The sequence below is a fragment of the Toxorhynchites rutilus genome, chromosome 2 (genome assembly GCF_029784135.1).
Source record: "Toxorhynchites rutilus septentrionalis strain SRP chromosome 2, ASM2978413v1, whole genome shotgun sequence".
NCBI lineage: Eukaryota > Metazoa > Arthropoda > Insecta > Diptera > Culicidae > Toxorhynchites > Toxorhynchites rutilus.
Window position 1 is genome coordinate 138788210 of NC_073745.1, and position 72089 is coordinate 138860298.

At 38.6% G+C, this 72089-nt stretch overlaps 1 protein-coding gene and 1 long non-coding RNA gene across 3 annotated transcripts in view; both read right to left on the reverse strand.

Annotated features, from left to right (window-relative positions):
* Positions 1 to 37588: 37588 nt before the first annotated feature.
* Positions 37589 to 44266, reverse strand: LOC129769849 (uncharacterized). Of its 2 annotated transcripts, none has more exons than XR_008741983.1 (4): positions 44218 to 44266; positions 43781 to 43984; positions 39306 to 39624; positions 37589 to 37650 (listed from the first exon to the last, which is right to left on the reverse strand). It is a non-coding gene; the product is annotated as an uncharacterized LOC129769849 (long non-coding RNA). The 2 variants fall into 2 exon arrangements; XR_008741982.1 differs by lacking the exon at positions 37589 to 37650 and adding an exon at positions 38410 to 38478.
* Positions 44267 to 68866: 24600 nt separating this feature from the next.
* The window catches only part of LOC129769243 (uncharacterized), a 199795-nt gene continuing 196572 nt past the window's right edge, over positions 68867 to 72089 (reverse strand). The window contains exon 5 of the mRNA XM_055771355.1: positions 68867 to 71019. Coding sequence (XP_055627330.1) covers positions 70816 to 71019 — 204 coding nt within the window. The 3' untranslated portion in view covers positions 68867 to 70815. The remainder of the gene's footprint in view (positions 71020 to 72089) is intronic.

Below are 72089 nucleotides of genomic sequence, written 5' to 3' on the forward strand. Positions count from 1 at the left end.
TGTGGCATCACTCTCCTCCTGATGGATTCATGTCTAGCCTAAGGTGCACAAACAGGCTCTTGGTGACACCGTTCATCAGCGCTTTCATGATAAACGAAGAGCTTCACCACAACAGCGACAACATGCTCCAATTGCTGTTCAATTAGAACTGAGTAGATTTCCGAGCGGCGCTCGCTTATATACCGATTGGTGATTTCAATAGCCTGTTTTGAAAGCAATTTTAAGACTATTGAAACAAGTTTTTGGATCAAAAAGTAACAAGTATAGAACGCGTAAACATTTTATCTTTCGAATGAAGTGTTTATCATACCATTTCGTTCAGTTGTTAAGGAGCTATTAACGCTCAAAATCTCGGTCTCTGGCGTAACGCTTTCGTTTTCGAAACTTTGATTTTACACCCCGGTATAGAAATGAAAGACGTAGTCCTACGTCAAAAAGGTTTGCCTGTACACGTGAATTAATTTGCTCACTTCTCGTTTAAGGCGGCTCGCACACCGGAGCAACAAGCAACTAGCAAGCTGCAATACGCAATATGCAACAGGCAACATATTTTGTTGTTCTCCGCACACCAGAGCAATAATAACGCTTGACATTATGCACACAATCTACTTAATGTACGAAACTTGTCAAATTATGAGTTAAGTTGCCCTTCAACCGACACGTCGCGTTGCTAGCGATATGTGTTGATATGTAAAGGCGATAGTGATATCGTATTGCGTCGGTGTGAGAGATCACCAAAAATCAAATGGAAAAATCCATTGGCGATAATATTGCTTATTGCATGTTAACAGTTGTTAGTTGCTTATTGCTCCGGTGTGCGAGCCGCCTAATGGTGATCGGAGCAACATTGTTGGAGGTGAGCGTCGAGCGGGAATGGATTGTCTTTTAAGGACAAGTGAAGGAGGAGTATGGAGAAGTGTTTCTTTCCACAAGGGCCCTTCTTATGGCGGGTTTACATTAGGGAGATCTATAGCTATAGATGGATTTATTCACGTGAAAATAGGTGTAAAGGGTGAGAATAAATATGATACACTTATTCGAGGTATATATAACTTGAATAAGTTCAGCATATGTAAACGCTTGTGGATTTCTCACTGGTGAGAAATCACTAAAGTTGGATGCAGTTCTACTTCAGGTGAATAAATTCACCGAAGATATGAATATATTCATTATAGAAGTTCACGCTAGTGTAAACGGTTGATGCGATTTCTATAAATCTCATCATATTTCTTCACATGAATATATCCCTAGTCTAAACCCACCCTTAGGGCTAGAGGCGAATGTACTGAAAAAGTTTAATACCGAACTATGGAATGGAACGGGATGAAGCGAAACCACAGTTGCGAGCGAGCTAGCCAACACAACAAACCGAGCGGACATAATTTATTCCTAATGCTGATTTCACCCACTCATACACATACAAGAATGGAATAAATGGAAGATATTGCAATTTCGCTCACATTCACTAACATATACGTGGTACATCAATCAAATGCAGCGTTCGTTGTACGGGTCATGAGCGAGGAGAGAGGAATCTCTGCGATTTAACACGTTGAGCCCCGGGTCGGTCCCTGGCCGACGTTGAGGAAAGCGCTGACGTTTGGGAGGAAAGCGCTGACTGACTGGAACTGACAGTTACAAAATAGGAAAATAAAAATAGGTATGATTAGTTTCCGTTAGACGTTTTACAAAATGTGACTGAACACACTTTCGAGATGAAGATTATGATTGGAAAATAACATAAATTCTACAGGGTCTTTCAAGTTAAAACTCTCACGCTCACACAAGAACAATTTGTTACTTCGACAAAAAAAAAAAAATTAAATTTATTGCATCGATTTCAAAAAAGTACCAAAAACAGGATTTTTATAGTGCTTTACGAAACCCACTGTAATTCTTCAAATATCGCAGTAATTTCTAATTTTTCCAGGCAAATTTTTAGCCTAGTGTATTTCCCAAACATCTGTGAACGTTTCATATTGATACGTTCAGCCGTTTTTGGCGTAGGATTATGTCTTTCGGGAACATATTGGGGTACATATTGAAAATCGAAAATTGAACACATCGTGAAAATTGTCCAATTTCAAACACTTATTGCTCAGTCATTTCATGATGGATTCATTAAATTTTTGCGTTAATCGATTTCGGCACTCCATAACAATTTTTTATATTGAATGCAATGATATATGTCATGAAATTAACCATCGAACAATTGAAAAATCCCAACCCCTATCCTAACTGAAATATCCACTTCTGATTGGTCGAAATCGACGACACATGCGGCGGTTCCCTAACAGAGACATCAAGACCAAGATGACTGTGGGGAATCGATTTTGTAAATACATGAAAATAGGGTGAATTTTTGTTCCTATGAAAACGTGTTCTCCCATTCGCTATCCAACTCTTGACGAGTAAAGTTCAGTGTCGGTATTGTGCGTTGCCACTTTTGCTATTGTGCTATTGGTACGAGTGAATCGTGTACGAGTGAAGGTCATTGCTGTCCGATTTCGACCTGACCTTTTGTGAAGTGGAACGAAGGAACAAAGGAAGCAGCGCTCTTGCAGCGAGCCGGATTGCGGCTGTTGAACTGATTCGGCATAACGGGATCGCCATCGCGTGACTGTCGCAAACGGGATTCATCATCACGTGGCTCCGTAAGCTATTCTTGCGCTATTGTGTTGTCTCTCCCTGATTAGGGCAGTAGAGCGCATTATTGGAACAACTTTTATATTAAGGTACACATATTTATCATTAATATTATTATTCAATTCATTTGTTCATTGTTTAATATTATTATCATAATTATCATAATATCATAATATTGTTAAAATCAATAATAAATTAGAAATAAGACAGAAATTTTTGTAAAATGGAGAATAGTGGAGGATCTCCAGAGATGGAGATCTCCGATAATGAATCTCATACAAGATCTGGGAAAAAACATAAACGAGTCCCTCATAAGGAAGATAATTCTTCTGGGGACGAATCCGCTCATCCTACCAAGCCCCCCTCTAAGAAAATTGCAAGCCTCCCTTCTCAACCCACTGTTACTTCCACTCCCCCTCTCCCATCATCGATTTCGTTTCCCCTTCTGATGCTTCCGATCCAACCCAATCCTCGTCCTCATCCTCATCCTCGTCCTCGTCCTCGTCCTCGTCTTCCCCCTCTGTTGTCACCGCTCCACGTGTCAGAGTTTATCCAGAAGATGCACCTGGAACTGGCCCGTGGGTTGTTTTCCTCCGGCCAAAACCGAAAGGAAAAAACCTTAACGTGATTCAGATCATGAAAGATCTGGCCAGATACACTTCTGTGTCTGAAATTCGCAGGGTTAGACCGAACAAATTGCGAGTTGTCGTGAATGACCGGAAACACGCAAACGAGATTGTTGCTGATCAACATTTCACTCTCGAATATCGAACATTTATACCCTCCCATAACGTAGAAATTGAGGGGGTGATAACTGAAACGGGTCTGACGAGCGAACAAATAAAAGCAGAAGGAAAAGGTAAGTTCAAGAAGCTCCCCTCAATGGAAGTAAAAATCTTGGACTGTCACCAACTCGGAAAACTTTCCCATGATGGGGACCAAACTAAATTTACGCCGTCCGACTCGTTTCGAGTCACCTTTGCTGGTGCCGCCCTCCCTGACAACGTTATGGTGGACAAATTGAGACTACCTGTGCGACTCTTCGTGCCAAAGCCCAATAAATGCAAGTCAGTTGGTCACACTTCGGATTATTGTGCCAACAAGGAGCGCTGTGCCACTTGCGGAGAGCAACATGAGGGGAAATCCTGCAGTGCGACTGAGCATAAATGTCCATATTGCGGGGGATCCCCACACGAGCTCTCAGTTTGTGAAACTTACAAGAGTCGCTGGGAGAAACAGAAGCGCTCTTTAAAGGAACGCTCGAAGCGCACATTTGCGGAAATTTTGAAGGGCGCTTCGCCACTGACCCAACAACAAGAACAACCAATCTCAACACATAATACCTTTTCCACGTTGCCAGTTGATGAAATGGAAGCGGACGCAGCTAGCGGGGGCACACCGTTTATTTTCAAAGAGAATCCCCGGCGCAAAAATGTGACCACTCCCAAAGTTCAAGAACAAGTCCCCACGGTTATATCCTCTGTTAGCTTGCCTAAAAAATCGAGTGCAGCGGACAAGCAAAATCAGGTTCCTCCTGGCTTCCGTGGGAATATTTCATCTTCGAATGACCCAGCACTCGAAGGGACATCAAAAACCCCAACTGTACCTATTTTTCCGTCCAGTTCAACTTCCCAATCGGGATTTATAAAGTTGTCTGACCTTTTGGATCAAATCTTCAAGTGTTTTAATGTTTCCGACTCCATCAGAACCATTGTCATCTCAATGCTTCCAGTATTAAAGACAATTTTGCAATAATTGATGCAAACATGGCCCCTCCTTGCAATGATTATCTCTCTTGATGTCTAATTCAAATAGAGAGGTCGGAGATATCACTGTTTTACAGTGGAATTGTCGTAGTCTTATGCCTAAATTGGATACATTCAAATTTTTAATTCATAACTTCAATTGTGATGTTTTTGCTCTGTCTAAACTTGGCTTTCTTCGCGAGATGATATCTCTTTCCACGATTTTAATATTATTCGCTTCGACCGTGATGACAGATACGGAGGGGTGCTTTTGGGGATCAATAAGTGCCACTCACTTTTTAGAATTGACCTTCCACCTATTGGAGGGATCGAAGCTGTTGCTTGTCATGCAAACATCAGAGGAAAAGACCTCTGTATTGTCAGATTGTATTGGCCTCCGAGAGCTGCGGTTAGCCGCAATCAACTTGTTGACATGTGCTCACTCCTTCCTGAGCCACGATTGATCTTGGGAGACTTCAACTCTCACGGAACTGCCTGGGGGGAACAGTACGACGACAATCGTTCATTGTTGATATATGACCTTTGTAACAGCTTCAATATGACCGTTTTGAACACTGGGGAAACAACACGTGTACCTAAACCTCCTGCTAACCCAAGTGCTCTTGACCTCTCGCTTTGCTCGAATTCACTATCGTTAGATTGCAAGTGGAATGTAATCCAGAACCCCAACGGTAGTGATCACTTGCCAATCAAAATTTCCATCACCATTGGGTCGAATTCTTCTGAATCTATGAACATGGCATATGACCTCACAAGACACATTGACTGGAAAAAATATGCGGACGCGATTGCTCTAGCCATCAATTCCAGAGATGGTTTACCTCCATTGGAGGAGTATAACTTCCTTTCTCGTTTGATCTATGACAGCGCAGTTCGCGCTCAAACGAAACCCATCCCAGGTTCCACTATTCGTCGAAGGCCTCCCAATCTATGGTGGGATAGCCAGTGTTCCAAGCTTTATGTAGAAAAATCGAATGCATTTAAAGCTTTTCGGAAACGTGGAACTCCTGAAAATTTTCAAACGTATTTAGCTCTTGAAGATCAATTTAAAAACATAATCATAGGGAAAAAACGTGCTTATTGGCGAAATTTCGTGGGAGGTTTGTCACGAGAAACGTCAATGAAAAAATTATGGAAAGTGGCTCGGAACATGAGAAATCGCTCTTCAACGAATGAAAGCGAAGAATATTCACATCGATGGATTTTGAATTTTGCACGGAAGGTTTGTCCTGATTCCGCTCCTGTGCAAAAAATGGTTCGAGATATACCACATGGTAGGTGCAATCTTGATTCCGAGATGGTAGAATTCTCTCTTGCTCTGCTTTCATGTAACAATTCTGCTCCGGGATCGGATAGAATTAAGTTCAACTTGTTAAAAAACCTCCCTGATGTGGCGAAACATCGCTTGTTGAATTTATTCAATCGGTTTCTGGAGAATAATATTGTTCCAGATGATTGGAGAGAAGTACGAGTTATAGCTATTCAAAAACCCGGAAAACCCGCGTCCGACTTCAATTCGTACCGCCCAATAGCAATGCTGTCTTGTATACGGAAATTGTTGGAGAAAATGATCTTGTTTCGCCTTGATCGATGGATTGAAACGAATGGCCTACTCTCAGATACACAATATGGGTTCCGCAGGGGCAAGGGGACGAATAATTGTCTTGCGTTGCTTTCTTCAGAAATTCAAATGGCTTACGCCGAAAAAAAACAAATGGCTTCAGTATTCTTGGACATAAAGGGGGCCTTCGATTCTGTTTCTATAGAGGTTTTGTCGAACAAATTACACTCTCTGGGTCTGCCGCCTCTATTGAATAATGTGTTATATAACTTGCTTTGTGAGAAACATTTGAACTTTTCTCACGGAGATTCGGTAGTAAGTCGGGTCTCTTACATGGGCCTCCCCCAGGGCTCATGTTTAAACCCCCTTTTGTACAACTTCTATGTAAGCGACATCGACAATTGCCTTACACAATATTGCAGCCTAAGACAACTTGCAGATGATGGAGTGGTGTCTGTCGTAGGATCAAACGAATCCGACCTGCAAGGACCATTACAAGATACTTTGAACAATTTTTCAACCTGGGCCATTGGGCTAGGGATCGAATTCTCCACAGAGAAAACAGAGATGGTGGTTTTTTCTAGGAAGCATAGACCAGCAAAACCAAAGCTTCAACTTTTGCCGATCACTCATGCTATGTCATTCAAGTATCTTGGGGTCTGGTTCGACTCCAAATGTACTTGGGGGGCCCATATTAGGTATCTGAGTAAAAAATGCCAACAAAGAATAAACTTTCTCCGTACAATTACCGGCACCTAGTGGGGAGCCCACCCAGAAGATCTTTTAATGTTGTATCGAACAACTATTCTCTCAGTGATGGAGTATGGCAGTTTCTGTTTTCAATCAGCTGCCAAAACACACCTCATTAAATTCGAGCGAATTCAGTATCTTTGTCTCCGTATCGCGTTGGGATGTATGCCCTCAACGCATACCATGAGTCTCGAGGTTTTGGCAGGCCTACTCCCACTAAAAGATCGCTTCAATTTATTATCTCTTCGGTTCTTCATCCGGTGTAAGGTCATGAACCCATTGGTGATTGGAAATTTTGAGCAGCTGATCGAGCTAAATTTTCACTCCGGATTCATGAGTTCATATCATGAATTCATCTCCATGCAGGTTGATCCTTCTTCGTATATTCCCAACCGTGTTTGTTTCCCTGACTACATCAATTCCTCTGTGCATTTTGATCTGTCCATGAAGCAAGATATCCATGGATATTCAGATTACCAACGATCTTCGATGTAAAGTATGGGGGTATCAATTGTGATAATATGTACTTTATTGATTTGTCCACTATAAACGAGTCCACAGGATTTGGAGTGTTCAACGAAATTTTTAGCACCTCCCACAGTCTTCAGAATCCTTGCTCTGTGTATATTGCTGAATTGGCAGCAATACATTGGGCGCCTCACGACCTGTTGAACACTATTACATTGTAACGGATAGTCTTAGCTCTGTCGAAGCTATCCGTTCAGCCAGGCCGGAAAAGCACTCGCCGTACTTCCTTGAGAGAATACGAGAAATTTTGAGTGCTTTATCCAGACGCTGTTATGTCATTACCTTTATCTGGGTCCCTTCACATTGCTCCATTCCGGGTAATGAGAGGGCTGACTCATTAGCAAAGGTAGGTGCAATTGAAGGCGATATTTATCAGCGTCAAATCGCCTTCAATGAATTTTATTCTTTAGTCCGCAAAAATACCATCGCTAACTAGCAACGCAAATGGAATGAAGATGAATTGGGCCGGTGGTTTCACTCGATTATCCCTAAGGTTAGCCTCAAATCGTGGTTCAAAAGTCTAGACTTGAGTCGGGACTTTATTCGCACCTTCTCCCGACTCATGTCCAATCACTGTTCGTTAGATGCACTACTCTTTGTTTCAATCTTGCCAGCAGCAATCTCTGCATTTGTGGCCAAGGTTATCACGACATCGAGCACATTGTTTGGTCGTGCGAGGTGTATCTGGTCGCCAGATCGAATTTAGAAAACTCCCTTCGGGCCCGAGGAAGACAGCCCAATATGCCGGTGAGAGATGTGTTGGCTCGGTTAGACCTTGATTACATGTCCCATATATAGATCTTCGTGTGTGATTGTCCCTACATCCTTATACCCTCCTTTCCTTCCTTTACGGGTAATTCGTCCCCTTGCTATAAATAGTAGAATAAGTTGAAATGTAAATACACTATAGATATACGAATAGATTCATGAAATGAGTGTTCATCAACATTGTTACAATTTCCCTATATCCCATCCTTCTCCTAAAAATATGTCACCCTCCTAAACTCGAGTACACTGCGAGTAATCGGTTTTCCACCTTACTAATCATAGATGTAAGAAAATTGTTTATATATATAGTTTTAAAATTATATTTAAGAATTCGGCTCCTTTAAACTTAAGTAACTGAGCCTGCAAAAATAAACGAATTAATAAAAAAAACGTGTTCCCTAACAGAGACATCAAAACCAAGGTGCTCGGGGGAAATCGGCATTGCAAATATATGCAAGTCGGGCGCATTTTTATATTACAGGTAAGGTGAGTGATACGAATCATTCTAGCAATTTAAACTTGGAACTTTAATGTTGGTTGCTTCGTGAAATTTCACTTCAATGACCGATCGTGTATTGTGAGAAATTTAGCACAAGTGTAAGTGTAAAATTGTATATGGTAGTAGTTGTTTTAAAAATGACTTGATATACGAAACGGTTCATTTCAATTTTCATAAATAAAAACCAAGGTGTGTTCCCGCTCGAGAACGGGTCGTTCGGTTTAAGCTGTCTGTTTTGTTGTGTTCATTTTCACCCAAGGAAAATTTATACGGCGAGAAAAATTGGAAAAGTGAAGAAATATTCGAAAAAGTGATTTCTCATATGCTCTACATATAGTATTAGGTGTTGTTAGTCCAATTAAAATTCGCATTGGGTTGAATAAACATTCAGAAAGTTAAAATTATATTAGGAACTACCTTTTCCATTTCAAATATGTTTTATTTATATCAAAGTAACATGTTTTTACTGATGAGAAAAATTGATAATTGTGTTCGGTATTGATAATTATCTTATATTACATTAATGAGTTTTTTTTCTTTATTTCACCCATACATAGCACAGGATGTATCTCGTCTAAGATCACAAGGGGCGGTTTTCATCATATCTCATTCCACTTCTGCATCTTCTATCTGATATGAACAATCTAACGACCAATTACCATCCTTCTGTCATCATTACTCGGTTGTAAACACTAGTTGAGTGAACAAACAAAACCCAACAACCAAACAAAACGGTCCTTTTCAAGGTCACCAAATCTTTATCAAAGAGTCTAATTCTTCAACATATCCAAAGTCAACAGATAGCCTAACGGAATCCTACGTCAACTATGCGGTCGTGTCTCAGACAGAACCCTCCTGTGACTTTTTCTATCCGATTTTTCAAAGTTTGGAGTAAATTAGCAAATCGTACCAGAAGTACAAAATCCTACACGACTCTCAGAATGAACGATTCGTAACTTTCGTCTTTATGAGTTTGTGGGTGAAGAGTGTGTGTATGTGTGGAAATGCGTATGAATATGTGTGAGTATCATCAGTACTTACAATATTTGTACCTACAAACGCATGAAAACGAAAGGTACGATTTGCGAGCATTCACCTCTAATTTACTCCAAACTTTGAACAATCGACTATGAAAGACCTAACGGGCCTGTGTGTGTGTTAACCATCAATGTGTGGAGGCGATCTGATGTAGTGGTAACATCCATGCCTCTCACGCTAAAGGTCACGAGTTCAATTCTCACTCCCGACATTCTTCCAAAAATGGAAGCAAAAGTGACGAACCAGCTAAATGAGTTGAAAGTCACTAATAATACATATATAAAAAAAAACCATCAATGTCTTTGCATCGGTGTAGAATCATGTTGAAAGCAGACAATTTTGACGTAGGACTAGGTCTTTCATTTCTATACCGGGGTGTAAAATCAATGTTTCGAAAACGAAAGCGTTACGCCGGAGATCGAGATTTTGAGCGAATAGCTCTTAAACAACTGAACGAACTGGTATGATAAACCCTTCATTCGAAAGATAAGATGTCTACGCTTTATATACTTGTTACTTTTTGATCCAAAAACTTGTTTCAATAGTCTTAAAATTGCTTTCAAAACAGGCTATTGAAATCACCAATCGGTATTTAAGCGAGCGCCGCTCGGAAATCCACTCAGTTATAATTGAACAGCAATTGGAGCATGTTGTCGCTGTTCTGGCTAAGCTCTTCGTTTATCATGAAAGCGAGGATGAACGGTGTCACCAAGAGCCTGTTTGTGCACCTTAGGCCAGAAGGGAATCCATCAGGAGGAGAGTGATGCCACAAACGGTTCCCCTGGAAGAGATCGGAGCAGCCGCCACACACACACACACATACACGCGCGGAACTCTTCGTTTGGATGCCATTCAGCATCGAGAAAATTCCGGAAAGGTTCAATCGTTGCTGAAAAATAATCTGCCAGTTCCCCTGGGAACTGAAAAACACATTCATGCGAAAGAGTTCATTTTAATGTTTTCTATCCATGTAACACTGCGACCAAATATGTTTCAATTAAGTGCTATTGACAGGTGGTTATCGAGTTAGCATTAACCACTGGTGGGCTTCGAGTATCGAGGAAAATCTGGAAAAATCTAATCGTTGCTGAAAAATACTCTGCCAGTTCCCCTGGGAATTGAAAAATACATTGATGCGAAAGAGTTTATTTTAATGCTTTCTATCCATGTAACACTGCGACCAAATATTTTTCAATCTAGTGCTAGGTGGTTATCAAGTTAGCATTAACCACTGGTGGTGGATTTCGAGAAGAATCGAGAAGAGTCCGGAAAGATGTCATCGTTACTGCAAAATAATCTGCCAGTCCCCCTTGGACTTGAAAATTACATTCAAGCGAAAGAGTTTATTTTAATGTTTTATATCCATTTAATACTGCGACCAAATACATTTCGTTCTGTGATTTTTCTTTCAAGTGCAATTAGCAGGAAAGCTTCTGAAGATTATTCCCCATCAGTATGTTATTTTAGTATCCAATATTGGATGCATAAAACCTTGTACCTCCAACGTAATGCTCTCGTTTTCGAAGTCCCCCAAATATTCATTTATTCATTCATTCAGAATGAATTCAGATTCATCTTCAAACAAATGATCACTGAATCAACGTTAGTCCTACGTCAACATTGCGGTTATACCATAGATATAACCCACTTTCTGTTTTTTCCTCATATTATTCCTTGACACAAGGTAGATGGTCGTTGATGACATTCCTCTTTATTCCTCGCGGCAAACGACGTGAGATGGCTCAAGTCACTGCATTCCCGTAGGCGAATAGCGTCAGTATAGTTCGCCAACAGGTGAGATTTGATGTTGGGTCCTCATTTGTTATTGACTTGGGTGCCAAATAGGAGCTAAAAAGTAAGGCGGCTTCCAAAACAAAGTGATAAACTTTGCTATCTCACGTCACTCGCCGCTTGGAATAAAGGCGAGTGAATATTTTTTCCGGTGCGAAAAAAATATGTTGCGAGCAGCGCGCGAGACCGAGTAGCAACTAAGATGATCTGGTAATATTTTTACCAGCTAATCCGCGATTCTTCTGTTTTTTATAATTTTCATTTCCAAGGTCCTTTTTGATTATTTTTGTATAAATTTTTTGAAAATGATTTTGATTATTCAGATTTATAAATTGTAGAAGAAATCTTCCAATATAGCCTAGTTCTTATTCGACGCTTAGAAGCAGTTTAAGAAAGAAACCTTGTAAAATAGAGTAAAGGGTGTGTCACATCAAATTGCATCACGGAAAAAACGCTGTAGAAATTCGCCCAGTAGACCGATCCTTTTGAAAATTTTAGATAGTAAAATAAAAACTATTAAACAACTTTTGGCATTTTCTTTTTATTCATACTTCGAGCCCAAGTCCGTATGCTCGCACCTTCCTCTTTACCCCGTCCATAAGGTTCTGTACAACGTCAGGTTGTAGTATTTTTTTAACAGAAATCCATTTTTTCTTGAAGTCCGCCTCCGATTTGACAACTTTTGGGTTCTTCCGGAGGGCCTGCTGCATAATCGCCCAATATTTCTTTATTGGGCGAAGCTACGGCGCGTTGGGCGGGTTCATTTCCTTTGGCACGAAGGTGACCCCGTTGGCTTCGTACCACTCCAACACGTCCTTTGAATAGTGGCACGAAGCGAGATCCGGCCAGAAGATGGTCGGGCCCTCGTGCTGCTTCAATAGTGGTAGTAAGCGCTTCTGTAGGCACTCCTTAAGGTAAACCTGCCCGTTTGCCGTGCTGGTCATCACGAAGGGGGCGCTCCGCTTTCCGCAAGAGCAGATCGCTTGCCACACCATGTACTTTTTGGCAAACTTGGATAGTTTCTGCTTGCGAATCTCCTCCGGAACGCTGAATTTGTCCTCTGCGGAGAAGAACAACAGGCCCGGCAACTGACGAAAGTCCGCTTTGACGTAGGTTTCGTCGTCCATTACCAGGCAATGCGGCTTCGTCAGCATTTCGGTGTACAGCTTCCGGGCTCGCGTCTTCCCCACCATGTTTTGCCTTTCGTCGCGGTTAGGAGCCGTCTGAACCTTGTTTGTGCGCAGGCCCTCCCGCTGCTTGGTCCGCTGAACGAATGAACTTGACAAATTCAGCTTATTGGCGACATCCCGGACCGAACTTCTCGGATCACGTCTAAACTGCTTAATTACGCGCTTGTGATCTTTTTCTCTGACGGAGCATCCATTTTTGCCGTTCTTCACCTTCCGGTCGATGTTTAGGTTCTCGAAGTATCGTTTTAGTACTCTGCTGACCGTGGATTGGACGATTCCCAGTATCTTACCGATGTCCCGATGTGACAACTCCGGATTCTCGAAATGAGTGCACAGGATTAATTCACGACGCTCTTTTTCGTTCGACGACATTTTTCCAAATTTACGAAAAATTGACAGTGAAACATGGCCAACGTGATCTATACACTCTTATCTGATTATAAGCGAAAGCTGAAGATTTAATTCCTAAAAATTGAATTTCTACAGCGTTTTTTCCGTGATGCAATTTGATGTGACACACCCTTCAGGATAACATATATAAATAGGAATGAACAAAGTATACAGAAGGTTTGATACCTGATTGTTGACCTACGGATGAATCTAACGATCTTGTGGATACGATGGTGGATTAAGAAAACATTTGGCGCTTCCTACGTTAATCACGGGAAGTCCCCTCAAAACAAGAAATAAGGAATATGAACTTGCTAAGTCGCACTTATGAATACGTAATGGAAGATCTAGTAAACAGGAAATAAATAAGCAACTACTATTCAACGAGACATAGTCTTCGCCGATAAACGCATCGATTATTATGTGACATCCATGAAATCTGTGCAGATATCACATATCCTGCAGCACTGCTGCACGTTGTACAGCCGTATTATGTAGTCTGAAGGGTGCATGAAAGTTTGGTGCAAGGCATCATCTTTCTTCAGCATGGAACCACTTCCCGCTTCCCATTTTCTTCAACACATGGCATCAACTGAAGATGATGAAGAAGTGGTTGTTCGCTATTTCACTTGTACTTACGGCACTTGCAACATGTACTCAATGGCTTGGAGCGATTTGCTGGAAATGGAAAAAAATAACGTAATAAATGTAAAGTGAAATGAATAATGCATGAAATGTTTACGTTTTACCTCGGCACATATCCGCGTGCTTGCCAACTTTGAGGTGGAGCCGAGAAAATGAGATAGCGATAGGAAGGAAAAGTTAGTTCTCCACGTTCCCTCGTCTTTACGGAAGGATATTTGCCGTGACTGTAAAATAGTTCCAAGTGCAAGGAGCCTTTCTCGCTCCTATCCGTCCCATACACCTGGAGTGTTGTACTCTGTTAACTCAGAAAACACTAACGAATCTAGTTCATATCCTCAGTTCGTGCCGCGAAGAACGATTTCTCATCTTCATGGTATGTTTATTTGGCCAGCTGCTTTGTGAAATTACAATTGTGTATATGTGGAAAATTTCACTCAAGTCACGCTGTGTGGTTGAACTTGGCTGTCGATGCACATTGAATTCTTATCACTAGAGTTTGAGATAATAAAAAAGTATAGTTAATTCAGGTTAACGGTTAATGCTCTAGAGATTAATTTATGTAGTATTAATTGAGCTCCGAAAGTCTCATTGGAATGCTCGCTGCAGTTGCTATTAATTAGCGCCACCGTTAATTACCCAAACGAATAAAATTCCAATTTTCAGTAGGCAAACAGAATCAAATTTAGTATTCATGTCCCCTCTCATTTTATTGTTCCAGAAGGAATTGATTTAGGCCAATAAAACTTTTATTATGGCCGTTTCACTTGGCCGCAAACAAACACCACCAACAACAGCCCAACTTGGGCGCATTACCGAAGGATTCATCTCAGCGAACGGAGACAACAGAACCAAACTTCTGCTACACTGCATTTCATTTCAATTCCATTTATTCAATTGATCGCTTACAGTCCGAAGGAAAGCAGCCCAGTCGGCCTCGGTGACTGTAATTATGCATCTCTCTCTTCCGACCTCGACAAATTGAATGTACGAAGGACATCCAATTTCAACGGAAACCTATCCGAAATCGCGGACGACTCACGAAAAACCAACATAATAAAAGCTTAATGAATCTTTCATTGCTTTCCACCCGGAGCCTAACGGTGGCCCATTGCGGGATCTTTTTGTACAACATCCTATTGTCCTTATCATTTCATTACTTTCCCCGAAAGCTACACTTTCTGTTCGACGTCTTCTAGCGATCTCAAGCTTCGGTAGCCAAAGTTCACAAGCTGCAAATAAGAGGACCTTGTCTCGGCACTCTCTCTCTCTCCCATCCAACCGTACGAAAAACGAAACCAAGAGCGTTCGCAGCTCGTGGCGGAGGAACCTATCGTAAATCTAAATTTGGCAGAAATTAAATACAAACGAATTTCCTTTGTTTTGTGAGGTCTCCCGTTTTCGTCTTTCCACCAGAAAGATGATGCCATATACATAGAGGAGGTGGGGGTAAAACGAACATGTTATGAAGAATTTCAATTACATCATTGGAAACTCATGTTTCCCAAAACTTTGATGCAGTTTCTTGCAATTCAATATACTGTTTTTCTACTTGATTCGCCAAATATTTTACAAAAAAGCGTTTTTCAGTGTTTTTTACTGAAAATAAAACAGACCGAAAAGTACAGCAATTTTTCCGATGCGGGTAATATGAAATTAGAGTGCCAATGGATGTATGGGAAAAAAGTGACCCTCGAATTTTCAAAGCGAACTTGATTAAAAATGTTGATTCCCACGAAAAACTACCCTATGCAAAATATCAGCTCAATCGGACTTCATTTACTAGTGTCACACAGCGGTCAAAGTTTGAGTTTTTTGAAAACCGAAAAAGGAAATCGGGGTTTTCGAAAAAAAAAAATTTAATACCAAATGTCTTCAAATTGCATGAAACGTCGAGATCTACTGTCATCTCGAATTTTTTTGTTGTCAAAAATCGACACTCTGGGACTCGTTTTATCGGAATACGAGACAAAACGTAGGGTTTTGGATGCCAATGAAAATCGTCATATCGATTTTTCATACGGGACTCCCTAGGAAATGTTGATTTGCACGATAAAATACCGTCTGCAAAATTTTGGCTCATACGGACTTCATTTACTATTGTCGCGGATCTCAAAATTTTAGTTTTTTTGCGAATCGAAAAATCACCCAAGGGGGGAGTAAAGGAAATCGGGGTTTTTCAAAAAAAGTTTTTTGATGCCAAATGTCTTAGAATTGCATGAAACGTCGATATTTTCCCGCAGATCATCGGTTCCAACGGGGAAGCCCCACTCGGACAAGCAGCTGAGATGGTCTGAAAACGATAATTCTTCCGCCTCAGTAAAAACTTTCTGATGTCCGGGCTGTTTCTGGTGCGATTCGCATAGCTTGTTGTATATTGTTAGTCGGCTGCAATGGAGTTGCCTAGCGGCTTCTGTGTGGGACATTTCTCCGGATTTGACTTTTTCAAGGCACTGCATTAAATCTGCAGTGGAAACAACAGTATATTTCCGAGCATTATTATCCTTCCGATAGTTCCTCACCATTCTTGTACCTACAAAAAAGTAAACAAGCATAACCTTAAAATATGGCTAACGGTGGAATATTTATCGCCCTCAATTTTTTTTTCAAAAATAACTAATTTCAACGATAAAATAACGTTGCTGCTGCTGATATATGACAAATGAATAGTTCTCTGATAGGTTTACACACTTATCAGTATTTAAAATTGTAAAAACAATGTATACGGAAACAATTTTTCTGGGGCTTAAAATCACTACCGCTCGACGTTTCGAGGTTTTATTTTTTTCTGAAAAGGAGTAGTTGCGTTTAAAAAAAACTGTCAACGTGAAATGGTAGAAAGGTATTGTATGAATGAATTATCACAGATAATACATTTTGAAAAAATGTAATGTTATAAGAAATTTGTGAAAACCTAAATTGTCCAAAGTAGCCCCGCACGACGGTAGTTTTTTTTATTTGCACTTAAAACCATACGTTTCGTCTCGTATTCCGAAAAAAACCCAGAGTGTCCCAGAGTGTCGACTTTTGACAATTTTTTTTTCGAGATAACACTAGATCTCGACGTTTCATGCAATTTGAAGACATTTGGTATCAAATTTTTTTTTCGAAAACCCCGATTTCCTTTACTTCTCCCTTGGGTGATTTTTCGGTTTTTAAAAAACTCAAATCTTGAACGCTGTGCGACACTAGTAAATGAAGTTCGATTGAGCTGATATTTTGCATAGAGTAGTTTTTCGTGGAAATCAACATTTTTAATCGAGTTCGCTTTGAAAATTCGAGATGGCCATTTTCATTGGCACTATAATGAACGTATATGTAGTGGGGGTAATATGGACAGGTTTGTGATACATGTAGCGAAGAGGTTTATCGATCGCAAGAGGAATAATTTTATTCAACCAAGGTCTGAACTCGTCACGAATGTCCGTTAAATGATGAAAAAATCGAATAATTCCACCTAGAACGACATCACGTGCTTTTCAGCAGTATAAACGGACAGGCCCTCAACTATTTTGCTTTTGGTTCCAGTCAGCTTCTAAACAGTCCACATTTGGCGATTTAATTTCCATTTATAGACGCAGGGCATTCCTTGGGAATAGATTAAACGGACTTTGCACAGTCCATCTCACTCCCACTAGCAACTGTCCGTTTTACTCCACCAGTACAATTATTTCAATAAATTAAATTTTCCACTCAAAAATGAATTTACTTCTCCGTATATACCTAATATCGCTTCTCTGTTATCTCACAAACCGAAATTTAACTATCAGAAAGTGTTCTCATTAACAGAAATCTGAAATTCAAAATGTAACTATACAAATCAAACAACAGTCCGTATTACCCCCACTGTCCGTATTACCCGCGGTTCCCCTACATACGCTACGCAAGCGAACATTCAAGGTGAGTGGGTGGTGGTTTTCTGCGCGCTCTCTCAAAATGAGCTCGAGTTTATTTTGGTGCGATTTAATGAATTCTTGAATTATTTGGAAATTGCTTTGAATTCGGTAATGCATTCGAGGGGGATTGCGACTCTCCCGAGCACTTGCAGAGCTGAGGCTTGTTTTGGTTGATTTAATTGGTGTTTTAGGAAAGGAAGACATGGGACAATAACATGGGACAATTCGTCGGTTGATAAACATGGGACAATTCGTCGGTTGATATGTTTCGTGTGAACCGCATGTTTTGGGAAGCCTTAAAACGTTATGTACGAGAGTGTTTAAATTTAATATCAAGTTCAGGTACAGTGTCAATCCATGGTATGGAAGTAGTTATATTAGGTTGGAGACTAAGTAATCCATTATTTTCGGGTGAAATTCATAACTATTTTGAATACGCTTCGGATTGTCCGATTTGTGTCAAATATGCATCGCTTTGTTGTAAAACTTGTTGTCATTTTAAAAATAGTTTCATAATGTCTCTACCATTGAGTTCTTGGTCCTTATTGGGGCTCAAGCTCTCGGAATTATGGGGCCTTGCGTTGTCCAGATGGAACAGAACACCTCTTCTGTTGGCCAATTCTTGACGTTGCTGGTCAATCGCTAGCTTCGAACTGACCATTTTTTGACAGGAGAAAACTCAACTCAACGAATTGCACTTAAAAAAAATTTAAAAACAAATAAAAAAATAAAAAAATTAAATATATTGCACGTATTTTACTGTTGCGGTATCGGCATCATAAACACCATTCACTATTTCAGCGGCCTGGTTTGCATTTTCTCATTTATAAAGTGTAAAATGTACCGAATTTTCTCTTTGTTGACCTCCATTGTTAACACCCTGTAATTCACAACTAAATGGAACAAACAAAAAACAGCAAAAGATTTTTTTAGTGTGAATGCCACCTTTACAACGAGTCTAGACTTGAAATTCTATGATCGATATTACGCGAGATATTGATCACTAGAGCCAGCTACCGAGAATATAATGAATACCTTTTTTCCCAATCTAATATTTAGCTATAGTAAGGTAAATGATTTTGGTTTGTCCAGTCGAAAATATGATCATGGTTTCTCCATTTTTTAATGCTCTAATTCAGCGAACCTATGTCAAATCAGGTATTCGAATGTTTAAAAACATATAAATAAAATTTCCTTTTCCATGATTTACAATAGTTTTATAGTATTATAGTCAGCACCCGGCAAACTTCGTCCTACCCAAAATTTGTTTTTTGTTATCAATACCTTCAAACATTCACGTTTCCTTACTATGAGCAAGTTCATGGGTCCAATCGCAGAACTGTTCATTGATTGATCTTCTAATCGACCCCGTTGAATTTACCATTTACTAAAAAATTCCTAGTATTTCTAACAAAACTCATCATCATAATATCAGATTATTTTCAGACACAATTCTCGTTCAAGATTTTTTTTCTACCACTTTCTACCACTTGCAAATAACATGTTTTTCCCTTACATGGAATATATGTTTTATACAGAAAATATGATGATAGAATAAAGACAGCCTTAAATCGGACAATTCCTTCCTCGGGGTCTGTTCGCATCAACACATCCGGCGTTCCTTGTTTTTTTTTGGTATGGATAGAAGAAGATATAGGAGTGCGTTTCATCACATTAAAATCCATTTCCAGTTTAGAACAAAGATCAATTTCGCTAGCGCAAACATCAAATGAACTAACAGCACTTGTCACTATGTAATTGTAGAACATATGGGAATTGAATTTTCCGAAGGAGTCTTCCGAAAATTTTCAATTGTCATTTTTGGTTGGAATATTTTTGGTTGAAATATGTGTAATATTTTTATGGGACCCCCTCTCCCTTCCAGAGGAGGGAGGGGTGTCATACCATCATAGAAACATTTCTCATACCCTAAAGCCCTCACATCCCAAATTGCGCTTGATTAATTCTCGAGTTATGCTGAAGTTTGTGGTTCGTTTGTATGGCAGCCCACCTTAGAAAGGGGGGGGGGGGGCGGTGGTGGTGGAGAGTCTAACCACCATAGAAACATTTATTGCACCCTAAAACCTCAATATGCCTAATTTGGTTTCATTTGCTTGAGTAATCCTCGAGTAATGCAGAAATTTGTGTTTCATCTGTATGGCAGCCCTCCCTAAGAAAGGAGGGAGGAGTATCTTACCACCGTAAAACATTTATTGAACCCTAAAACTTCCACATGCCAAATTTGGTTTCATTTGCTTGATTAATTCTCGAGTAATGCAGAAATTTGTGTTTCATTTGAATGGCAGCCCCCCCTTTAAGGAGGGAGTGGAAAGTCTAACCATCATAGAAACATTTATTGCACCCTAAAACCTCAATATGCTTAATTTGGTTTCATTTGCTTGAGTAATTCTCGAGAAATGCAGAAATTTGTGTTTAATTTGTATGGCAGCCCCCCCTTAGAGAGGGGGGTGGAGAGTCTAACCATTATAGAAACATTTATTGCACCCTGAAACTTACACATGTTAAATTTAGTTTCATTTGCTTGAGTAATTCTCGAGTAATGCAGAAATTTGTGTTTCATTTGTATGGCAGCTCTCCCTTAGAGAGGGGGAGGGGTATCAAACTATCACGAAAACCTTCCCCGGCCCCAAAAACCCCTATGTACCAGTCCTAAGAATCAGACATATTTATATATATATATATATATATATATATATATATATATATATATATATATATATATATATATATATATATATATATATATATATATATATATATATATAGATTTTTACCGATTCACATGTTTTAAAGGATTATAAAATACAGCTTCTATTGGTGTCAAAGCGCCCCTCATTTGAGCTAACTTTTAACCACTCAACAGATGATTATTTGGCACGTATTCAGACCTTTTCTGGATATAATATAAATATTATAAACATCATGCTTGCACACCATTTGTATCAGATTTACATAGCTAAACCATTGAATTAACGCATTTCGATGATCTCGAATTCTGATCATGAGTTGTCCAATTCACTAACGTTGTTTTGTGCACATGGTTTCTATGACAACCGCTTGGGGCGCTGCAGTTTATTTATGGTGTTCTTTGCGCATAGCAGAAATGAAGTTTCTCTGTGTTGAGTGTGTTGAAGTGACCACTTTTAAAATGCCCAAGAAAAGGCAATATTCTGAAGAAAGCCTAAATTATGAATGGATCAATATGATGACGGTAATCCCAAACAATGATAAATGCAACATCTACTTGAAAATTCGAATTTTTTCATTCAAAAAATGTGATTTCTAAAGTCGGACAAACCATGATTATAATTTCTCTTAGAGGAAAATCGTTAAAAAACATAAAAAATTGAAGTATTTTCAACGCCTTATGGTAGTATTAGCAACTAGAAACTCAACAAACCCAAAATCGTATCTTTTATATGTGATTTTTATGAAGAAACATCGATTTGCATTTACTAGTTGCGTAAAAACACCCTAAATCGGCAAACCAAGATCATTTACCCTAATATTTTTGTTTGTTGATTTTTGCTGCGTTTCTATTATACCTTGTGTATGCATATCACGAATTTCATCCCATCTCGGTTAGCCACTGGCAACACGATCTTTGATCGCAGTGAATTTTGTGGATGTAAACAAATTGGTCAATAACTTTGCGCACTTGAAATCTCGAAACAATCTTTTGAAAAGGGAATATATTTTTTCTTGAATTTTCACAAAATATGCTAATTCAAAAACTACAAAAACGATCTATAAAATTTAAAAAAAAACCCAACAACTTTTCATGTTAAATTATAACTAATTCTAATTCTTCTCACTCCACCAATATATACAACCGAGGGATCGTGACAGAAGGGTGGTAGTTAGCCGTTGGATGGTGCGTATCACGATAGAAGATTCCGAAGTGAAATGCGATATGATGAAATCCGCCATCTGAGGCCCTGGACGAGATGGCTCCTGTGTTATGTACGAATGAAATAAAGAAAAAAAAACTAGATAATTATCATGATCGAACACAATTTTCAATTTTTCTCGCCTGAAAAAAACATGTTACTTTATTATAGAGAAAACATATTTGAATGTAAAAGATAATTTTCTTTAATAATTTTTGCTTTCAGCATGTTTATTCAGCCCATTTTCATTTTCGCTTCAAACCAAACGTAAAACGATGCTACACTGCGTTTCACAACTATAGAGCCACTCATTTTTTCTGAGTTTCAGGAGATATGTAAGAAGTCGGTTGAATTGAAGTATATAATGTAGGATATAATAACTATCTTCATTCAAAAACCTGGCCATTTAATCTTTATTTTTGTGTTCAGGCGAGAAATAATAAAAAAACTGAAATTGCAGTGTTTCATAACTATAGAACCAGATGGAAAAACTCTCACTCCTTCACAAAATTAACGTCAATTTCGCATGAATTACAATAGGTTTCTAGTTCGTAAGTCATCTTTAGTTCTCAATCAGTTCAAATAACCCATTCGAGGTGGTTTTGACTAAGTTGCGCCATGTTGTATTGTGTATCTTGTTCTACGCAGAAGATACTGCTCGTTTAAGCTCTTCAAATCATTCATACTGCTTGTAAGCTACATCTTTTATTCGAACGATCACTCCTCACAAGTTCTTGATAGGGTTTTGATTTGGTAAACAAGCTGAACAGTCCAGAATCTGAAGCCCCTATTCAATAAACCATGCCTTGACTTTCCGGATTTTATGAATTGATGCCAAATTACCCGATTATCACGGTGTTTTCATGCAAAGACAGAAGTAAATGATTCTGAAGTACTTCATTGCCCTTCTGACTGTACATTGGAGTTAAACAATACAACATAGGGCAACTTGGTCAAAACCACCCTGAATGGGTTATTTGAACTAATTGAGAACTAAAGATGACCTACGAATTAGAAACTTATTGTAATTCATGTGAAATTGACGTTAAATTTGAAAAGGATTTAGAGTTTTTCCATCTAGTTCTATAATTATGAAACACTGGAGTTTTAGTTTTTTGAATGTTTCGCGCCTGAACACAACAATAATGTTCAAATGGCCAGTCTTTTAAATGATTATTATATCCTACACTATCTACTTCAATTCAATCGACTTCTTACCTATCTCTAAAAACGTAGAAAAAATGAGTGGTTATCTAGTTGTGAAACGCAGTGTATATGCCTCAATTCGAATTTGAATTGGACTCACAGCATCCAATAACGATATGTAGAGCATATGGGAAATCGCTTTTTTCGAATATTCCTTCACTTTTCCGATTTTATCGTTTGAACTTTTCTTTGGGTGAAAATGAACACAACAAAACAGACCGCTTAATCCGGATGATCCGTTCTCGAGCGGGAATACACATTGGTTTTTTATTTTTGGAAATTGAAATAAATCGTTTCATATTTCGAGTGATTTTCGACACAACTGCTACCATATACAATTTTACACTTTCACTTGTGCTAAATGTTTCACAATACATGATCGGTCATTAACACTTTGACGTCCGCACGTTTTGTAAAAAAATATTCGCTTGGCGCCGGCAGCGCTAATTCGGATTACATGGTTTGTCCCCGCTTGTTCTTAAAATTATCGGTAAATTATAAATTGATAAGTATTACTAATCTCATCGTTAGTTTGCATAAGTTCTTAACCTTGTTCCCTTACTTTCATGAAATTCCGAAGATATACACACGTAAATATTACAAACCTGTCTATATTCCCCCCACTATATGTCCATGCGGGTAATAATCAAAAATTGTTCCTCTTTTCGGTCTGTTTTAATTTTAGTAAAAACATTGAAAAATGTTCGACCGATTAATTCGAAAAACTGAATATTGTAATGCAAGAAACTGCATTTAAGTTTGGAGAAACATGAGTTTTGAAAGATATAATTGAAGTTCTTCTTAATATGTCCGTATTTCCCCACTTTCCCTGCTTATAAAAAAAAACTTGTTGGCTTGTGTAAGTTAATGTTACCTAAACAAAAACCCCAACAGAATGCAATCGATACTAAAGTGCTATCGCCGACCACTGAGATACTATGCGCACGTAACCACTGTGGTGTCGCCGGCAGTCAGCCGCTATTTTTCGTACGTAACCACAGTGGTGTCGCCGGACGCCAAAGTGTTAATATGAAATTTCACAAAGCAATCAACATTAAAATTCCAAATATTTTGACACTGTGACACTGCTTGCAGCTTCTTGCGAAAATGTTACTGCACGAAACGCATGCAATCGTGAGAAGTAAACAACTACATAGAATTGTATTGGTGTGGTTACATTGCTTCCCCCTTGCTTTGTTCGAATGCGCCAGCCTCAAGTGAAAAAAATTTGTTTGTTCCTCTTCATCAGTTATCGTACAATCAAATTTTCTCGCGTACTCCGATCCAATGTAACCTCGGCCTTACTTGCAATATACAAATGCCCCCAAATTGCATATATTTGCAATGCTGATTTCCCCAGGCACATTGATTTAGAAATCTATTAGGGAACACATTTCGGTGGGAACAAAAGCTCACTCCACTTTCATGTGTTTGCAATGCCAATTTCCCCCAGGCAGCCTGGGTTTGATGCCTCTGTTAGGAAAAACATTTCGTCACTTTTACTTCCATTTTGGAAGAATGTCGGGAGTGAGAATTGAGCTCGTGACCAGGGCTTATCTACAGAATATTTAATCTGTATTTATACAGATTTTTCAGTCTTTTTGAAACCAAGAATCTGTAGATACATATTACAGATTTTTTAGGTTGATCACAATAATATTTTTTCCCAATTCACCAACTTTATTCATATAGGAATCGAATCAGTCTGAATGAGAGTCATTTTGGCATTCATGTGTACCATGTAATACTGCTTTCTCATGTTCAATCTAAGGCGAAAAGATGCCAAAGTCTGTGTCATCAGCTAGCATTACAATAAATAAATATCACTGTTTATCTTTTTCCTACTAAAGCACAGTAAATGCGAATTTTCACGTGGATGCCATCAACATCGTCAAATCCATATTAACTATGTCAACCAATGATACTAAAGCTAAGATTAAGCTTCAATATTATATATATATATATATATATATATATATATATATATATATATATATATATATATATATATATATATATATAAACATTTTGAAGCATAATCAAGATTTTTCCCACGTACGTATAACTCATCATCACAAGAGAACGGCTGATCATATTTGAGTTGTCTATATATTGTTATGTCTGTCCCCACTCAAATTAGAATGATAAAATGCTTTGAAGAAAATTAAAAAAAAAATTTAAAAAAAAAAAATTTAAAAAAAATGAACTACGCATATGTACTGCAGTGAAAAGTAAAATCGAAAAAAATGATAACGCATTTGTTCTACAATGATAAGTTTGTCCGATTGGAGTTAAATTATTCAATTAGAATTAATTTTGACTACATTGATATTTATGTTTCGCCATTTTGTAAATATTAATGGATTTTCAGGTGGAAAATGAAAATGAATCGTTGAAATGTGGTTATAAATTTCGAGTAAAGATTGTCCGATTTGAGCTGAGATCCTTCCGTAGATCAATGTAACGATGAGAAAAACTGTTTTTTTTTTAAATTTTGAAGGAAAAAGGAATAAAATCGGAAAAAAACTGAGCAATTTGAAACTTCCGTCGAGCTTGCTAGTCTGATAGAGTTATTTGCAAATTATACATTGATATTTATTTTCTATTATAGAATTTTAGACTTTTAAATTCATTCGTGTTTAGCATGATAAATTCCAATTGAAAGATTGATCAACTAATTTTTTGGAATTCAAGCCACGAGCGTTCGCTTTCTGAAAGAACGCGAGTGTTCAGAAGTATTCATATCAAAAAATCAATTTTGGGCAGGACAAACTTAGCCGGGTCAGCTAGATGAACGTTTAATTTTAACCCTTTACGGTGGTCTTAAATTTCGACATGTATGTAGTACTGGTCGCAATTATTTTTACTTGAAAAAGCAGAGATGTATAACTATGTAAGATGAACAAGATTCCTTTATTTTTGTGAACTTCTAATAAGTATTAACTAAATAATGTTTTTATGTTTATGATTAAAAAATATTTGTTATAATTCTTTTGTATGTACCTAGTATGTACCCCATATCTAGCGTGGTGCGTCTTCTCGAAAAAAGAATTATAACAAATATTTTTATGATTAAAAAATATTTGTTATAATTCTTTTTTCGAGAAGACGCACCACGCTAGATATGGGGTACATACTAGGGGGGCGTTGCTGATTAATGGTCAGCTGCATCCCAATAGGAAGTATCCCGTGTCGGGCACACGTACAGAGCATTGGAGACAGCAACATCCCAATTACGAGAACACTTGTAATACTAACCTCGAGCCGACCGCGAGTAATCGGTTATATATTACTAACATAGATAATAAGAAAAACTGTCAAAATATTGAACTCCGGCCCCGTCAGGCTAACGCCATATGAGCCTTGATAAAAATATATATTTTGGATTTTGGATAATTCTTTTTCGCGTGATATCTGTCGCATGTATCACCGACATAATTAGTTTGTCATCTTTCGCCTTTTATCTTTTTGTTTGAACATACAAAACAATGCTCTCTACATCTAAACAGTGCTGCAATATATGGAGTTTTCCATTAATCCTTCTCCCGAGCACGGATGACAACTTTTGTTTATATTGAGAACCGTTATCTATTATTCACAGTAACACCGTTTTGGTTCGTGAATAAGTTCACAAGACATAAAAATTCGCATAGAAAAAGTGTGAACTGATACATTGTTGCATAAATTATAAAATTAGTATACTTCTTTGCTGTGGTGGGTGAGAGCAGACAAATGACCGCAAAAAGTTAGAGAAAAAACACAGATAAAAAGATTTTTTGAGACCAAAAACACAGATTTTATTATGGCAAACTTGCTCGTGACCTCTAGCGTGAGAGGCATGGATGTTACCACCAAGGAAAGTTAAGTGGAAGGTAAAACGTAATGTCAGAATTGCCGTTCGGACCTATTCCGTAAGTTTGAATTTATTTACATAGATGGTATCCAAACAACACTAAACATTGACTACAGTTTCGCCGGCACGGTTGATTGCCGTTATGAACCAGCACAAAAAACAAAGCAAATTATGCGCCAGTGGCGGTACCACGATCAAAACATTCCCTGAACAAATAATATCACATTAGCCGAGCCAGCTGACGGAAGCATATGCATAAAGGTTACTAGGTTACTATTTTCAACGACAACTGTTTATTTATTATACTGCTTCAAATACCTTCGACGAAATCAAATGTAACCATACCAACGTAAGTAATAACATAAACAAATCCAAACTTTTCGTCTTGCCATTCCTCATACGTCTTTTCTAAATAGTGTAAATTACGAGCCACCTGTTAACTCCACCATCTTGGTTACCACTACGCCAGATCGCCTCAAGTAGCATTGCTATTATTAATATAGCACTGCATGGTAATGGATTGTTTTTGACTGAAATGTTTGGCACGACGAGCTTTGCAGAAAAGTGGTTTCTTACAAGATAGTAGAAAAGTGACTCTCCTTATTGACTAATTTACGCAAAGCTGAATCAGCTCATGCGACATCTACATTAGAGCTCAGAACCACAAAAGTGGGGGTGTTTGTTTATTTTATGCACTGAAAAGCAAGATTCGGTGGTGATTATTCGTTTTATTTCAATTTAGATTCATTTCAGCCATTGAATGTCGTCAGTATATGGTAAGAATGTTGGAGGTTTGTATATTTACGATGGTTCCAACACGCGATTTGACCAAAGTCATAGATAATCTTCGAAAATTTTGAGTTTGACAATGCATACCGGTTATTGATACTATTGATAAATGCGATGAAATCGATATAATATCAAATTGGCTGATATCATTGTTTATGTAGGGGCCGATACGAGAAGGATTTGCAGTATTTTTAGCACAAAACACCCTATTCATCGTTTACTTAGTTGAAAAAAATTAAAGTTTCAATGTTTATAACAAGCCATTCCTCGTAATATACATAGCACATTGTAAAATGATGATTTTCTAACCTTTTCAGCGTGGAAAGAATACATGAAACCGGGAAATTTGAAGATAAATTCTGATTTTTCTAGAAAATTTGAACGAATTTCATACCAAAAAAACAAAACATCCTCATTTTACTCGTTCCGCCATCTGGATGTAAATCCAACGTAAATTCGTTAATTATAAACGTTCATTACGAAAGATGTTGTTATGTAAAATTAGTTGTCCCTGCTCGTTCATTCTATGCCATTAAATCATATCAAAAATCACATCGCATCACATCACAGTGGAAATGGTGCTTGCGTCACTCCGTTTGCAAGCTTTTACGGGGTCATTTTTTCAAATTTCTGTAAAAATTCCCAGTTGTTCGAAAGGATGTGGATTTGGAAAAAGATTCAAAATTAAATGTCCTTGACAAATGTCCATATTTTAATGTTGTTACCTTGAACTTAAACTTTTTTTTTTAAATATAAGTTTTATAATAAATTTAGTTTCAAAATCTTCTTTTCCAATGTTAGTTTTTGTGAAATTTGATTTTGATTTTTTTTTAATGAAAATTCGAATAATTTCCTGCATTTTGTCGATGTTAAGTCAGAGGGGACCAAGTAGCAAAATTAAAAATTTCGAGTTATTGACTGCATTAGGATAAGCATGTAGTAAGCAACATACCACATTTATCAGATTTGGAAATTCACGCGTACAGCAGAAATAACGTATCGAAATTGTTTCGAATCGCCAAACTTCATGTTTGGTTTTCTTGAAATCATAAAAACGTCACATGGTACGGTCTGGCCTAACACCGTTGTTCTTTGACCAAAATTTTGTAGGCCTTATAATTTTTCAGTCTGATAATTTTTTTTAAATTCAAGTAAAAACTTAGGCTCATTGCAAAAATTTTAGATCATGTTTCAGATTTCAACTATGTTAAGGTGCTTATTTCTAATGTTTTCATTTTTACAAAGTTTCACACTGATAGAAAGTTGACGTCTTCGACGAGAGTTCATATTTGAATGAGATCTAAAACTTTATCGAATACACTATATTGCTATCTTGACTTTAAACAAAATAAGGATTAGTTGTAATTTTTTTCAAAGAAAACATGAAAAAGTTGTTGTTAGAAAAACATTTTCCCTGTAAAAGTGCCCATCTTCCTATGTATGAACGAATTATTGGAAATTGTCAGGGCTATTCATATATATATATACTAGCTGACCAGGCAAACGTTGTTCTGCCAAATAAATTATTTCTAGTGAATATTTTGGGTGTTGAATAAAAAAAAATGTATTGTAAGTGTGTTTGAATATTTTAACGATCTTTAAAATATTTTATTGATATTGATATAAATTGTTGAAATTTGAATGAAAATTATTATTCGATTTCGTTTGGATGCTAAATTTGTTTTGAATGTGTTTGAATGCTAAATTTTGCGTGTTTATTCCACCCGAAAAACCATTACTATTTTTGCTTCATAGAAATGAAACATGGAGACCAATGTTGTTTACGTCGAATTGCGTGGCAAGGTTGTCACATTTGCTCAACTCGATTTGACTTGAGCTTGAACAGAATGCAAAATTGCGCTTTTTCCATTCAACAGAATACAACCAACAATATGTGGGGACGAATATGATCGAACTTCATTTTGTGTTTGAACACACGCGCAATGTCATGACAATGCATTGCGTTTTGGTCTGGCTATAACTAAAGCTGTGTCGGCGTTGCTCATGATAGTGTCTCGCAAGTGAATGTATTATTCCTCGCACCGCTTTTGTTGATTGTGTAGTAAGAATTGCAGTCGTTCAATCTCTACCTTCGCGTATATGTCGACCATAAATTGTTGGCACAGCTTACGATATCTTGAATTGGCGTTTCTTGACCATGTCAAATCACCATATGATAAACATAAAAATCCTTCGAGCGCGCCCTCTGTTTGTTTCGTCGCATGTTCATAAATATTAAATCAAAATGAGAAATGATGTTCATAATGAATTAAGTATCTGTGACGGGGTCTTGTTGGTCTAATGATTATGCAAGAGATTTTTCGTTAAAGAAACCCTTCTGACTTGCACTGTAGTCACGCGTATTCTTGAGCTTGCCACTCCAGAATACATTCAAGGCGTATTGTTCGTCATCGAAATCTCAACTATTTACTAATAAAAATGACACAAGTAGTACTACGTTGAGAAGGCAAACCTTGGGAACATTAGTGCCATTGAAGAAGAACATAGCGAGGGTCGTATGAACAGGTGTGTGTCAACGATGAATTCCAGATTATTGTTTTTTCTTCGCATTAAATTTCTCGTGTCACCGTGCTATCATGATTCCAGTAGCGCTTGTGCTTTGGATCTACACACGTGCTCTCCAGCTGATGTTTTATCAGGGTTGATGGCAATAGCGTGATTGTCATTTTGTAATCCGAGCAAATGTGATTTGAAGAATTTCGATAACTCATTGTGCTCATTCAAAAAGGCTTCCAGCTCGTCGTAGATGCTCCCTGCTTTAGATGAATTGATGTTACTTGTGTATTTGTAGATGGATGTTCAACGAAGCGGGCGTGACGCCATCAGTCATTGAACAACTTAAATGAATTCGTTCTGTTGAAAAAACGAAGAACGGTTAAATTATTAGAATATTTTTGACACAAAAATAATAAAATCGCAATTAAAAATAGGGAATTGGGGTCAAAATTTAAGGTTATATGTATGGTATGAAGTCAAATCTTACTATAAATAAAATCGCTAAAAAATAAAGCGCGGTCGTCGTGAACAGTCGTAAACGGTCGTAAATGGTCGTATTCTTGACGTAAACACAAACAGAGTGAGAGAGTGAGCAGCTGCGATGTGTTTTTTGTGTGAGAACGAGCCAGCACCCGCAGTACGCAGTGTGTATAACACTGCCCCGTCGGCAATAACACCAAGTCCCAGAAAGCGTCCAAGTCCCCCCAGCATACAGCACACAACAGTTTGTTCATTTTATCACTGCGCGAAGTGTGCGCGTCTGCGTGTGTGCATGTGTTCGTTTTCTCACTATAAATAAAAGCGCTTAAAAAATTCGTGTCCAAAAGCGCGGTGTAAATAAACAGAGAGCTTGTTTTGTTAACACACAAAGAGAAAGAGAATTAGCAGTGAACAGATTGCTTTGTTGCATATCAATGAAATGTTGAAGAAAATCAGCTGAAAATCTGCAAATGCATGAGTAGCCAACACGTAAATCGATTAAAGTGAACAGTGACAAAATTCAACTTATGTCATAAATCTAATCGACAAAAATTTTCTCCTCGGAGGTACTCACAAGAGTAAATATGTGAACTTGCGGTTTGTGAGTTCCTCGAGGCGGTCATATTCCGCCCATTAGGTATGTACCAGGTAGATCGCTCCGCGACATGCCATTGTGGTCCAAGCGCACCGACAAACAGCAATACTGTTCGAATGTTGCCCGGACAGCCAGACCAAATCTATCAGACTGTTGGTCTACGCCGGTACAAGTTGTCGGAAATGATCGATTGGTTCCACCAGGTGATGTGCAAGAATGAAAGCTGGTAGAGCTATTGGCGTTTACGGGACGATCCTACTTTCATGAAGTGCGCGTCTGCGTGTGTGCATGTGTTCGTTTTCTCACTATAAATAAAAGCGCTTAAAAAATACGTGTCCAAAAGCGCGGTGTAAATAAACAGAGAGCTTGTTTTGTTAACACACAAAGAGAAAGAGAATTAGCAGTGAACAGATTGCTTTGTTGCATATCAATGAAATGTTGAAGAAAATCAGCTGAAAATCTGCAAATGCATGAGTAGCCAACACGTAAATCGATTAAAGTGAACAGTGACAAAATTCAACTTATGTCATAAATCTAATCGACAAAAATTTTCTCCTCGGAGGTACTCACAAGAGTAAATATGTGAACTTGCGGTTTGTGAGTTCCTCGAGGCGGTCATATTCCGCCCATTAGGTATGTACCAGGTAGATCGCTCCGCGACATGCCATTGTGGTCCAAGCGCACCGACAAACAGCAATACTGTTCGAATGTTGCCCGGACAGCCAGACCAAATCTATCAGACTGTTGGTCTACGCCGGTACAAGTTGTCGGAAATGATCGATTGGTTCCACCAGGTGATGTGCAAGAATGAAAGCTGGTAGAGCTATTGGCGTTTACGGGACGATCCTACTTTCATGATGAAGGTGAGATTTACAGAATTCGTTTGCATCTCGTTCCCGTTGGGAGACTTGCACACCAAACCCGTCGAGCGCGATTATGTGACCGATGATGTCAAAAATGGTGTCCCAACGTTGAAGGATTTGGGCGTGAATTTGACACTGATCAGTATACAATAATTAAGTTTTATTTGGTGACTTATCGTGTCTTCTATCACATTGGTTCCACTATAGTATGTGAAACTTTAATTCATTAACTAGGGCTCGCATAGAAGTATACAAATAACACCTGGTACATTTTTTGCTCTTTATTATAGAGACTTTAAGCCGTAGGTTGGTTCGTCTCTCACCTGGTATATCGAAGTTACTAATTTTCTACTGTTTTGTTCGCCGGATTAGATTAATTCGCTAAAGTACCGTCGATGGGGATGAGAATGGGTCTAAGCTTGATGTGTAAATACATCAAATTTTGATAAATTACTAAACAATAACTATTTGTATTACAGTAAAGTATTATGCACTGGAAGTAGTGAAAATATATCTCCTCCTAAACGGTTCACAGCTTTCAAAAATATTTGCAATACTTGTCTAGATATCACTAACTGCAATTTCTTTCGATTTGATCCAATCTCACCCCGGTGCTACAAAGAACACGGTACCGTCATCCGGGGGCAAATTGATCAAACGTATTGATGAAAACAAACATAAATTTTCAGATCAATTTAGTTTAATTTAATTTTAAAATTTTTTGATCTGACATGTTCAAGCATCATCTGATGGTTCTTTTTGCCAATGGCTCTCAACGAATCCCTTATTAAATTGCATAAAAAACAATATTTTTCTAAATAGCATTTTCGTTTTCATTTTCAACTATGGTAAAGAAACATATTTTCAACAAATCAAAACAATATTTATAGACGCTAAACATATTAATCCACTTCTAGCCGATACTTGATGAGTTGAATAAGCATTCAAATACTTGTAATTACTATTCAAACAAGTAAAAAACATACTATTTTACAAAAACAGCACGACGCATGACCAGAACCGAATCCCATCATGCGACATATCGAACATCTTGGTTTGGCAAAACTAGCTTATTGGTGACAATTTCAAGGATTTCACATTAGGATAACCGGAATGGTCTCCGGATGACCTACAGATCAGTGTTCAAATCTCATTCAAATGACCGTAGGTGAAGAAATGATAGATTTTGTATACATTTTTGTGCGTATGACACTAGAAAATCCTGAAAAACATAGATTTATCAATTTCACCCCGAAGTAAAATTTTGAAATTTTCTGCTAAAAATTTTCCAAATTAACGCTCAAGGATTTTTTTCAACAAATTCCATAACGTTTTGTGGCCTTAGCACCAGTAATGATTTAAAAAATAATTAGGTTTAAATCTAACAAAAAAATTCGGAAATATTTACATTTTTCTGAAAATCGTGATCAATTTGCCCCCGGTTTACGGTACTACAAATAACACAACACAAATTAACAAATAATTAGATGCTTTCCAGGCATGGCAATATTATATACACTTCTGTGTTCGGGTATTTTGGTTATTGTTTAAGGTTTATATGAAGTTGTATTTTCCATTTTTTTTAATGCACGAATAATAATTATAACACTGTTGACAGCTGGATCCGTAGTACAGAAGCAACGGGGTGTCGTAGAACAAATTCCAATGAATATTTTGAAGCTTTAAGGCAGTACCTGAGGCGTTGCATAGTTTTTGAAAATTCGAAAAAAATGCCAAGATGGCGGTCTTTTTTAAAAATAAGTTATTTTACATGAAAAATCGTTGTTTAGAAGCTCAAAAAAATGGAATAAAGGAATATGAAAAACGGTTATGTAACGCTTCAGATAATCCATTTTTACGAAAAATACTTTTGGGATAACATTTCCTAGGGCATAAGTACTCAAAAATGCAAAAAACAAAAATTCGATTTTTTCGATTTTCCAGATCGGGGTCCCCCCTTGATGGAGAAATGGCTGATATGTTTCTCACAATGCTACTTAAATAGGTTGTCCTACAAATAATAATAAAAATACAAAACTGTAGAATGAATATGCCATTAAATAACTTTAGGCGGCTCGCACACCGCAGCAATAAGCAACTAGCAAACTGCAGTACACAATATGCAACAGGAAACATATTTTGTTGTTCTTCGCATACCAGAGCAATAAAAACCCCTGACATTATGCAAACAATCGCCTTAATGTACGAAACTTGTCAAAATATGAGCGATAAGTTGCTATTCAACCGACACGCCGTGTTGCTAGCGACATGTGTTGCTCTGTAAAGGCGACAGCGATATCGTATTGCGTCGGTGTGCGAGATCAACAAAGATTAAATGGAAAAATCCATTGGTGATAATATTGCTTATTGCATGTTGACAGTTGCTAGTTGCTCATTGCTCCGGTGTGCGAGCCGCCTTAAAAATCGTTCTTTCAAAGGTTACGAGAGAGTTAGTTTTGCTATCCTCATTGGACTTTTCAAGGTAAGAGGAAAATGAACTTTGGTGTTTCAAACCTCTATAATAGTAAGAAGAAAATTTAAATTCTATTCTCGCTCTAGCCAGTCAGTCAACAGGTTTCCTCGAGGCTAAAAGGTAATTTTAAAATTTTCTGAGAGAAAATAGAGACAGAGAGACAGAGAGATAGAAGACATGCATACACACTACATACATACAACTCCCTTTTCCAGCGCGTTTAAGTGGAAAGATTGAATAATCAATTTGAACAAACCAAACACCAGGGCTCATTTGTTTCAATGAGTATGCGGGAAACTTGGGAAAACATGGGACGGGCCGCTAGTTTAAAAAAAAAATCCAGATCTTTTTTTCTGCATAGTGCCACCCTATTCGGTATTAAATGTATGGTTATCGGTATCCTACCGGTATCATATATAGTTTACAACCTATTCTCATACTTACCAAGTATTTTGAGTATAATTTCATCAACATCGGTCGAGCCGTTTTGGAGGAGTTCGGTAACAAACACCGTGACACGAGATTTTTATATATATAAGTTATAATCACCTAAGGTTCTGAAAGATGGTTGAATGATAACATGTTAGATGTTAGATGGTTGAGCTCTAGGCTAGAACTACTTTATTTTGACATTGCTCCATATTTTATATCCAGCGAGAACTTGACTAATCTACCCGTTGACTACACTCAACTACCCTGCTTTAAATCATTACCCTCGTTCAATGACTACCCGCTCGACAACACGTGCTCTGTGATGATGGTTTTGAAGGTTAAGCCTGGTTTCGCTTATAACTACTCCCTCTTCAAGCGAGGAACGTCTCGTTCCGATTTCTGATGTATGCTGCAGGATTTGGAAGAAGGTGACGGTTTTCGCCGGGTGCCAATCGTAAGTTTCTCCGGGTATGATAAGATCGATATTCTCGTAAACAGAATGTTGGTCCCGTCGGTTGCTGCCCTCGGTGCCCGTGGGGAACTGCTTCAAATCGCTAATATTCCCTTAGCGACGCTTCCTTCCCTGAAGTTATGCTCACTTTTTTCCGGTCGCGAACAGGCTCCACTCACCAGCACTAGGAAACAACCAACGAGATCCTACCGACTGCGCCAGTTATAATCACCTAAGGTTCTGAAAGATGGTTGAATGAGAATATGTTAGATGTTAGATGGTTGAGCTCTAGGCTAGAACTACTTTATTTTGACATTGCTCCATATTTTATATCCAGCGAGAACTTGACTAATCTACCCGTTGACTACACTTTCAACTACCCTGCTTTAAATCATTACCCTCGTTCAATGACTACCCGCTCGACAACACGTGCTCTGTGATGATGGTTTTGAAGGTTAAGCCTGGTTTCGCTTATAACTTATATATATATATATATATATATATATATATATATATATATATATATATATATATATATATATATATATATATATATATATGGTCCGATTTGAGCTGTCTTTATTTTGTAATATTCTCGGTGTCAAACATGTATTCCATGCAACGGAGAAACATGTTATTTCCAAATGCTTGAAGAATCTTGAACGAGAATTGTGTCTGAACATAATTTTCTATTATAAGGACGAATTTTTGTAGAAGTACTAGACAATTTATAGTAAAAGGAAATTGTAAAGGGTCAATGGGTAATCAATGAAGAATTCAGTGATTGGACTCACTAACGTTAACTTAGTAAGAAAACGTGGATGTTTGAAAATATTCAAATCAAAAAATCTATTTCGGGCGGGACGAAGTTCGTCGGGTCAGCTAGTACAAGATAAATCATAGAAAAACAGCTAATTACCATAATTCATACATAATTAGTAGAGAGGGTTTGATTGCTGAAGAGCTTATAAATGCTTATGCCCTGAAAATCTCAGAAGTTTCATCGCAAGACATTTTATATGCTCTAAAAAGATTTTCTGCTGTTTTTTTCGTTTCAAGAACTCCTAAATAGTCTGACATGAACCAAAAAAGGTTGCAATTAGGTCATTTGGATCTTCTTTTAAGTAGTTGAAATGAATTTCAAATCCAGTGTTTGAAAATGCTTTCATGCAAGATAATTTGTAGTTCTATGTGCAGTTTCATCCTTGTCCAAAATCTTTTTTTATGCAGCAACATGTGAAATTACCTCGGATATACATGAGAGGTTAAAACTTGTATTTTTCAATATTTTTATTCAGATGCCTACAGAAGCCTAATGCACTGATTCACAAAGCACCACTGTTATGTCGTCAAATTAGTGAGACACACACTCACTACTCAGATTATCGTCCCTGAAGATAGTTCTTACTCGATCAGTATCAACATTATTTCTATATATCCACAAAATATCATCATCAAATCCATATCAGAAAAAAATCTCTTCAAGATTCCTTGCAGAAAATTTGATACTCTATTGAAGGATACTCATTCCAAACGGAAAATTTTATGGTCGTTCATTATTTTTATATAAAAATGTGTTTGTCTCTGAAATGTAAGCCTTTATTTGCTTCATGCACACATGCAGTTTCTTCCAGTTTCGTATTTGCAAATAAAGAGTCGAATATCCGGCAACCGGATATCTGTAATGCAAATGTAATGCGACACTTTCAATTGGACATTTTTGTAGACATCGAGTTAAATTTGAAACGAGTAGGTCGTTTCATGAAAATTTCAAATTGAGTTACGTCTAATGTTAGATATCAGACCACGAATAGAATCAGACGCTCAGAATAATCGATCAAGAACTTAGTAGTCCTCGACGAAAATTCTAGATTAGAGAATGCCTAAAGATTCGGAAGTAGAGACAGAAATATAAAAAAAAATACTAGAAGATTCGAAAGGTTTCGCAATCGGAAAGAACAGAGGAATCAACCTTTCCATTCTGAGCCGCCGAGCGAAGAAGTTCAATTTTGGTGAAAACGAGTGAAATTATTTTGAGTAGTTTTTTTGAAATATTTTCGGAGTGATTTGAATAGAAAAATCAATAAATCGTGAGTTGCGCGATTATTCAAATCAAGTAGAAGACAATTGTACAATTGAGTACAATCAATTAGTATAACTAAAAGTTAGTGCAGCAGTGTGCTTTGCACCCAGTAAAACGGAGCCTTGGTGGCTCCGTGTACAGGTTACAGTTACGTGCCCGAGTCCTAGTAGGGACTGTGCTTGCGTTCCGGCGATCAGCCATCGCTGTGAGATCTTGGTGCTACGGTAAATCCCCCGGAATGGTCTATCGCCTCGTGGTTGCGTACCACTATAGACCATTCTGGAGCGCGTTGGTCAACGGAAGGGAAGCTCGGCCCCGTGTGAGTCGCCCGCTACACGCGACCCCCTCCAACACGGTAAGCTCAGGACGGGAAAGTCCACCAACGCCAGCGAGATTTACCGGAACTCACGTCGGTGGGAGTTTTGGTGTCGGAGCGGAATAAATCATCACGCTGCTCCACAATTTGAAAACCCCATCGTTGCTGCACGGGTGAGCTCATCCCGGTATTAAAACATCAATTAGAGTGAGTACCCTGAAACAGAACGCTATATAACGGACCACCACCACAGTTACGCGTAAAACGACACCAATTAGTAGGGACAAAACTTTGTGTTAGTAGGAGAATCATAGAGTTAGGAAAACACGTAAAGTAAAGAGTGACGTCACAAGCAATTTGGAATTGTTGGGAAAAGGAGTTAGGTGTTTGACGAAAATAAGAAACAAAGAATCGGAAAATTTCTGGAAAAGTTTTGGTTAATTTTTTTTATTAAAATATTAGCGGTTGGTTTTAAAATTAGTAACATTTTCTTATTTAGGGTCGGTTAGAAAGAAAGATTGGGTTCCTCAAAACGACAGAGAAATTTTTCGAAATTTTCGTCAGCAAATTGGGAAGTGTGGCAAGCCGCAATTTGAAGGAGGATACTGTAGCGAGGCCTACGGTACGCGCTAGTCCGGGCAACAATCACTCCGAATCCCGACAGAGGACCTTGGTCCTCTGGCGCAAAAGTCGGCGATTTTAAAAGGCTCGCACAGCACCCCCCTTACATTGGCGCCCAACTTTTAATTCACGACCCAATTGAGTTAAGCGTAGGTTTATTTTCTAGTTAGAATTTTAATTTTTTCATTTTCAAGTATCGGAAATTTTAGTTATTGTAGTTTTTGAATTCGGTAAATTGAAGTCTGATTCTATTAGTTAAGGTTATTATTAGGTGGAACTGGGAAAATTTTGGTGGAGGATATTTTTTAATATTTTTTATATATTATTTTTATTTTGAATTTTTAATTTTGGGGGGGACATATATTTTTCTTTTATTATTATTTCTATTGATTTGTAGACTACATTCGGTTTAATATTGGTTTCCTGAAAAGAAAGAAAAGGAAATCGAATTAGCAGAATGGCAGAAAGTAGCAATTGGATAATTAATCCATATGATTTAAGCGAGAATGAATTGGAATATGAGTTAGAAATCCGAAAACAGAATTTCGAGGAATCAGAAAAGCAGAAAAGAGAACGATTAAAAACAATATTCCAGAAAGAGGAAAAGGGGAAATATACATGGGATGTAGAAACCAATATGGGTGAGGAATTTTCTATGGTTAATAGAAGATTGAACGAAATCGAAACAGGTATTAAAGAGAATGTGCGAGTAAAATGGATCTCACAACTTCGTCATTGGAGAGAAAGAATAAACAGAACAAAAACGATAGATTTGGCACAGGAAGAGCAGAAATTTGAAACATTAGTGCGAATTTCAAAATTGATAGAAACGTATAAAACGGTGGCTAGAAAATTAATGAATTTGAGTGATACAGAGGAAAGAGAAGAGTTAGAATCGTCGGGAAATGGAATAAAGCAAGAAGGAAACGTAACATTGTTAGACCAAAGTTTGCAGTTTGAGAGTAGTTTCGCGAAAGGGATTAAAGAAAGTATGAAAAAAAGTAAAATTTCTCCCATTAGAAAAGTCGCTGAATTTTCAGAAAATCACAGCAAGGACCAGAAAAAAAAATCGAAAAAATATGAGCAAGAAAAGGTAGGAAATAAAGAAGGAAAACGTCATACGAAGAGTAAGAAGGAAGAGGAGGAATCGAGTGTAGATGCAAAGGAGAAAAAGAGGGATAATGAAAAATCGGGAGAAGAGGATAAAAAAGGAATTAAACAGGAAAAGAAACATAAACAGAAGAAATTACCTCAGAGTTCATCATCGGATTCAGAGAGCTCTTCGTTAGATTCTTTGAGCAGTTTGCTCTCATCAAGCTCATCCTCAACGTCTTCTCTGGATAGCCTTTCCGATAAGGAGAAAAAGTCTCGAAGAAGCGAGCACAAATTTCGTCATTTTCGCCTAGATAGATGGGGAATCCAGTTTAGTGGAGATTCTCATGGGATGGAGGTCTCAGACTTCGTCTTCCAGGTAAAGGAATTAATGGCTGCCGAAAGGATTCCAGACGATTGTTTCCTTGACCAGGCATATGTTTTATTTTCTGGTGAAGCACGTCGATGGTATTTTACCTATAAAAGAAAATATAAAACATGGCATAAGTTTTCTAAACAATTGATAATTCGCTTTGGAGATCCAAATAGAGATAGAAAAATTCTTCAGCAAATTAAAGATAGGAGACAGCGAAAAGATGAGTCTTTTGTAGCATTTTGCTCAGAAATAGAAGGAATGTTCGAAAGAATGACAAAACGGTATTCGGAGCGAAAAAGACTGAAGGTGTTGAAGAATAATATGCGTAGATCATACAAAACAAAATTATCATTCTTCGTTATTAAAAACATCTCACATTTGAGCATGCTTTGCCAAAGACTAGACAGAGATAGTGGTAGAATATATGCAAATAGTTCGTTGCCAGGGAAAAAACACATTAGGCACGTAGAGGTAACTTCAGAATCTGATTCATCATCCTCAGAAGATCTTGAAGTTTGTGCATATGATAAGGACAGGAAGTTTATGGACAATAAGTCAAAGAAACCAATCGAGAGAAATACATTTCAAGAACCGAATGCTCTCTGTTGGAACTGTAGGAAATATGGTCACCGTTGGAGAGACTGCAAACAGTCAAAAGTTATATTTTGCCATGCTTGTGGCACTCCAGGTGCAACTTTCTATACCTGTCCAAAGGGCCATAAGATTCCCCAGGTTCCAAAAAAACGGGAACAGGGAAAGGAAATAGAGGGTGATTCTTTTCCTGAAGCTTTATCACACCCTGTTAATAAGGGTAAAAAAACATACGATTTTAATAAAAACGTGGAAATTTTTGAATTACAAGTCAAACCCAATAAGTGCCCCCATGTTAAAGTAAAAATTGTAAATTCGGAAATAGATGCATTGTTAGATTCAGGAGCTGAAATATCAGTGTCAAATTCGCTAGAGATTGCCAAAACATACAACTTTAAATTACACAAAACAAATATTTCGATAGATACCGCCGGAAAGTCAAATCACAGATGTATTGGATTTGTAAATTTACCCATTACGTTCGAAAACATTACACGAGTGATCCGCGTATACATAGTTAAAGATTTCGCGAAACCACTCATACTTGGAGTAAATTTTTGGGAGGCGTTTAAAATCGTTCCAGCAATGCGAACCATCAATAATCGCGTAAAAATTTTGGAGAACACAAACTGTCCACAAAATGTAAATTCGAATCAACGTACGAATGATCATATTTCGCTGAAATTTTCTAAATCTGTATTAGCAATGACAGAAGATCAAAGTGATGAGGAAGATTTATCACTTGAAATTCCCACACTGGATTTTCAAGACATGTCCGTCGAGGAAATTGAAACTGAACACGATCTCAGTGAACAGGAACGACAAAAACTAATTAACGCGATAAGTAATTTCGAGTTCTCGGAGGAAGAAAAGATTGGTCGTACGCAATTATTAGCACACGAAATTAATCTGATTCCGGGAGCTGAACTGAAGGCTTCTCCGATGTATCGTTGTTCGCCATACATTCAGAAATTTGTAGATGAAGAAATTGAACGAATGAAAAGAATGGACATTATTGAACCATGCGATTCAGACTATGCGAGTCCGTTACTGCCTGTAAAAAATCGAACGGGAAATTTCGTGTATGCCTAGACTCAAGACGAGTGAATGAAGCAACGAAGAATGACGCATATCCTATGCCAAATTTGCATGAAGTACTGCACAGAATCGAGCAAGCAAAGTACTTCAGCGTTATAGATTTGAAAGAAGCTTATTGGCAAATTCCACTTTCTGAACCTTCGAGAAAATTTACAGCTTTTAGAACCAAAAATGGACTGTACAGGTTCAAAGTAATGCCGTTCGGTCTAAAAGGTGCACCATTCACTATGTCAAAGCTGATGAACCAGGTGATAGGTACAGAGCTGCAACCAAATGTGTGGGTGTATCTAGACGACATTATTATTGCCACAAAATCGTTAAATCAACATTATGATTTTATTAAGAAGGTAGCAAACAAACTTAAAGCAGCTAACCTGACGATAAGTTTAAGTAAATCCCGATTTTGTAGAAAAAGCGTGAGATATCTAGGCTATGTGGTATCTGAAAAAGGTATTTCGGTAGACATGGAGAAAGTAAAACCGATTTTAGATTATCAAACACCGAAAACCGTCAAAGATATCAGGCGACTGCTGGGTTTAGCAAACTTTTATCAAAAGTTCATAAATAATTACAGTGACATAACTGCACCAATATCCGATTTGTTAAAAAAGGATAAACATAAATTTTCGTGGACTGCTGAAGCCGATACAGCTTTAGGAAAATTAAAGGAAGCCCTAATTAGTCCACCGATTTTAGCAAATCCTGATTTCAATAAAGAGTTTACTATTGAATCGGATGCATCGGATCTTGCTGTTGGAGCAGTGTTAACTCAAATACAGGATAAAAAAAAAAGAGTTATCGCTTATTTCAGCAAGAAACTGAATTCTACTCGCAGAAAATACGCGGCGGTAGAAAAGGAATGCCTTGCGGTTTTATGGGCTATTGAAGCCTTTCGAAATTATATTGAAGGAACCCATTTTCAAGTAATAACAGATGCTCGAAGTCTAGTTTGGCTTTCGCGAGTAAGTGCTGAAAAAGGATCAGCGAAATTATGTAGGTGGGCGTTGAAGCTGCAACAATTCGACTTTAGCATTGCATATAGAAAGGGTCGCGATAACATTACCGCGGATTGCCTTTCAAGGTCAATCAACGCAGTACAGGCAAAATGGGAAGATATTGACTACAAATTGATGGTCACGAAAATTAAGAATAATCCGGAAAAATACCGGGATTTCAAGGTAGTGGATAATACGGTTTATAAGCTCGTTAATGATCAATCAAAAATGACGGATAAACGATTCGAATGGAAATTAATTCCAAACAAGGAAGAAAGGTTAGCCATAATACGAGAAACGCACAATGAAGCACATTTAGGCTTCGAGAAAACCCTTAGCAAAATTAAGGAAAAATTCTATTGGCCCCACATGTATAGTGAGGTCAATCAATATTGCACCGGTTGCATAATATGCAAAAAATCAAAATCGGATAACATTAACCATGTTCCTCCCATGGGCAAACAGAAACTTGCCACTCAACCCTGGCAAATAATCTCTATTGATTATGTTGGACCTTTTCCTAGAGCGAAAAAAACAGGCAACACTTGTTTGTTGGTGATTACCGATATTTTTACAAAATTTGTAATCATTCAACCATTGAAGGAAGCAAAAGCAAAACAGTTAGCTTTCTTCATGGAAAACATGGTATTTTTATTGTTCGGGGTACCTGAAGTAGTCCTATCCGACAATGGAGTTCAATTCACTTCCAAGGAATTTGAACAATTGCTACAAAAATATGGGGTAACACATTGGCTTACTCCAGTTTACTTTCCTCAGGTGAATAACACTGAGCGAACGAACCGTGTAATCACATCGGCAATTCGAGCCCTGATAAAGGAAAGTCAAGATCAATGGGACACGGATATATACAAAATCGCGAATGCAATAAATAATGCTTCACACGCATCAAGTGGCTTTACTCCATATTTTATTAATTTTGGAAGAAACCAAATAAGTTCAGGAACGGAATATCAAAGGCTGAGAGACACAAATAGCGAACCAGCTCCAAATGGAAAAGAACACAGCGACAAAATGATTAAAATATACGAACAAGTTCGGAAAAACCTCAAAATTGCCTACGACAAGTACTCGAAATATTATAATTTGAGATCGGGTAAACTGTTTACATTTGAAGAAGGACAAAAAGTTTTGCGAAAAAACCATACCCTTTCGGATAAAGCGAAGGGTATAAATGCGAAACTCGCACCAAAATTTGTTGAAGCAATAGTTAAAAAGAAAGTGGGAGATTTTTGTTATCTATTGGCAGATTTGAATGGAAAAACGATTGGATTATACCACGTTTCACAACTTAAAAAAATTTAATAATGATAATTTGAAGCTATGTAAACAAACTAAATTAGGGCAACTTAATATGAAAACACGCAAAGACGTTAATATGATTTTTTTCAACAAGAAGCTGTGTATAAAAACAACAACATTAAGCATAAAAGCTTAATAAAAAAAAATACGCGAAGACGGAAAATGAGGATATTTGGAGAGCTATGTACAGAAACTAATTCAGGAGGAAAAAAATGATGTAAAAACACGCTCAGACGGTTATATTAGAACTCACCAAGCTAGTCACTTTGTGGTAAAAATCCATGTTAAAATGGCATCTTCTTCGTAAAAAGGGAAAAAATGGATTATAGTTGAAAAACCTAAAAAAAACAACAGTTAGTAAAATCAGATTGAAAAAAATACTTACCAAAGTGATACTGATTAGATTCCGTAGGTTGTTTTGTTTTACGCCATCGGTGGAACCCAGCTAAATGATATGCTAAGGGAGAGAATACATTTATTAGAAATATATAGGAAGATAAATAATACATTTGGGATGAAAACAATCCTCATAATAGAAAACATAAAGTCATTGACCAGAGGTCAAAGACCTGAGACTATGGAATATATAGAACAAACGAAAGAATAATTTTTGGACAATAAAACTCATGATAGGAGACGAATATTAGAATGAAAATTAATTTATAGATTAAAACTAAAATTAGTACTTACGTTTTCGCATTACGGCATCACTTTGTACTGGAAAAACACTATAATTCGAATATTTTTTTAAGCTACTATAACTAAGTAGCTTCACTCCACTGATTTCAAAACACAACTACAATAGCCCAACAATAGTATCCGAGAGTCTTGTGTGAGAGAGTATAATTTCCGAGGTTGGTATAAATTTGGTTCATTTTCCATATGTTCCTAGGGAGTGTGATTTGGGATGCGCGTAGGCATTTTGGCTGCGTACACTTGAGAAAAATTGGGTCTCAGTGCACTGGCAGTATATGCTCCGACGGCATCAATTGGTCTATGTTTTCCAATACATATATTGGAGTTAGTGCATAGGGTAAATTTGTCTTTTTCCGCGAAAGAAAGACATAGTATTTTTCCGAGATTATTTTCGGAAATGTGAATTGGGGTAAAGTTGTTCCAATTGATTAATTGGAGGTTTTATTCGGTAATTATATTCCAATTCGTAAATTGGAGGTGATTTGGTCGATTTTATATTTTTGAACACACTCGAGGATACAATGAAAGTTCACATATACAATTCCCATAAACAACAGATATTTTAAATAAGGTGCTGTTTTGCAAGTTGTAAATAAATTGGTAATGTATCTGACATTTTGTACATATTACTTTGGGTTGATTATTTTTAATTATTTATTCATAATTTGGTAAATTTGGAAGTTTTGTTACTTTGTTAGTAAAAAAGTAAATAAAAAAAAATATATTTCATATATTTTTTTGGGGAAAGTAGGGAGTAATGAAACGAGTAGGTCGTTTCATGAAAATTTCAAATTGAGTTACGCCTAATGTTAGATATCAGACCACGAATAGAATCAGACGCTCAGAATAATCGATCAAGAACTTAGTAGTCCTCGACGAAAATTCTAGATTAGAGAATGCCTAAAGATTCGGAAGTAGAGACAGAAATATAAAAAAAAATACTAGAAGATTCGAAAGGTTTCGCAATCGGAAAGAACAGAGGAATCAACCTTTCCATTCTGAGCCGCCGAGCGAAGAAGTTCAATTTTGGTGAAAACGAGTGAAATTATTTTGAGTAGTTTTTTTGAAATATTTTCGGAGTGATTTGAATAGAAAAATCAATAAATCGTGAGTTGCGCGATTATTCAAATCAAGTAGAAGACAATTGTACAATTGAGTACAATCAATTAGTATAACTAAAAGTTAGTGCAGCAGTGTGCTTTGCACCCAGTAAAACGGAGCCTTGGTGGCTCCGTGTACAGGTTACAGTTACGTGCCCGAGTCCTAGTAGGGACTGTGCTTGCGTTCCGGCGATCAGCCATCGCTGTGAGATCTTGGTGCTACGGTAAATCCCCCGGAGTGGTCTATCGCCTCGTGGTTGCGTACCACTATAGACCATTCTGGAGCGCGTTGGTCAACGGAAGGGAAGCTCGGCCCCGTGTGAGTCGCACGCTACACCCGACCCCCTCAAACACGGTAAGCTCAGGACGGGAAAGTCCACCAACGCCAGCGAGATTTACCGGAACTCACGTCGGTGGGAGTTTTGGTGTCGGAGCGGAATAAATCATCACGCTGCTCCACCATTTGAAAACCCCATCGTTGCTGCACGGGTGAGCTCATCCCGGTATTAAAACATCAATTAGAGTGAGTACCCTGAAACAGAACGCTATATAACGGACCACCACCACAGTTACGCGTAAAACGACACCAATTAGTAGGGACAAAACATTGTGTTAGTAGGAGAATCATAGAGTTAGGAAAACACGTAAAGTAAAGAGTGACGTCACAAGCAATTTGGAATTTGTTGGGAAAAGGAGTTAGGTGTTTGACGAAAATAAGAAACAAAGAATCGGAAAATTTCTGGAAAAGTTTTGGTTAATTTTTTTTATTAAAATATTAGCGGTTGGTTTTAAAATTAGTAACATTTTCTTATTTAGGGTCGGTTAGAAAGAAAGATTGGGTTCCTCAAAACGACAGAGAAATTTTTCGAAATTTTCGTCAGCAAATTGGGAAGTGTGGCAAGCCGCAATTTGAAGGAGGATACTGTAGCGAGGCCTACGGTACGCGCTAGTCCGGGCAACAATCACTCCGAATCCCGACAGAGGACCTTGGTCCTCTGGCGCAAAAGTCGGCGATTTTAAAAGGCTCGCACAGCACCCCCCTTACAAATTATGGCCCCACATTGAAAGTCGCCACCAGACGTCGACACTGTACCACTCTCATCACCAATGTCCAGTTACAGGTCAAAATCGCCTCCAATGCGACACCATGTGGTGCCTCGGCATGTCGTATTAAATGTAAATTACTGTAATTGAATATTTTTGCCTCTAATTGGACATTTTTGTAAACATCCTTTGTACAGATTTCTACAACACGATACATTTCTAGGAGTGTTTTGATTATGTATTTTGCACACTTTTCTAATTGTTATTTGGTAGATTTTCAATGATTTTCCTGCTTAATTTGTTTTCGAATTGTGTTGTATTTTTTTCATATGATCAATTACAGGTCACAATCTCGTCTCTAATGCGACACTGATGCGGGGTCACCTTCGTGCCAAAGGAAATGAACCCGCCCAACGCGCCGGAGCTTCGCCCAATAGAGAAATATTGGGCGATTATGAAGCAGGCCCTTCGGAAGAACCCAAAAGTTGTCAAATCGGAGGTGGACTTCAAGAGAAAATAGATTTCTGTTCAAAAAAAAAAAATTACAACCTGACGTTGTACAGAACCTTATGGACGGGGTAAAGAGGAAGGTGCGAGCATACGGACTTGGGCTTGAAGTATGAATAAAAAGAAAATGCCAAAAGTTGTTTAATAGTTTTTATTTTACTGTCTAAAATTTTCAAAAGGATCGGTCTACTGGGCGAATTTCTACAGCGTTTTTTCCGTGATGCAATTTGATGTGACACACCCTTTACTTTTAGCTGTACCTTTCCAACGATATCAAATATCGAAAACCCTTTTAGGACAACATTTCAGGGAGCATAACCTTCCCGTAAAAAACAAAAACTTAAAATTCGATTCTTTCAACCTTCCAGACCGTGGTCCTCCCTTAATACCTGCGGCAAAAGTTCCTCTGGGAACGTCAGTGTCATTCAAGAAGAAGCGTGAGTTAGGTATGTTAAATCATCTTTAATTACATGTTGTTTCACCCCTAATCAGTACGAAAACAATTGTTAGATATGGTCGCTGTTAAGACAGACCGGACCAAGTCGCAAAATTTCGTGTTATTGATTGCATTATATTTGTGAGCTTCATTCCACATTTTGAATGCTTAATGAAAATCCCTTTTAGTACCAAACTTGTTTTTCTCGAAATAATAAAAATGTCTCACGGTCCGGTCTCACTTAGCACCGACCATATATGATTTTGCATAGTTGAACGTTCATCGTACTCGATTTACAACAAGCTTTACCGGTTGAGGTTCATCTAATTCCTCGTTGATCAAATGGCCCTTAAAATTTCAAAACAAATTACAATAGATACTGCAAATCTGCAACCGCCTGTCTGCTACCCGTCAATAATCTCGGAAGTGGTCAACCGATGAAGTTGTTATAGGCGAACCATCCCAACCACAACCTTCTGGTGATTTTCCCACCGATCAGTATCCCACGATTAATCCCTTCCACAGCATCCCCACAGAGGATTGCAACTCATCCGTCCCGATTTGACCCTCGAAATGGTAGCAGAAACAACAGCACCCGGGCGTTTGTGATGGGTTTTAATACGTTTCGCCAGAGGCAGTCATATACAACGCACGGAATTGGTCCAAATGCGGATCGTTACCGCAACTACAAAACCAGCCCCCACACAAATAGGAAACAAAAAAAAAGTGTACGCACGTAAATCCTCATCTGATGGATTCGACTATAAAGCGTATAAACTTGTATAATTAAATTTTGATGAGATCCTAAAACGCAATTCAATCGCTCGCCGACGCTTGGAATTATGCGCCCAGCAACGATTCCAAAGGTTGAATCATGCTGCCGCCTCTAGGTTTCGATTGGTTGCAAAAGACATGTTTATTATCCTAATACAGCCCTGTCGCCGCCAGGGGAACGCTTTCCGTCAGGCTAGCGTTCAAGAGGAATGGTATCGTCCAGGATGGGCCTTCGGTAGAATGGCAGACATTCTCGCACTCAATAGCGGAGGCGAGTTCATTCGTCAAAATTCCATTTGTCTGACAAGGGTTCAAGCTATTTTTTGCCTACACACAATCGCTGATGAAGTCGCTACCGACGGAGGTCATCGTCACCATTTTCAATCCCCCGAGGGTTTCAGAATGATGATTAGAAAAAGTCTCGCTACTGGAGGGAGAGCATAGGAAGTATGAAATAGATACTGGCGGGAAACAGGCTGCAACGTGTTGGTTTACCACAAGGGAACATGGATGGGGTGCCATATCTTCTGGGAATTGAACATCCGTATGGTGTGGGAGTGTGTTAAGGTAAACGGATGGGGTTAGGTAGGATTAGAAATGGAAACCATGATCATGTTTCTCCTTCTTCGCCGTAAATGAGCTCTTTTGTGGTTAATTGTTAGTAATTTGATGAATTTATAAATTTAGCTAACAAGATATAATAGATTTTAGGAACATTAGATAATTTGTATACTGAGCGAAAAATTTGCTGAATACACAAAGAACTGACAAAGATAGTTTTCTTGCCGTAAGAGTTTTTGTGAACGGAGAGATCTACTCAAGTTGTTCTTTTCCGTTTATTTTTTTATTTTAATATTCTCAGCCAGAATATTTGGAATAATTCAATATTTAATGTATTTTTTTTTCCAAAATATATATTTTTATAAAGGCTCATATGGCGTTAGCCTCACGGGACCGGGAGTTCAATACTTTGACAATTTTTCTTATTATCTATGTTAGTAATATGTAACCGATTACTCGCGGTTGGCTCGAGGTTAGTATTACAAGTGTTTTCGTAATTGGGATGTTGCTGTCTCCAATGCTCTGTACGTGTGCCCGACACGGGATACTTCCTATTGGGATGCAGCTGACCATTAATCAGCAACGCCCCCCTAGTCTGTACCTCATATCTAGCGTGGTGCGTCTTTCTTGACTCGAGGAATCCAGGATAGAATGGTCACTAGCCGGCGCAATCATCAGTTCGTGTAGAGTTGTCATGAGCGGTACAACCTTTGGCTCTTGTTGAATGATCAGTGGACTGCACAACCTTTGGCCCGTGTGTCTGTAAAGAGTGTGTGTATGTATTGCCGCGACTAAGTAAAAGTTTATCGATCGGATAGGAGGGATATGAAACGGGGACACAACGAAGGAAACATCATTAAACGTTGACATCGGCGTTTCTGAGGAACAGGTATAGATGAAGCAGAAGATCAGGATCACGGCTACCTAAGATATCCCGGACGGGGATCTCCGATTGTCTGCCTTGTGCTCTCAGTGCTCTAGAGAGCTGAGAGCGAGCAGTATGGAACCGGATACACGACCAGACAACATGCTCGATGTCGTGGTAGCCATCGCCACAATCACAAAGATTGTTTGCTGCGAGCCCAATGCGATAGAGATGCGCGTTTAGGTTGTAGTGATTGGACATAAGCCGAGATATCACGCGAATGAAATCACGACCTACATTCAATCCCTTGAACCATGCCCTCGTCGAGACCTTAGGGATAATCGTGTGTAACCAACGACCGAACTCATCTCCACTCCACATGCGCTGCCAACTTACGAGCGTTCACTGACGAGGAATGTGGAAAAATTCATTATAAGCAATTTGCCTTTCAAAAAGAGTGCCTTCTAAAGAGCCCACCTTAGCTAGCGAGTCCGCTTTCTCATTCCCCGGAATCGAGCAATGAGAGGGAACCCATGCTAAGGTAATCTTGAATAATTTTTCGACCAAAACACTCAATAGTTGTCTTATTCTTGTTAGGGAATAAGATGAGCGTTTATCAACTTTCATTGAGCGGATTGCCTCTATTGAGCTGAGACTGTCTGAAAAAACAAAATAGTGGTCGATGGGCAATGTTTCAATGATCCCCAGTGCGTAGTATATCGCACCCAGTTCAGCAACATACACGGAACAAGGATCTTTGAGTTTGAAAGAGGCACTGGAATTTTCATTGAAGATGCCAAAGCCAGTGGACCCGTTTATGAATGAACCGTCAGTAAAGAACATTTTATCAGATCTAACTATGCCCCCATATTCTGCCGAAAATATCGGCGGAATAGAATCTGAGCGTAGATGATCTGGGATTCCATGGATTTTTTGTCGCATGGACAGATCAAAAATGACAGAGGAATTGCAAAAGTATGGGAAGCAAACTTGGTTGGAGATGCCTGGTGAAGGGTGCACTTCGTGGGTAAGGTACTCATGGTATAAAGACATAAAACTTGACTGAGGAGTCAGTTGGAGTAGATTTTCGAAGTTATCAATCACCAATGGATTCATGATCTTGCAACGGATGAGAAATCTGTAGGATAATTCTGTGAACCGAAGAGTAAGCGGGGATACTCCAGCCAAAACTTCGAGACTCATCGTATGTGTCGAATGCAAACACCCCATGGCTATACGCAGGCAACGATATTGTATTCTCTCCAGCTTGAGAATATGAATCCTGGCAGCTGATCGGAAGCAAAAACTGCCATATTCTAACACTGATAATATCGTTGTTTTGTATAACTGAATGAGGTCTCCTGGATGGGCACCCCACCATGTTTCGGTTATTGTTTGGAGAAAATTGATTCTTTGCTGGCATTTCTGTTTCAGATACGCAATGTGTATTCTCCAGGTACATTTAGAGTCAAAATATACTCCAAGGTATTTGAAAAACATCGAATGCTTGATCGTTTTGCCGGATAGGTGAAGCTGGAATTGGGCGGGTTCGTGCTTCCTAGAAAAAACGACCATTTCTGTTTTTTTTTTTTTTATTAATCCGTTTATTTTTACAGGCTCAGTTACATAGGTTTAAAGGAGCCACGCTCTTAAATATATTTTTACTATAAAATATTAACATGTTTCCTTAATTCTATGGTTAATAAAATAGGAAACCGATTACTCGCGGTCGACTCGAGTTTAGAAGGGTGACACACTTTGATTGGGAAAAGGATGGGATGTAAGGATATTGTAGCAATGTTCACACTCACACTCGCATTTACATTCACATTCTCATTCACACTCACACTTCACACTCAATTCTTAAAACTATCCTTACATCTAATATGTATTCACAATTTAACTTATTCTAATGTTAGTAGGAAGGGAACCGATAGCACGCGAAGGACGAAAAGGAGGGGTAAAGGATGTAAGAACAATCACACTCGAAGATCGATAGCTTTAAGGAAAACATATATTTTGGACATATAATCAAGATCTAGCCGAGCCAACACATCTCTCACCGGCACATTGGGTTGCTTTCCTCGAGCCTGAAGGGAGTTTTCTAAATTCGATCTGGCGACAAGATACAACTCGCACGACCAAACAACGTGTTCGATGTCGTGGTAACCATGGCCACAAACGCAGAGATTGCTGTCGGCAAGATCAAAACGAAAAAGTAGCGCGTCTAACGAACAGTGATTGGACATGAGTCGGGAGAAGGTTCGAATAAAGTCCCGACTCAAGTTCAGACTTTTGAACCATGGTTTGAGGCTAACCTTAGGGATAATTGAGTGGAGCCACCGGCCCAATTCATCTTCGTTCCATTTGCGTTGCCAGTTAGCGATTGTATTTTTACGGACTAAAGAGTAAAATTCATTGAAGGCGATTTGACGCTGATAAATATCGCCTTCAATCGCACCCACCTTTGCTAATGAGTCAGCCCTCTCATTACCCGGAATTGAGCAATGTGAAGGGACCCAGACAAAGGTGATGACATAACAGCGTCTGGATAAAGCACTCAAAATTTCTCGTATTCTCTCAAGGAAGTACGGCGAGTGCTTTTCCGGCCTCACTGAACGGATAGCTTCGACAGAGCTAAGACTATCCGTTACAATGTAATAGTGTTCAACAGGTCGTGAGGCGACGCTGTCCAGCGCCCAGTGTATTGCTGCCAATTCAGCAATATACACTGAGCAAGGATTCTGAAGACTGTGGGAGGTGCTAAAAAATTCGTTGAACACTCCAAATCCTGTGGACTCATTCATAGAGGACCCATCAGTAAAGTATATATTATCACAATTGATACGCCCATACTTTGCATTGAAGATCGTAGGAACGATCCCTGATCGATGATAATCTGGAATTCCATGGATTTTCTCCTTCATGAACAGATCAAAATGTACAGAGGAATTGATGTAGTCAGGAAAACAAACACGGTTGGGAATATACGAAGAAGGATCAACCTGCATGGAGATGAATTCATGATATGAAGTCATGAATCCAGAATGAAAATTTAGCCCGACCAGCTGCTCAAAATTTCCGATCACCAATGGGTTCATAACCTTACACCGGATGAAGAACCGAAGAGATAATAAATTGAAGCGATCTTTTAGTGGGAGTACGCCTGCCAAAACCTCGAGACTCATGGTATGCGTTGAGGGCATACATCCCAACGCAATACGGAGACAAAGATACTGAATTCGCTCGAGTTTAATGAGGTGTGTTTTGGCAGCTGATTGAAAACAGAAACTGCCATACTCCATCACTGAGAGAATAGTTGTTCGATACAACATTATAAGATCTTCGGGATGGGCTCCCCACCAGGTGCCGGTAATTGTACGGAGAAAGTTTATTCTTTGTTGACATTTTTTACTCAGATACCTAATATGGGCCCCCCAAGTACATTTGGAGTCGAACCAGACCCCAAGATACTTGAATGACATAGCATGAGTGATCGGTTTACCCAAAAGTTGAAGCTTTGGTTTTGCTGGTCTATGCTTCCTAGAAAAGACGACCATCTCTGTTTTCTCCGTGGAGAATTCGATCCCTAGCCCAATGGCCCAGGTTGAAAAATTGTTCAAAGTATCTTGTAAGGGTCCTTGCAGGTCGGATTCATTTGATCCTACGACAGACACCACTCCATCATCTGCAAGTTGTCTTAGGCTGCAATTTTGTGTAAGGCAATTGTCGATGTCGCTTACATAGAAGTTGTACAAAAGGGGGCTTAAACATGAGCCCTGGGGGAGGCCCATGTAAGAGACCCGACTTACTGCCGAATCTCCGTGAGAAAAGTTCAAATGTTTCTCACAAAGCAAGTTGTATAACATATTATTCAAAAGAGGCGGCAGACCCCGAGAGTGTAATTTGTCTGACAAAACCTCTATTGAAACAGAATCAAATGCCCCCTTTATGTCCAAGAATACTGAAGCCATTTGTTTTTTTTCGGCGTAAGCCATTTGAATTTCTGAAGAAAGCAACGCAAGACAATCATTCGTCCCCTTGCCCCTGCGGAACCCATATTGTGTATCTGAGAGTAGGCCATTCGTTTCAACCCAACGATCAAGGCGAAACAAGATCATTTTTTCCAACAATTTCCGTATACAAGACAGCATTGCTATTGGGCGGTACGAATTGAAGTCGGACGCGGGTTTTCCGGGTTTTTGAATAGCTATAACTCGTACTTGTCTCCAATCATCTGGAACAATATTATTCTCCAGAAACCGATTGAATAAATTCAACAAGCGATGTTTCGCCACATCAGGGAGATTTTTCAGCAAGTTGAACTTAATTCTATCCGATCCCGGAGCAGAATTGTTACATGAAAGGAGAGCAAGAGAGAATTCTACCATCGAAAACTCGGAATCAAGATCGCACCTATCTTGTGGTATATCTCGAACAAATTTTTGCACAGGAGCTGAATCAGGACAAACCTTTCGTGCAAAATTAAAGATCCATCGATGTGAATATTCCTCGCTTTCATTGGATGAAGAGCGATTTCTCATGTTTCGAGCCACTTTCCATAATTTTTTCATTGACGTTTCTCGGGACAAACCTCCCACGAAATTTCGCCAATAAGCACGTTTTTTCCCTTTGATCAAATTTTTGAACTGATTCTCAAGGTCTAAATACGTTTGAAAATTTTCAGGGGTTCCACGTTTCCGAAAAGCTTTAAATGCATTCGATTTATCCTGATAAAGCTTGGAACACTGGCTATCCCACCATGGATTGGGAGGCCTCCGGCGAATGGTGGAACCTGAGATGGGTTTCGTTTGAGCGCGAACTGCGCTATCATGAATCAAACGAGAAAGGAAGTTATACTCCTCCAATGGGGGTAAACCATCTCTGGCATTGATGGCTAGAGCAACCGCGTCCGAATATTTATTCCAGTCAATGTGTCTTGTGAGGTCATATGCCATGTTTATAGATTCAGAAGAATTTGACCCATTGGCGATGGAAATTTTGATTGGCATGTGATCACTACCGTTGGGATCCTGAATTACATTCCACTTGCAATCTAACGATAGTGAATTCGAGCAAAGCGAGAGGTCAAGAGCACTTGGTTTAGCAGGAGGTTTAGGTACACGAGTTGTTTCCCCAGTGTTCAAAACGGTCATATTGAAGCTGTTACAAAGGTCATATATCAACAATGAACGATTGTCGTCGTACTGTTCCCCCCAGGCAGTTCCGTGAGAGTTGAAGTCTCCCAAGATCAATCGTGGCTCAGGAAGGAGAGAGCACATGTCATCAAGTTGTTTGCGGCTAACCGCAGCTCTCGGAGGCCAATACAAGCTGACAATACAGAGGTCTTTGCCTCTGATGTTTGCATGACAAGCAACAGCTTCGATCCCTCCAATAGGTGGAAGGTCAATTCGAAAAAATGAGTGGCACTTATTGATCCCCAATAGCACCCCTCCGTATCTGTCATCACGGTCCAAGCGTATAATATTAAAATCGTGGAAAGAGAGATCATCTCGCGAAGAAAGCCAAGTTTCGGACAGAGCAAAAACATCACAATTGAACTTATGAATTAAAAATTTGAATGTATCCAATTTAGGGATAAGACTACGACAATTCCACTGTAAAACAGTGATATCTCCGACCTCTCTATTTAAATTAGACATCAAGAGAGATAATCATTGCAAGGAGGGGCCATGTTTGCATCAATTGCTGTAAAATTGTCTTTAATACTGGAAGCATTGCGGTGACAATGGTTCTGATGGAGTCGGAAACATTAAAACACATGAAGATTTGATCCAAAATGTCAGTCAACTTTATAAATCCCGATTGGGAAGTTGAACTGGACGGAAAAACAGGGACATTTGGGGTTTTTGATGTCCCCTCAAGTGCTGGGTCATTCGAAGGTGAACTATTCCCACGGAAGCCAGGAGGAACCTGATTTTGCTTATCCGTTGCACTCGGTTTTTTAGGCAAGCTAACAGGGGCTATCACCGGAGGGACTTGTGCTTGAATTTTGGGAGTGGTCACATTTTTGCGCCGGGGATTCCCTTGGAAAATAAATGGTGTGCTCCCGTTAGCTGTGTCCGCTTCTATTTCGTCAACTGGCAACGTGGCGAAGACATTATGTGTGTTGATTGGTTGTTGTTCTTGAGCCAGTGGAGAAGCGCCCTTTAAAATTTCCGCAAAAGTGCGTTTTGAGCGTTCCTTCAAAGAGCGCTTCTGTTTATCCCAGCGACTCTTATAAGTTTCACAAGCTGAGAGCTCATGTGGGGATCCCCCGCAATATGGACACTTATGCTCAGTCGCACTGCAGGATTTCCCAACATGTTGCTCTCCGCAAATGGCACAGCGCTCCTTGTTGGCGCATTAACCTGCTGTATGACCAACTGATTTGCATTTGTTGCATGTCATGGGCTTTGGCACGAAGAGTCGTACTGGAAGCCTTAATTTGTCCACCATAACGTAGTCAGGGAGGGCGGAACCAGCAAAAGTTACTCGAAACGAGTCGGACGGCGTGAATTTTGTTTTTCCCTCTTCCTGGGACACTTTTCCTAATTGATGACAGTCCAAAATTTTAACTTTTGTCAAAGGAAGCTTTTTAAATCTGCCATCTCCCTGTTTTATTAATTCACTCGTCAGACCCGTTTCTGTAATCACCCCCGAAATTTCTACGATATGGCAGGGCACATATGCGCGATATTCTAGTATGAACCGGTTGTCGACAACAATCTCGTTAGCTTGCTTCCGATCAGCCACGACAACACGTAGTTTGTTCGGTCTAACTTTACAAATTTCAACCACGGAGGAATAATTTTTTGACAGATCTTTCATGATCTGAATTACATTGAGCGGTTTGACGGCGCCAGTGGTTGTATGGTTAGCGTAACAGCCTCACAATCCGATCGGCCTGGGTTCAATCCCAGCTGGCGTCGTTGGGATTTTCTGAGGCGAAAAATCTCTGGTTACGTCTTCCTTCGGAGCGGAAGTAAAAGAAGTTGGCCCGGCTCATGAGTTGTTGAGTCTGATAGGTAGGAACAGGTGGAGTCGCCTCCCTGATGTCGGTGATTGGCACTAAAGTGGCGGAAATAGGCCGACGAAAAATAAGCGAAGATAAAAAAAAAAAAAAAAACATTGAGCGGTTTCCCGTTTGGTTTGGGCCGGAAGAAAACAACCCATGAGCCATTTCCAGATGCATCTTCCGGATAGATCTTGACACGGGGAGCGGAGACAGCGGAGGAGGAAGACGAGGTCGATGGTTGAGTGGAAATGGTGACGATAGAGGGGGGAGAGGAGGTGGATGGTTGAGGGGGATCGGAAGCAACAGATGAGGGATGCGAGATCGGGGGTTGAGTTAAAGTGGATGGTTCAGGGGATTGAGAGGAGAGGGTTGCGAGTTTTTTCGAGGGGGGTTTTTTGAGGTGGGATGACTCTTCTTCCGAAGTGGTATTTCGCTTTAGCGATTTTCCTGCCGCCGTTTGCACAACTAAAGCGGTATTACTTTCGGAGTCAGAGGTTTCCATATTAGGAAACTCTCTTTCCCCTTCTGCCATGATTATGCGGCAGTTGAAAAATACAAAATTTTTTTAAATCTTAAAACTATCAAATCTTAAAAATTATTTACTCTTAAATACCTAAACGCACCCACCGGTGCAGTTGAACTTGACGCACGGTTGATTGCGTGCTGGGCGCTCCGCGCAAATGAGATGGCAATCGAACACTACCACCACCAAAAGGTGCTTCTTCACGCTTTCACACTGTGTGGGATTGACCACCGATGTCTGATGCCGATAGTAATGGCGATGATATGGTGGAAACCAAAAGCCAGACGCTTTGCCAATTTTGGCTGAAGTGAACTTTTCTTCTCTGCTATCTCTTCTTGTATTTAGTTCACGCGCGACACTAATAAGTACCAATGCGGGAAAAAATAGCTTCACTAACGGTATCCGATCACACTAACGGGACGTACACAAAGCGCGTGCGACTTCTCGAAGCTGTCGGCGTCGAATGCCAAATCACCAACTGACCATTTCTGTTTTCTCCGTAGAGAATTCGATACCCAGCTTGAGAGCCCACGTGAACAGGTTGTTCAGGGTATCTTGCAAGGATTTTTGCAGAACGGCGGGATTAGTACCCGTGATGGAAATAACTCCATCGTCTGCAAGTTGTCTCAGCGTGCAGTCTCTAGTTAGACAATCATCTATATCATTGACGTAAAAACTGTACAAGAGGGGGCTTAGGCAGGAGCCTTGTGGTAGGCCCATAAAACTGTAACGAGAAGATTTCGAGCTGCCATGAGAGAAAATCATGTGCTTTTCTGACAGTAAATTGTACAGGAAATTATTCAAAATTGGTGAAAGTTCACGATTATGAAGTTTCTCTGAGAGAATTTCCATGGAAACTGAATCAAATGCCCCTTTGATATCGAGAAAAACGGAAGCCATATGTTCTTTGTGAGCAAATACGATTTGGATTTCAGAAGATAGCAGCGCGAGATAATCATTTGTCCCTTTACCTCGGCGGAAGCCAAACTGCGTATTTGACAGCAAATTGTTCGCTTCAACCCACTTGTCCAAACGAAGTAGAATCATTTTCTCTAACAATTTACGAATACAGGATAACGCTTTGTGCAGGAACGGAATCGGGACAAACCTTTCTTGCAAATTTGAAAATCCAACGGTCAGAGTATTCCTCACTTTCATTTGAATGGTTCCAGCCACGCATTCTCCTAGCCGTATTCCAAAGAGTGTTCATAGCGGTCTCCCTTGACAAACCATTGACGAACTTTCGCCAATATCCACGCTTTTTTGCTTTAATCAGACCTTTTAGTTTGGCTTCTAGAGCTTGGTGCTTTCGAAACCATTCCACTAGTCCAGTTTTCCGGAATTTTTTGAAAGCGGATGATTTTTTAAGGTAGACCTTTGAACACTCCTTGTCCCACCAAAGTGATGGAGGACGACGTCGTAAAGTGGTAGCAGGAACACGTTTCTTTTGAGCTTGAAGTGCGCTTTCGTAAATCAAACTCGATATAAAATTATACTTTTCGAGTGGAGGAAGTTCATGCATTGAAACAAGTGCTTCAGATATTATTTCTGCAAATTTTCTCCAGTCAATATTTTTCGTGAGGTCATACGCAATATCGACTGACTCACGAGAACCTGATTCATTGGCGATCGATAAAATTATTGGCAGGTGGTCACTACCGTGGGGATCTTGGATTACCTTCCACGTGCAATCCAGGGATAACGAAGAAGAGCAAAGTGATATGTCTAGCATGCTTGCCCGTGCAGGAGGGTTGGCTAGTTGCTTCAAAACTGTCAATTTGAAGTTGTCACACAGATCATAAATCAAAGTGGCACGGTTGTCATCGTAGAGTGAACCCCATGCTGTTCCATGGGAGTTGAGGTCACCCATTGTATTGATAAAATCACTTCTTCTATAACGAATAAGCTGTTGATTTACAATGCATCGCGAGTAGGTACAGATTTTACGTATTATCAGGAAATACCGTACAAATTGGTATATTTTCTTCTCTCATTCGAATAAGTTTGACATTAGAGTGATTGGAATTAGTCTTTCGTGAATTCGTGAATGTCTTTCTTTTAAATGTTATAGGATCTCGCAGTGATAAACTATTGTATTTATTGGTTTACCGAAACTCAATGACCTTTTCGTTACATTGATTTCATTTTAGCTCAGATTTTCAAAAAACTGGTAGTTTTGTTCCTTATTGCAAAATATTAGAACCGTATTTTTCATTTTTTCATTGCAGTTCCCATTTCCATTTTAGGGTGGTCCGAAAAATCATTTTTCCCTTTTTATCCAAAAATGTCTTTTTTCAAAAATTCATTACTTTTGAACTACCTGATCGTCCCAGATGATCGGCATATCAAATTAAAGCCAATATTAAAAATAAAAGCATTTTTTAAAAATCATTATGCGAAAAGATAAAAAGCGTTATGTGAAAAATTTCGAAAAAATATAAAAAATATAACGCCAATATAACGGTCCCGAAACCATTTGAACTATTCCATGTTATTCCATTCCACGCCAAACCTATACAGGCAAACCTTTTTTTGTGCGGGGATAGGGACCGCATAAAAAAACGTTCAAAACTTCACCAGTAGCTTTAAAAAATCGTGTTCGGTACACATTTTGAAAAAAAAAACTTTTTTTTGTGCGGTAGATAGGGACCGCATAAAAGAAGTTTCCCCCAAGAAAATAACTGAAATCCACACCGTTCACTGTTCAATTTCCTTTTGTTTCCCTGCTTTGCGATGGGACAGTTTTACTTTTCGGTTGCGCGTGGCTGTTTTGTGCCTTTAGTTGCATGTCGAAACGTGTTGCTGTTAGAAATCATGTCATGCAAAAACTTAGATCATTTGATGGGAGGAGGGGAATGATTTCAGATGTGGATAATTGAGACGCAAATATGCTTTTTTTTCGCACTGAAATGCAATGAAATGCATGCAAACTAAATGGACGATAACTTCGTCAAGTATGCTTCTTTTCATATACCGCACAAAAAAAAAAATCGCACAAAAAAAAACCGCACAAGAACAGAAAATCGCACAAAAAAAAATCGCACAAAAACAGGTTTTACTATATATTGGTTCTTAGGTTTTCGTGAAAAATGGTAGTTTTGTTGCTTACCGAAAAATATTCATCGCACAACGCCTCTCTGATTTTTTGAAAAGTTATGTAAAAATTCTCAGCTTTCAAGAAAAAATATAAAAAAATATAGCGCCCTTGGTCCCGAGGCCATGTAAACTATGAAAAACCTATACAATCCACAAGGTTGTTTACAAAATCCATTTTTTTCAATCATTATTATAATTCAATTATAATTTTTTTTCAAAAAAGACTAGCTAATTGTATTTAATTTGATACGTTGACCATTTGAATAGATTTTGTAGTTCAAAAGTTATGATTTAAAAAAAAATATTTTTTTGGAAAAAGGGGGTAAAGTCGATTTTTCCGACCACCCTAAAATGGAAATGGTCACCCTAATAAAAAATAAATAAAAATACGGGTCTAATATTTGCGGTAAGGAACAAAACTACCACTATTCACGAAAATCTGAGAACCACTATATCGGTTTGGCGTGGAATGGCTGCTAGAGAAAACAAATACAATCAATAACTACGAAAATTTCCCAATCGGGATTTATAAAGTTGTCTGACCTTGTGGATCAAATTTTCAGGTGTTTTAATGTTTTCGACTCCATCAGAACCATTGTCACCGCAATGCTTCCAGTAATAAAAACAATTTTGCAACAATTGATGCAAACATGGCCCAGGCCCAATCATCGAAATCGGACAATCGAAAATCGTTCATTGTTGATATATAACCTTTGTAACAGCTTCAATATGACCGTTTTGAATACTGGGGAAACAACACGTGTACCTAAACCTCCTGCTAACCCAAGTGCTCTTGACCTCTCGCTTTGCTCGAATTCACTATCGTTAGATTGCAAGTGGAATGTAATCCAGGACCCCAACGGTAGTGATCACTTGCCAATCAAAATTTCCATCACCATTGGGTCGAATTTTTCTGAATCTATAAACATGGCATATGACGTCACAAGATACATTGACTGGAAAAAATATGCGGACGCGTGCTTATTGGCAAATTTCGTGGGAGGGTTGTCACGAGAAACGTCAATGAAAAAATTATGGAAAGTGGCTCGAAACATGAAAAATTGCTCTTCAACGAATGAAAGCTAAGAATATTCACATCGATGGTTTTTGAATTTTGCACGGAAGGTTTGTCCTGATTCGGCTCCTGTGCAAAAAATTGTTCGAGATATACCACAAGATTTGCGATCCTGATTCCGAATTTTCGATGGTAGAATTCTCTCTTGCTCTGCTTTCATGTAACAATTCTGCTCCGGGATCGGATAAAATTAAGTTCAACTTGCTGAAAAACCTCCCTGATGTGGCGAAACATCGCTTGTTGAATTTATTTAATCGTTTTCTGGAACATAATATTGTTCGGGATGATTGGAGACAAGTACGAGTTATAGCTATTCAAAAACCCGGAAACCCCGCGTCCGACTTCAATTCGTACCGCCCGATAGCAATGCTGTCTTGTATTCGGAAATTGTTGGAGAAAATGATCTTGTTTGCCCTTGATCGATGGGTTGAAACAAATGGCCTACACTCAGATACACAATATGGGTTCCGCAGGGGCAAGGGGACGAATGATTGTCTTGCGTTGCTTTCTTCAGAAATTCAAATGGCTTACGCCGAAAAAAAACGAATGGCTTCAGTATTCTTGGACATAAAGGGGGCCTTTGATTCTGTTTCAATAGAGGTTTTGTCTGACATATTACACTCTCGGGGTCTGCCGCCTCTATTGAATAATATGTTATATAACTGGCTTTGTGAGAAACATTTGAATTTTTCTCACGGAGATTCGGCAGTAAGCCGGGCGTTTTACATGGGCCTCCTCCAGGGCTCATGTTTAAGCCCCCTTTTGTACAACTTCTATGTAAGCGACATCGACAATTGCCTTACACAAAATTGCAGCCTAAGACAACTTGCAGATGATGAAGTGGTGTCTGTTGTAGGATCAAACGAATCCGACCTGCAAGAACCCTTACAAGATACTTTGAACAATTTTTCAACCTGAGCCATTGGGCTAGGGATCGAATTCTCCATGGAGAAAACAGAGATGGTGGTTTTTTCTAGGAAGCATAGACTAGCAAAACCAAAGCTTCAACTTTTGGGTAAACCGATCACTCATGCTATGTCATTCAAGTATCTTGGGGTCTGGTTAGACTCCAAATGTACTTGGGGTGCCCATATTAGGTATCTGAGTAACAAATGTCAACAAAGAATAAACTTTCTCCGTACAATTACCGGCACCTGGTGGGGAGCCCATCCCGAAGATCTTATAATGTTGTATCGAACAACTATTCTCTCAGTGATGGAGTATGGCAGTTTCTGTTTTCAATCAGCTGCCAAAACACACCTCATTAAACTCGAGCGAATTCAGTATCTTTGTCTCCGTATTGCGTTGGGATGTATGCCCTCAACGCATACCATGAGCCTCGAGGTTTTGGCAGGCGTACTCCCACTAAAAGATCGCTTCAATTTATTATCTCTTCGGTTCCTCATCCGGTGTAAGGTTATGAATCCATTGGTGATCGGAAATTTTGAACAGCTAATCGAGCTAAATTTTCACTCCGGATTCATGAGTACATATCATGAATTCATCTCCATGCAGGTTGATCCTTCTTTATATATTCCCAACCGTGTTTGTTTTCCTGAATACATCAATTCCTCTGTACATTTTGATCTGTTCATGAAGGAGAAAATCCATGGAATTCCAGATTATTACGATCGGGGATCGTTCCTACGATCATCAATGCAAAGTATGAGCGTATCAATTGTGATAATATGTACTTTACTCTATGAATGAGTTCACAGGCTTTGGAGTGTTCAACGAATTTTTTAGCACCTCCCACAGTCTTCAGAATCCTTGCTCTGTGTATATTGCTTTATTGGCAGCAATACACTGGGCGCTGGACAGCATCGCCTCACGACCTGTTGAACACTATTACATTGTAACGGATAGTCTTAGCTCTGTCGAAGCTATCCGTTCAGTGAGGCCGGAAAAGCACTCGCCGTACTTCCTTGAGAGAATACGAGAAATTTTGAGTGCTTTATCCAGACGCTGTTATGTCATTACCTTTGTCTGGGTCCCTTCTCATTGCTCTGTTCCGGGTAATGAGAGGGCTGACTCATTAGCAAAGGTGGGTGCGATTGAAGTCGACATTTATCAGCGTCAAATCGCCTTCAATAAATTTTACTGTATTTTACTGTTTAGTCCGCAAAAAATACCTTCGCTAACTGGCAACGCAAATAGAACGAAGATGAATTGGGCCGGTGGTTTCACTCAATTATCCCTAAGGTTAGCCACAAACCATGGTTCAAAAGTCTGGACTTGAGTCGGGACTTTATTCGCACCTTCTCCCGACTCATGTCCAATCACTGTTCATCACAACTTAAGTAACTGAGTCTGTAAAAATAAACGAATTAATAAAAAAAATAGTTAGTCTCATATAAGTTTAAATATTCTACTTGTAGAAATTTTGGATTTTGGTCTATAATTGATCATTGATAATTATTGATTGTATTTTTTTTATAGTTTACATTCTCTCGGGACCAAGGGTGCTATATTTTTATATTTTTTCTTGAAAGCGTTGGCAAACATAGAGAAACGTGAGATTGAACAAAAGCAAAAGAATTTTTGATCGAATAAAACAAAGTCATTCCAAGGGGTTTAATGTGGAAACCTGAGGTAAGCTAGGGATAGCTCAATCGGAATACTTGTAAATTCATCTTCTCAACAGATAATTATATCAAGACTTTTCTGTGTTGTGGCGGATCTCATTGCATATTCAGGTTGACACGTTTATACCCCAAGTTGAATGTAGGGCCTGAAGTATCGGCTGGAATTAGGCTTAGGTTTGCTCTGCTGTCTGGCCTCGAAAACGATTAACAGACCGTTGTCGGGTATCCAGTGAAGCGGGAATTCCTTTGTAAATTCAAGGCTAATGCTATCATAGGTATTGGGTTCAATTCCTGATCGGTCAAGGAATTTTTCGGGTTGGAAATTTTCTTGACATGCCTTGGGATATGTGAAGTAATGGGCCTAATTAGGCTTGGGTTTGCTCAGCTACTAGAAGCGGGATTTCCCTTGTAAATTCATGGCTAATACTGACATAGGCATTGGGTTCAATTCCCGATCGGTCTAGAGTCTTCCCGGGTCGGAAATTCTCTCGACATGCCATGGAATGAATACTTTAGATAAAGGCTTGAATTGTTCTTTCGACTAGTAATCTATGTCTGCGGAATAACCAGTCCGTTTTCTTTTCAATTTGATGTGCTCACTGGTTAGAATGATGTAATAAAGAAATACAGTAACTCAATTATTATCAATAAGATAACTCGTCCTGCTCAAACCTTTGTAGGGGAATGAGGTGGGACCATCATCATTTCTTGTTTGTTTATTTATTACCAACAGGCTAGAAACCCCAATGGTAGTCTTAGTATCTAAATTGACTTTACATAAATATTGCATTAAATTACAAAATTACATTAAAAATTTGCATTGCCTAGTAAGTTGTCCAAAGTCAAGGTCTAAAAAACATTAAAAATTTACGCTTAATACAAATACGGGACAGGTTAAAGTCAAACATAGAGACTACACGGTTGAAAATGCGCAGCAGACCTGTAATAGCACCGTAAGCACCGTAGTTAGTTCGCCGGGTGGGAAACCAGAGAAGTGCAGCATTCCGAAGCTGCTTTGGCCGAGCCAGAAGATTGATCCTTTGGAGAATGGCAGGACAGTCGATTCGTGAGGTTAAAACGTCAGATATCACCATGGCTCGGGCAGTGTTCCGACGCACTTCCAGAGTGTCTAAATTGATTAGCTGACAACGGCTTTCATAGCTGGGAAGGCTATACGGATCTCGCCACGGCAGTAGACGCAAAGCGAAACGGATAAACCGTCGTTGCACGTTTTCAATGCGGTACACACTGTTCTGGTAGTACGGGTTCCAGACGGCAGAGCAATACTCCAGTATGGAGCGAACGAGGCCACAGTAAACAGCCTTCAGACAGTAAATGTCTGTAAATGATTTCGTCGTTTGAAAGATAAAACCAAGTTGTCTCGATGCCTTGTTGACAATATATGCGATGTGATCCTTGTATGTAAGTTTTGCATTCAGGAGCACACCAAGGTCGTTAACGCACTTCACGCGAGGCAGAACCACGTTTGAAAGCCGGTAATCGAAGGAGATAGGATTCCGTTTTCTTTCAAACGACACGACTGAGCATTTATTGGGGTTCAGTACCATCCTATTCGTTTCACACCAAGCGGCAAACAATCTTTTATAAAAAAGAAAAAAAAAGGTTTTTTAGATAATATATCCAAAATTCAGAGATGCGTTATAATTTTTCAAAATTAACCGATGGCCCGAAAAATATTTTTTTCCAAAAACGACTTTTTCAAAATTCATAACTTTTAAACTACCGGGCCGTTTCAGATGATCGATATACCAATTTGAAGCCACATGAAATACCACATATGCATAAAAAATGGATTCTAGTCGCATAAGAATGTTGAACGAAAACTGAAAACGTGTTCACTTTACAAAATTACTCGAGAACGAAAAAAACACTTCTCTGATATTCGGATATGTTATGTAAAAAAAACCTCAGCTCTCAAGAAAAAAATATAAAAAAATAGGGACCCTAGTTTCGGAACCATGTAAGCGTTGAAAAACAATTACAATTAAATAATCACGAAAACAAAATCTAATTTTTTCTCAAGTGTAATGTTTTTCAAACCAAAATAGCTCATTGGCTTTAATTTGATATACCGATCATCTAAATCGGTCCAGTGGATCAAAAGTTATGAATTATTGATTTGAAGGTCAGCTTTGTGCAGCGGCAATATCGTAACCAATGTACTATGGTCCAGGAGATGTATTTATGTGGAAATTAGCATTTAAAGCTCGACAGTTATTCTCTAAACAAAAACTGTCTTGAACAAAGTTGTTACATATAATAGAGCGCTCATTTTTATGTTATCAAAAATAGGGTGATAGAAATTATCCATGAAATAAAAAATCTAACTTTCTTATCTTTATAGATAGAGGTAAACATAGTTCGAAAATGTTTTAGCCCTAGTTATTTGAGACATCTTTGTAGAACAAAGTTTTTTTTTCTATCTCTTGAAGTAACCGATATAGCCTCTTTTTTCTAAGTTGCGTTAGGGTCACCATGAAAAAAACTGTTTTATTTTTGCTCTTTCTTTTATATGTCGAATTCTACATACAAACTGTCTTCAGAAGACTTTTAGAACTTACTGATAGAAACATTTTGCGCTGCAGAACTTGTCAAACCTCAACTTCGCTCAAAGTTATAGATATTTTTTTCCTAAAAAATACACTCTCTTCAATTGTTTGCCTTTCTTTCTGGGGCAAACATAAATAAAGTTTATTGACGGCATTTTGCGCAAACACTATGTTATTTTTTGTGTTTGAGTAAATTAAAATTGATATCATGAGTTTTTGGGTAAAAAAATGGGTGGATTATATCTATGATATAATCGCAAGGTTGACGTGGGACTACCTTAGCTTAGCAATCATTTGTTTGTATTGATTGACTTTTTGATTGAATGAAACAATTTCCGAATTTAATATATTCGGTTGTGAGTAAAAAGATTGAATAAATGCCATATAAGGTCAATTCATGCATTGTGATAGATTATGTTCTTCGTTATAAGTAAATTTAATGACATTTCTTTTACGTTACATTTTGTCGTTACATGTGAACGGAAGAATTATCAAACGATTATTTTATTTTACATTTCCCTCTGAAGGTTGCATCTCTCAAGTGTACGTACTTCTTGAACCGAGAATTCGCTTGATATGATATATTTCAGGCACCCAGTTTCGATTTTGATATGTACGTCGAACGCATCTTGTTTAATCATCGTTTGACAACGGAGAAGGAAAATCAAAAACAGAATCCGAGAGTATTGGGTACATCCCATTCTCAGTGATTCGCACGGCATGTATGTCGGATTCCAAAATTGAGAGCGAATTGAACTATCGATCAATAAACAATCGTCGTATGGCCGCAGGTCAAAACTAGCCAGTACTGATTAAACAGACGGCCGATAGTTTGCCGACAAAACAGTTTGAATGCGGTTTGCCGATACTGAATCGGTGAAGTGCGCGCATATGCATGTCGCTTTGTACTGATTAAGTCGGCCAGTCAAACTATCGGCCAACAAAAGCCTGTAGTCTGCGGGGGCTTTTAGGGAAACACATTTCAATCGGACCAAAAAAAAAAACCGACTTGCATGAATTTTCAATGCCAATTTCCCCACGCTCCATGAATTTGAAGTCTGTGTTAAGGAAATATATTCCAGCCAGAACAAAAATACTCCTGACTTGCATGAATTTGTAATGCCTGTTTCCCCACGCTCCATTGATTTCAAGTCTACGTTAAGGAAACACATTAGAGTCGCAACAAAAATGCCCACGACTTACATGTATTCGCAATGCCAATTTCCCCACGCTCCATGGATTTAAAGTCCGTGTTAGGGAAACACATTTCAGTCGGAACAAAAATACCCCCGACTTTCATGTATTGGCAATGCCGATTTCTCCAACGCTGCTTGGTTTTGAAGTCTGTGTTAGGGAACACATTTCGACGAGAACAAAAATCCCCATACTTTCATGTATTTGCCATGCCGATTTCCCCAATGCTGCTTGATTTTGATAGCTGTGTTGGGGAAACCGTCAATCGGGCCAATCAAAGCGAGGTAGTTAGGGCGTTTATATAACGCTTAACGTTTTACAGTAATTCAATTGTTAATATAATGAAAAATAACATTTTATTAATTGCGATAGATGCGTAGAAATATTCCCTATCAGTTGATGCAAACATCTTTCCGATCCAGTAAGAAATGTTCGAGTTATAAGCATTCGGAATCTTTCATTTTTTCCTGCATGTTCTGTGTTTAGGTTTTCATTTTACCCCCCCCCCCCCCCCCCCATATACTCCGGTTGGACGTAGTCCCACGTCAAAACATCAATAACTTTGAGTGAGATTAAGATATTGACAAGTTCTTCATTGCAAAATGCTGGTATTGATAAGCTCTAAAAGTCGTACGAAGACAGTTTTGAGGTGGAATTTGAAATATAAAAGTCAAAGCAAAAAAAAAAACGTTTTTTCATGGTTACCCTAATGCAACTTAGATAGAAAGCGCAAAAACCAACTTTGTGCGAAATATTTGTTGTTTAGACAAAAACTGTCTTCAAAAAAGTTGTAACATATGATAGAGTGCTCATTTTTATGTTATCAAAAATAGGGTGACCAAAATTGTCGATGAAATAAAAAATCTAACTATCTTAATCTCACTCAAAATTATTGATGTTTTTTTTTACCCATGTGTTGAAAATCACACATTATGTAGGGTGACATATGCTCTTTCAAATGCCGTCAATAAACTTTGTTTATGTTTGCCCCAGAAAGAATGACAAACAATTGAAGAGAGTGTATTTTTTGGGAAGAAATATCAATAACTTTGAGTAAAGTTGAGATATTGACAAGTTCTGCATCGATTTTTTTTTTTTGTATTAGTAAGCTCTAAAAGCCTTCGTGATTTACATCGTTGGACTGCTTCTTGTAGGGCTGTGTGAAGTCTAGTCATAAATGGATCGAAAATTGGACTTTTACTGTGCACGTACAATGTTTCGAAGAACAGGGCGGTGATATTCGATATAAAATTTCCATGCATCAATTATAACAACATATATTTTGATTTCATCGTCAAAATTCTTACCCTCCTCTACAGTACTTGATACATTTAAAAATATAACTGTAATTACATTTATTTCTAGCTTTCTGCGTACAATTTTGCATTGCGTACTTTTCTTCCATCTTTATTTGTTTCGCTGTTGTTTTTGTGTTTCGTACGATTGCGACGACGAACGATTTTTGCTCATAGTTTTTCCAAATTCAAATTGGCCGATGCACACGATGCATTCGCAGCTCCCTACACTCGACGAACTTTTCTAATTCTTTCCGTCCTAAATACACTCATATAAATGCTAAGTAGAAAAAATAGATAGCACTTCTCAGCCGCCCCGGTCGGTCGGTCGCATCTATGTTCGTCTAACTATCCACAAAACTATAAAATTTTAAGCAGCGTTTGCGCGTGTTTCCGGTTATGTACGCATAACGGCGGCGCCTAGGTTTTTTTTTGTCTGCTACAGCCTGTATATATAGTAAAATAAACTCGGAAGGATTGCGGTTTCTAGGCTTGGTTTGAGTTCTTGGCTCGTGGTTTTCATAGTGTTGTTTGTTTGTTTGTTCGGTACAAAAATGTCATTTTAGTTTCACTATAGTTCTTTAACCGCGATCTCTCTAATCTTTGGTTGTGGTTTTATGCAGGTTTTATTTTATCAATCATATTTTATCCTTCCCCTCTGTTCTACACAAAAAAGTGTTGTTCATTCCTGTCTGTTTTATTTGTTAGGCATTTGGCATACACACTATTTTTCTGGTACTGTATGTTCGATTTACGTTAGTATGTTTTTTATTCTATTGAATTGAGCTCTAGACATTGATGCAAGCGCTTTAAGCAATTTCCTCGTTTTATTTTGATTTTGTTTTATGTTTACCTCCGCACTACTTTCGATAAAATCAAGCCACCTATTCGTAGATGATGCTCGCAACAGATCGCAGCAGATTCAGTGTGAGTGTGTGTTTGTTATCTAGTAGTGAAGATGCATTTCTCCATAGTTTCTTGTTTTTTTGTTTGTTTGTTTGTTTCATAAACAACTATCATCATGGACGTTAGATACTGGCAGGACATTAATATCATTCAATTGCAGTCCCGGGACGAGAAAGGGTTTACGCCCGGTACTTGTACGTTTTGTATTTGTTTTGTCAGTACAATGAAAATTCCTGTTTGGAACAAATAGCTGATTCTCTATTCGCTGGACTTCTTTTCTACGCAAGGATGAGCATGAAAATGGGGATGCTTCAAACCAATTACGCTGCAGTATAATACCCACAGGTCATTTCCACTGATACAATAATTTGTCGAAGATTAACTTAAAAATATAATTCATGCGGTTCACACGTCGGTACGACGTTGCAGATGGGTAATAAATTTCCGCTCAACTTCGCTGCAATATAAAAATGTCCCGAGGTTAATATGAAATATTCGATCGACTGAAAACGATACATATAGGGAGAAAAAAATGTCGCGGAACAGCAACAAGCACATATAACCTACGCATGATACCGGGTGTTTACTGTGCGGGGGAGAACAATTTCCGTTTAATCTGTTTGAGATTGAAGCCCATAAATTTATCAGCATATTTTCCGTTCCATTATTTGTCATTACCATTAAATATGTAGGTTGGTGGCTATTTACAAAACGATCATTACAAAAATATTTTTTATTTCGCTGGTAATTTTGATTTTTTTTTCTGTTCTTAAACTTCTGTTTTATGTTCGTCTCTGTACATATTCAGCATGTTTGTTACTGTTATGGTCGAAGTACTTACGCTTTTTGTTTTCAGCTTCGGGGCACAAATGAATAAATAATCACCCAAACTTATTTCCGCTGAATTTATGAGTATTTTTGTTTCCCCCATCGCTAGATTATCTCGGTTTTTTTGTTTGTTTGTTTGCTAACGAACGGTACGTATATATTTCCATATTCTTCCGCGCCTACAAATGACGGCGGGACATCAATTCCACACTTTATCATCGGTTGAAGAGGAAATCAATGTACGTGTGCTGTGTTTTGTGTCCCCCCGAGTCCGGTTCGTTTGACGGCCAACATCGTCGAATCACGGCGAAATGCGTCGTCTGGAATTGGTTCGCCCGTTGGTCACCCCGCTCGAGCGTTCCGGTCAGACAGTAGCCCATGTTGTAATCGGCCAGCGTGATGTTGGAGGACAGGTACAGCTGGAAGTGAAAAAAAAAAACGAATGACACGTTATTATTGTCGTGTTGTACGAGGAAAATGAGTGCGAGTAAAAAAAAAATATTGGCGCTGATTACACTGCACAATGCACAATGGTCCAGGAGAATCATTTAAGTGGAAATTAGCACTTAGAGCTTGACAGTTATTCTCTAGACAAAAATTGTCTTAAGCGGACCTTACACGGTCAACTTTATTGACAATATGATGACATTTGAGAGCATAATGACAGCTGAACATGGCCGACGACGCAGAAATCCGGATTTTCTGATTTTCGAACATCAATATCGTGACATTTCATATGGATGCAAGATGTTGACGTTTTACCTCACGGACTTCCAGACTGAGTTGCCAGATATGCAAGCGCACATTTAATTTTTGTTAGTCTTTTTTGCGATTGCAATTAAAATTTATAAACTACCGAAATTGTAGGAATCATAAATGGATGCTTTTGGTTTGGAAAACCGATACTTTGAATAGCAAAATACGGTACTTTTCACAATACAAATCAAAACTTCAAAGTAAACTGACAATGTGATGGTGAGCGAGTGGATGAAACTTAACAACGTTTTAGGAATTTTTTAACGTTGAACTCGGTTATTCTTTGCGCTAGTGAGCGGGTTGTGTGTTTCTTCACACTCCGCTATAAAATTTGGATAATGAGAAGATCTGGGAAAATCACAGATGAAAAAACATCATGTGTTAATTCAAGCTACAGTAGAATCCCGATTATCCGCGGAATAGTCGGGCAAACTCACCGCGATTAACGAAAATCGCGGATGACCCATTAAAGGACAAAAAAATGCAAACACGAAAAGAGATGTTTCAACATAAAAACTATGTTCTATCAATACAGAAATCAATCAACTATCCATCTATAAGGTCGTGTACACCAGTGGCTAAATAATGTAAAAGCCATGACCACAACAAAAGATCATGGGCCTACCACTCACTAACAAATTCCTGAAAGGCCTATTGATTTACTATGGAACTCGCAGTCACGAATAATCTGCAGGGCGGATCACCCGCTCGCGGATAATCGGGGTTCTACTGT